Genomic DNA, 60,948 nt, shown 5'->3' with positions numbered 1-60,948 from the left:
GTAAACCAAACAAAAATTCTAATTCTATCTGATAGTAGAAGTGCACTGCTAAAAATAAAACTTTCTTAATTAGAAACTTCATCGAATCCCATAATAGTAGAATTATTGCACAACCACTACATCAAGAAGGAAAAAAAAAACAAATACTAAACTGATTTGGGTTATTGCGCACTGCGGAATTAAAACCAATGAGATTGTCGATACCCTCGCCTAACAAGCAGTCACTGAAGGTACGAACGGCTTTAAATCGGCGAAGGTCTGATGCTTTCATTGAAAAAAAAAAAAAACTCCATCGAAATGTATAGCAGATTAGGTACTCTGAGTCCCCAAAAGGTAAATTTTTTAAATCTATTCAGCCAGAAATACCGTCATTACCGTGGTATGTAGGGCGTACAATGCCAAAAAAAGACCATGCAAAACCATCTTCAGACTACGTTTTGACTGTGCACTATGTGAAAAGTACCTTTACAAAATAGGACTAAAAGATAGCCCGATAAGCGATGAGTGCGGAGAAGAAGAAACAATGGAACCCCTTATTATGAGCTGCCCAAGTTTCCACAGGAAACGACAATATTTTTTCAAAAAATTATCACGTTTAGTTCCCCTTCCTTTCAACTATTGAAAGCTGTTAGGTTCTAAAAACTTAGCAGTGTACTTATGTATACAATTGTTTCTAAATGACATAGAATATGAGGTATAAAACATGATATGTCTAAATTAAAATTAAATAGTTAACATGGCTAAGGCTGCATAGCCCCCTCCTCCCCAAAAAAAAAAACACAATACTTCATATTGGAGGGAATAGGAGAAAACTGTTTCGTTGAATTTAATTATATCAATTGCAATTAAATTATTATATTATTTTATTTTATTGGCAATAATGGATCCATCATACTTCGTATGGGAGGGAATAGCAGAAGACTGTTTCGTAGAATTTAATTATATCAATTATATATTATGCAGGGTGGACGACCAAGACCCGAGGGGTTAAATGCCTGGGTAGACTCGTACCCCATGATTATATCAATTACAATTAAATTATTATTTTCTTTTATTGGCAATAATGGATCCATTAGAAGAAGAATTAACACCATACTTCATATGGGAGGGAATAGCAGAAGACTGTTTCGTCGATTTAAATTAATTACAATTAATCATTAAATTAATTTATTAGTTTAATTACTTAAATTATTAATTAATTTAATTAAATTAGCAATAATGGATTCATCAGACGAAGAATTAACTCCACACTTTATATGGGAGGGAATAGCATAAGGCCGTTTCGGGGAAATTAAATAAATTAAACTATTAAATTATTTATAATTAATTTATTATTTTAATTAAGTAACTTATGAATTAATTTAATTTAATTGGCATTAATGGAGTCATCAGAAGAAGAATTAACACCATACTTCATATGGGAGGGAATAGCGGAAGAATTTAATTAAAGTAATTAAGATTAAATTATTGATTAAATTAGGATTAAATTTAATTTAATTGGCAATAATATCGAAGAAAAAATTTGAACAAGTGCTATATATATTGGAATCCGACGGTTTATCAGTATTATTTTTACAATTGGGTGCCAAACCGGGTAAATTACAGATCCTAAAATAATTATAAAATAAACTAAGAAGATATTTTAATGTTGAGTAAAATCTTTTTAGCTAATTGAATTATGCATTTTAGAAAAGCCATTCTACTAGGAATTTTGATTTTAGAAATGGCGTTGATCATAAAAGCTGCCCTTCTGAGAGGTTTTTTGTTTTCGAGATATGTACATACTTATGTTAGGCCATGTCTTGTCAAAAATTCTGGTGAAGAAGTAAAAACAATGAATTTTGGGCTGCTGTAGGAAGGAAGTCCATGTCTCGACCACCTGCAACCGCTAAAAAACGCTCGTCGATTTGAGCTTTGAGGTCAAACCCGATGGCCCCAATGGCCGATGGAGCCACACCAGTTTCAAAGTGTAGCTGTTACGACATAAATTCGTGAGGATGGTGGGTCGGAGGGTGTCTTTCATGAGGGAAGGGATAGGTGGTTTCGTTCCGAGGGTGGGACGAGTCGAACGATTGGTGGACGCGGTGGTTGCGGTCCGGAGGCGGGTGTTGCGCTACCTCGCAGTAACGCCCTTCGGCCAAGCCCCGCCTTCCGCCGACTGGGAAAAATCCCTCTCAGCTTGCCTCAGTCGTATGCCGTTCGTTGGTGACGTCCTATGTCCGAGGGCCGTGACGTCGTGTCATTCACATACTGAAGAGTGAGAAACGAAATGCGACTGTCCACGTTTGACATGTGACCCGTTTCGATCCGGGGTTCGGACTATGTAGATAAATGTTATGGTGAATTCTCCGTGAGTGAGGTTTTTAGACTAGTGGACGCCGGGTTGAGGTACTGGATTGTCGATCGGAAGAAATGCTCGGGGCTCAGCAGTCGCCGTCCGGAGGTGGGCCTCTTCTTCCCAGTTTCGGATTCACGCAGGACCAGGTCGCCTGCGTCTGCGAAGTCCTCCAGCAGGCCGGCAACATGGACAGGCTGGGCAGGTTCCTCTGGTCGCTGCCCGCCTGCGAAAAACTCCACAGCAACGAGAGCGTCCTCAAAGCGAAGGCCATGGTCGCCTTCCACAGAGGCAATTTCAAAGAACTATATAGGATTTTAGAAAGCCATCAGTTTTCAGTGCACAACCACGCCAAACTCCAGGCTCTATGGCTCAAGGCGCATTACGTCGAAGCGGAAAAACTGAGGGGGAGACCTCTCGGCGCCGTCGGCAAATACAGAGTACGACGGAAATTCCCCCTGCCTAGGACCATCTGGGACGGAGAAGAGACCTCTTACTGCTTCAAAGAGAAATCCAGATCCGTTTTAAGGGATTGGTATGCTCACAACCCCTATCCCAGCCCGAGGGAGAAAAGGGAACTGGCCGAAGCGACCGGCCTCACCACCACACAAGTCTCAAATTGGTTCAAAAACAGGCGGCAACGTGATAGAGCCGCAGAACACAAAGACGGGTAAATAGACTCTTTTCTCTTTAGCCTTAAATATTTACTAACAACCAGGAAGGACGACACATCTCTCAAAATAGTTAATTAATTTAATTTTTATAAATTATTAAAATGATGAAACTACGTAATAAACTGCTACTAAAACCAGTACTGGTTTCTTTTCATCATAGGAAAAAAATTACTAACAGCTTTTTTATCTATGAAGCTTTTCTTTTAGCCTGAAATTAAAAATACAAAAAACAGTTTACAACTTTTTTCACTAATTGGCAAATTTATCTTTGTGATAGCAGAACCGTAAATTTCGATCAAAAAGTAATACAAAGTCTGTTTGAGGGGACACCACCGTTTATAGGACAGTCGTAGATGCACCGCGGAGATTTTTTACATAACTAATATCTCTATGTAGCGTCTCTAAATAAAGGACGAGGGTGAAACTACGTTATAAATTTGCTATTTTGACCGATGGCAACTAGTTCCTCTTTTAAAATAGGACATAAATTCACAGGCAAAAAATTGTTTTATTTATGGAACTTTTCTTTTAGCCGGACATTAACACAAATAAAGGAAGGATACGTACATCCTTAACAAAGGATCTGATAAAAATCTTCAAGATGAAAGAAGAACTCAACATAACAATTGCACAAAAGACCGATAATGGTCGCGCAAGGGAATAAAAGACGCCGACTTCTAATATCCTACAACCTATAACCTACAAGTAAAAGTAGACTTCTCGATTTTCTCACCTGTGCCATCTGGATCGATATGCCACCCGGATCTTACAACACAGTTAGCTGCCCTACCACCTCAGTTTGTCTATTACACTATATTTCATTTTTAAAAACCGTGCCTATAACAATTATCCTTCTAAGAATTTGGGATACGATAAAACGCCTTAAGCTTACCAAAAAGAGATGTTTTTCTCCAGTTCCGTATGGTCCATTCGAGTCCTAAATAATAATGGAGAGTGCACAATAGACCAATATTGGTCGCGCAAGATCGTAGAAGAGGCCGATTTCTACAACCTGCAACCAATAAAATTTAATTAACAATTATAGCCTTTTAAGTGGCTTACACCGCTGCAGTCTAGGTGCACATGCTGTCTAGATCTTTTGAGTTTTAAATAATAACGTAGATTGCACCATAGACCAAAATTGCACGCAGGGGGTTGTAAAAAGGTCGACTACTAATATCCTATAATTTTTAACCTTTAACTAACAATTATAGCGTTCTAAGATGGTTATAATTTGTGCTTTCTAGATGGTCATGTCTTTTCGATCTTTGGAGCTTTACATAATAATGGAGATTGCGCAATAGACCAAAATTAATAGACAATAGAAGGCAGTAGACGCAAGGTCGTAAAGAAGGCCGACGTCATTTGGGAATTACAGCTGCATCCCAAATTATTCACACAGGAAAAAAAAACAGGCTAACGTCTTTTTAGCATACTATTTAGATTTTTTACATGCTCTTGATGAAAAGTTACAACAGGTGTACCCTGTGTTAAAAAGGCGACACTCGCTTTCGGTCCGAAAGCCAGTTTTTCATGAAGATAACGGCCGCACGGACATTTACCATAGACCCAATATTGGTCGCGCAAGATCGTCGAAGAGGCCGATTTCTATAACCTACAACCAAAAAAATACAATTAACGATTATAGACTTTTAAGGTGTCTTACACCACTACCGTCTAGGTGGACAGCTGTCTAGATCTTTAGAGTTTTAAATAATAACGTAGATTGTTTAAGATGGTTAAAAAGTGCAACGTTTTAGAATAGGGTAAAAATTTGTTAATTGCTTTATTTATGGATTTTCTCCTCCTTTTCCTTCCTTTTCTCACCAATTGGCAAATTTATTATTCGACCAAAAATTAGTACAAAGTCTGTTTGAAGGGCCACCTCCGTATAAAGGACAGTCGTAGATGCACCGAGGAGATTTTTTACATAATTAATATCTCTATATAGCGTCTCTAAATAAAGGACGGGGGTGAAACTACGTAATAAATTTGCTATTTTGACCGATGACAACTAGTTCCTCTTTTAAAATAGGACAAAAATTTGCTGGCAAAAAATTTGTTTATTGCTTTATCTATGGAGTATAAAACAAAGTAAATAACATTGTTCAGCATAGTAAATACAGTTTGCCGTACACGAATAATAATAGCCCAAGAAAACAGAAATAAAAGTATAAATAGTAAAACAAATTATTTTTAAAAAGTCACATAACAATCAATAATCTGTGCTAATTTTATCAGTCTTATCTGTCTAGGCTATACTAGGCTATCACTAGAAAAAAAATGAATCCTTTACAAGCCAAAAGAAAATATTTCGCGGTAAAAATGAAATTTTCAAGTACTAAAACTTCAAAAATGAAGAATATGGTGATAATACACCAGAGCACAGACACCAACTGACAATGCGGTTGCGAATAATTCATAAGTCTTATGAATTTTAAAGCAAATAGATTCCTTCGATAAATGGAATTATCCATAATAATAATCCATGAAATAACACACAGTTCAAAGGGCGTGAAATGACCTTAGCCGTTAAAGCGCCCTTAAAAATTAATAATAATAACACACAGTTGAAAGTGTTTAATTAGCACTTAAATTGAAGTGTTAATAAAGGAGAATCTTGAGTCGAATTGTTAAACCACTTTGTAATCTCAATTTTCAGCCAGTTCCTACTTTCATCTTATAAAATGTTTGATCAAATTGTTCTGTACGTTAGTACGTTCATGGTTAATTCGTCATAGTGCTTCTATTTTAATTTTACACCAATAGGAATTTCATCTGCCATGAGTTAAAGATCTGTTACGTCGTTTGATATCTTCCATGATAATGAGCACTGCACTTCTTTGTGCTTTTCGATTTTTTTTTCCAATGCTTCTGTTTTGTATGGCTTCACCAAATAAGAACAAATACTTCTAATCGATCCTTCTGCTGCAGTAAATACTACTCCAGGTGCCAAGGGTTAATAAAGCATTGAAACCGGCGCATTCCCCGTGTTTAATTTTATTAAAATTGTCGTTCATGACTAGGTTGAGTTTCTATTGAATTTAATTGTACTGCTCATCTTCCTAATTACGGATACTGAGTGTTCTCTTTGGTAGGCACATTTTGTTTGCTAGTCTTGTCCGATTCTTACTAGATTTGGTGTTACCGGTGTTCAGGGTGGCAAGGTTTACAAATTAGATTTTCGATTCCAGCTCTGACAGGAGGTCATTCAAAAGTACTGTCATGAGTGAACCCTAAGGGCGTCCCATCGTGATGGTTCTTACAGATCCTTACAGAGATAACTTCTTTCCAAAAAGGATGTTACTAAATACCCTTAGAAGGTTTTTTTGATGTTGGCCAATGAAGTCCATGTCAACCATGGTTTTTGTGTTTGACTTAATTTTAACGCGTACATGTTGTCGCTTTGTGGTGGAACATGTTATTGGCACCTTCTTAGCATTAGCTTTTCTAATATTGGCAGTAAAGAATGAGACTATAAATTGGATGGTCAGCTGGTCTGATATTTATACTATGAGATGATGTATGTACCCTGCGGTCCCGTGAATTAAAGATCCGATGTGGACATTGCTCGATATCCTTGCATGATTATAAGCAATAAACTTCTTTGTGTGATTTTCATTTTTTCCCTAATGCTTCTGTTTTGCATGATTCCTGAAGAATCCTTCTGATGCGGTAACTGATGCCCCAGGTGCCAAGTTTAGAGTTCGTTGGTCATTGCCACGCCAGGTATGTTGGGTTGATGTAGCACTTAATATTCTACTGCCCATTTTAATTACATGTGGCTACGGATGTTCCCTTTAGTATGCCTATTATTGTTATGCCAATCACATTATCTAAATTGAGTCTGTATGGTCTGTGCTGTGCTTTTCCGATTTATTTCAGGGTTGCTTTTGTTTATCCAATGATCAACGTCGCAAGGACATAAACGCTCCTGTAGCTCCCAGCTCTAACAGACGTCAAACAGTACCGTCATCAGAGGAGCTTGGGAGGACATCCCTTCTTATTATCAGTTTTTCTAATTCCTAATATTGACAGTAGGGAGATGACTGGATGGCCAGCTGGTCTACCATTTTACACCATGAGCTAATGTAAAGTTCTGTTGAGTTACGTTTATGGTGTTCTGGTGTCCTAGATAGTGAATTTTCTATATACCAGGTTGAGGACTATTTTTTTATCAATGGGTTTGCCGATTGCTACTTAGTTAAAATGTTGATAATATTCCAGTGATTTAATTGTATTTTGTTGAGGTTCTGCTTTACCTGGTACATTCCGATCATCCTAGTCTGACTATTGCAGTTTCTCCGTTTTTAGTCGGTGATTGGTCTCCGTGTTGTTTTGTCAGTCGTGTCCCTTTTTATTGGTTTGAAAATGCATGAAAATTCCAGACAGATGACATCGGCCAAGCGGGTCAGATATAGCAAATAAGCATTCTGGGGCAATCTTAAACGACAAGCCATATGGAACGTGTATAACTTCTTAACACTTTCCTGTCCAAATCTTGCAAGGGGATTGTTCCGATGGTAGAACTAATTCTCTAGAAATGTGTAGAGATTAGTGACTGTTAATCGATAGTTATTCAGATATCGTGAGATGCGGTCGGCTGTGACTTGACTGACAGGGGCACTCTCAACACGACACGCAAGGATGGCACAATTACACAGAAGACAAACACTTTGAGCCCTGAAGATGATCTCAATAAAAGATCGAAACGTTGGCACGATAAAGAAAATGTTTTTCTGAAACCTACATCACACCCGACCGCATCTCACGATATCTGAATAACTAATTCTCTAGGTTTGACCATGTCCATGACTGTAATACAAGAAATACAAAGCGAAACTTTGACCCGTTTTACAACGTACGTCGGCCCGTTTGGCCATGTGCTTCACCTCGGGAATTATTCCAAGGCTGTATATAGGATTATATTTTTAAAACAGAATGAAATCATTTCAGACAGTCCCGGGCCTATCTTTCCCAAATCCCTTTTTAACAAGGGGCGCGAAAAGATGACAAATGTGTTAGTTTTCTAAATAAAATTATTTAAAACTAACTAATTGTACCCAATCGCTTTGTGGTACACCATATTTGGCGTTGGTAAAGCCCCAATCAGCGATTGTAACTCTTCTTATTCTCGTTTTAATGATTTTGAAAAAAGTTCAAACAAAATATAAAGAAAGCCGGGTTTATCGTGAAAATTCACTTAGTGACCACCAAAGTTAATACTCTGCATGGAGGTGTTTTCTAAAAGTTGTAAATACTAAAGTCACCAAGAATAAACAGACGGTTAGTAAGTCCTCTGTTCAATGGGGTTGTAACCCAGGACAGAGCATGCGAAGTTCATCAAATTATTAAAACTATGAAGTCTTATGACTAGAATAGTAGGACTGCAGATATTACCAGAACGAAGAAAAAACAGTGGAATATCTTCTCGTTGGGTGCGAAGGCCTGAACGATTCATAAGCCCTTAAAAAAGCTTTGAGATCTGATAAAAATCCTCAAGCTTAAGGAAGAGCTCTAGATAATAATTGAGATTGTGCAATGGTCCAATATTTGTCGCGCAAGATCGTAAATGAGATCGACTCTTATATCTCCGACAACTTATAACCTATAAATAACAATTATAGCCTTCTAATTTTTTTAAATTTGCGGTTGTGCCTTCTAGATCGACATGTCACCTGAATCTTACAACACATTATAGACACCATACCACCGCAGTTTGTTTATTACACTTCATTACAATTTTGTGCACTGTATCACAATTTATCCTTCTAAGTTTTTGGAATCTGATAAAAAGCTTTAAGTTTAACGAAACGGTCTGAATAAAATGGATAGTGTACAAAAGACCAATATTTGTCGCGAATGGTCGTAAAGTGTAAGTGGGTTTTACAAAGATAAATTGTTTTTTCAAAAATTGTGTTTAGTTTTGAAGTGAAACGTCGAGTTTTTGATTTAACCTTCAAAACCAAATAAAGTAAGGATACACACACCCTTAACAAAGCTTTGGGATCTGATAAAACTCCTCAAGATGAAAGAAGAACTCAAAATAACAATTGTACAATAGACCAATATTGGTCGCGTAAGGGCATAAAAGTCAACCTATAACCTACAACTGACAGTAGTCCTCTCGTTTTTCTCACCTGTGCCATCTAGATCGATATGCCACCCGGATCTTACAACACAGTTAGCTGCCCTACCACCTCAGTTTGTCTATTACACTATATTTCATTTTTAAAAACTGTGCCAATAACAATTATCCTTCTAAGAATTTGGGATACGATAAAACGCCTTAAGCTTACCGAAAGGAGATGTTTTTCTCCAGTTCCGTATGGTCCATTTGAGTCCTAAATAATAATGGAGAGTGCACAATAGATATTGGTCGCGCAAGATCGTAGAAGAGGCCGATTTCTATAACCTGCAACCAATAAAATTTAATTAACAATTACAGCCTTTTAAGGTGGCTTACACCGCTGCAGTCTAGGTGGACATGCTGTCTAGATCTATTGAGTTTTAAATAATAACGTAGATTGCACCATAGACCAAAATTGCACGCAGGGGGTTGTAAAAAGGTCGACTACTAATATCCTATAATTTTTAACCTTTAACTAACAATTATAGCGTTCTAAGATGGTTATAATTTGTGCTTTCTAGATGGTCATGTCTTTTCGATCTTTGGAGCTTTACATAATAATGGAGATTGCGCAATAGACCAAAATTAATAGACAATAGAAGGCAATAGACGCAAGGTCGTAAAGAAGGCCGACGTCATTTGGGAATTACAGCTGCATCCCAAATTATTCATTTCCTAATATGAATTCCTATTCCTAATTCATAGTTAGGAAAAAAACAGGCTAACGTCTTTTTAGCATTCTGTTTAGATTTTTTACATGCTCTTGATGAAAAGTTACAACAGGTATACCCTGTGTTAAAAAGGCGACCGGATCGTAAGCCAGTTTTTCATCGAGATAACGCCCGCACGGACATTTACCGATTCGTGTGATTTATTCTTGAGGAGTTCAGTGTGATGAACTGCAGTTCGGCCTTCTTCCGATCATCCTGGTCCACCTAAACTGTTGTGTTTCAAATTTTTGAACATTGTGGTTTTAGTTTCTAACCGGTAAAAATCCTCATGGATCTCGTTGACAAGACATTATAGTTATAGTTACTATTTTAAACTTTACCTACTTTTCCTTTACTGTCAGTGAAGAAAACACGATATGCTTTTTTTCAGACTGAAATACAAAAATTTACCTAACGCGATGTAGCGAATTAGATCCAATGTAAAATGAATTAGACACAACGCATCTTGCTCATCCGGTATTAAAGATAATCTACAATAAATAAAATCACCCCCCAATGTGATGCCACACAAAGGCATTGTAGTTTTTTGAAAGAGAATGTCGACAACACAAACGGTACACGTTCCCTGTCTGGCAATAACTTGTAACCGTCGACGACCATTATTAGTGTATTGGGCATTCTCCATCTTTATCTAGAGATCTTAGTTAATTTTGAAGTTTTTATCAGATCCTAAAAACTTCGAAATCTATTGATAGTTACTGACATAGTGTATTAAAGTGTAATAAGCAAACTGAGGTGGTGTGGCTGCCAGAATGTGTAGTAAGGTCCAGGTGACATGTCGATCTAGATGGCTCACGCAGAAAAGTAGAAGGCTGCTTTTATTTTTAGGTTATAACTTGTAGAATATTATCAGCCGGCCATTTTTACGACCATGCGCAACAAATTATGGTTTATTATTCAATCTCCTTTATTATCTAAAGCTGTCGTTAAGATTTTTAACATATTCCAAAAATTTGGAATGCTATAGTTAATTTGTGACACAGTGTAGTATACTGTATTAAAGTGTACTAAAGAACCTGAGGTGTTACGTGTTTTTCTTGGCTCAAGACTGCATGTCGATCTAGACGACTCAGGAGAAAATAATTGGAACGCTAATATTAGTTATAGGTTATAATTTGTTATAATTGTTGTTGAAGTAGTCGACCTTCCGCGACCAGTTTTGTGCGAGAACTAGAACTAGTGGAAACCATCTTAGAAGGCTATAATTGTTAGTTACAGGTACGTAGGAAGGATATTAGAATTCGCATCTTTTACGACCTTCCGCGACCAATATTGGTTTATTGGGCAATCTCCATTATTACGTAAAGCTCCAAAAATCCCAACGGTATGTCCATCTAGATGGCACTGGTGAAAAAACGTTATACAGCTGTGATTGTTAGTTATGAGTTGTAGGATATTAAGGTTTTTATAAACTTGGACAACCAATGTTGGTCGAATGTGTAATCTCCATTATTATTAAGAGCTCTTCGTTATTCTCTAAGCTTAAAGCTTTTTATCTGACTCCAAAAACTTAGAAGCCTATAATTGTTGGTGTGTAAAAATGTAATAAACTAATTGAGGTGGTGAGGTGGATAAAATGTGTTGTAAGATTCAGGTGGCAGGGCGATCTAGACGGCACAAGAGAGCCAATCTATGTCTACTGTTAGTTTTAGGTTGTAGGATATGAAGAGTCCACCTTTTTTACGACTTTGCGAAGGCAGTATTGGTCTATTGTACAATTGTTATTCTAAGACATTATCTTGACGATTTTTCTCATATAACAAAGGTTTGTGAAGGGTGTGGGTTCCTTCTTTATTTTCTCGTGTTTAAAGCACGTACATCAAGAAGACAAAGTATGACTTCAAAATTAAACAGAAATTGTAACAAATCAGTATTATTTTGTTTCTTGTAAAGACCATTTAGCCGTCTCTTAAGGAAGGTTAAGTCATAAAGGCAGAAAAGGATTTAACAGTTATCTGCCTAGTATTGTCCCCACGGCAATCTTCACGCCTTCTAACTCTCATTATCATCGTCATCATCATTTATTAAACGAAAAAGGAAGAAAAAAAAGTTCCAAAAGATAGGACGTACCTGGAAATCCGTGACATACAGACGGGTTACACCTTCTTACTTTGGGTTAGATAAATAGCCCCTGAGAGAAGAGAGCACGTGTTAAAAGAGCGATACTCGACGCGATAACGGGAGAGAAAAATTTTAAACGTTATTTATTTTAAAGCTGCGAGAAAGAGGTTTGAATGGGTGGAATGCGGGGAGAGCGAGACGGACGTGATACCCGATACCCCCGGCTATCTCATACGACCATCAGACAGACTCCCAATTTGCCAACATGGAAATTACTTATTCCACTACACGTTGTAACTCAGCTCTTATGTATATTACGCTTGCAAATGGCCGGTTTGTATTTTATACAATATTAATGTGTATTGCTCCTGGAAATGGCCCGCGTTGCCGAGTTGAGGTCACCAGATAGACTGGAAACAAAATCAGCCGGTTATAAAAAAAAAACATGTTTTGTGACATAACATGTCGCTCTGGGACATCAAATCATATCAATAAAACTGATAAATATGGATATAAAGTTTTCTGTATTATAAACTACTATAAAACTATAAAACAGTTGATTTTTATAGTTTTAGCACCATAACATGTAGGTGTTTTTTTAAATAATTTATTTATATATGTACATATACAAATATTACAAATATGTGGTGTATGTATTTTTTTCTTCTGGCCGCGGAGCACTGACACCGTGGTCAACATTGTTTCGATACCATCGTCGTTTAAGGCGACGTGGTGGGTTCTCAGGTTGAGAAAGTGTGCATAAATCTTTGGCAGTAGGGTTAGGATTGATTGGAAGCTTGGTATGAAACTTTTGTACGCGAGAACGGATCACCTCAGGCAAAAGGTATGTTGAGGTCGTTGTGGATGAGCGGAGCTGGTATCTATTGAAAACTGCTTGAGTTTAGACGGTCGAAACCGATTTTGGTTCGAAAAGTCTTCGTCGCCAGTACAATGGAGTACAGGATGGAAGCTAGAATGAGTGTGGGACGCCGGTTTGTGTCGGTTGTATCCGTCTTGTCGTTCACATTTAGAACCAGTCTTTGATAAAAGTATTCTTGGGTGTTGGCAGTTGATAGGATAGGATTCGGGATAGAAGATGATACTAATAATGGTGATTGGATATATAGGAGTAGCAGTATAAATAGTAAAAAGGATGGGACCTAGAATGGTGCTTTGTGGGACGCCGGCTTGAATTGGTCAGATATCTCATAGTTGTAAATTCACTGATTGGATGTTTGGGTATAATTTTCAAGAACAAGCTTCAAATAAACTTTTAGTTGGATTATGAAGTGGTCCGTATCAAACAATTTGTGTTCTTTTTATGTATTATTCAGGATTATATCCATATGAAATCATTTCATTGACGGATCAAAATGGACAATAGGACGGATTGCATTTGATACAATTCCCAAACAAACAATAGCGTCACGTACAAGGTACCCAGGGAATATAGTGTATACTCGGCGGAATTAATGAGGAACTTAATTATGATTACATGATGAATGTATATGAATTAGGATTACACATTTTTCTGCTTTTTTGGTAAAGGGAAGCTCGGATAACTATTAAAATGAGACTGGCCATAAAAGAGCAAAACCGGCCACGCAGGATGGGGAAATATTTGAAGCTCTTATCCCAACTTCGGATGCGAACAACGGCATAAACTTTAAAATTAAAATAAAAAGTGGAAAAAAGTACAACAATGCTTGGTCACAGATCTTTTCTAACCACTCTATTAACCCCCCGCTTAATAATTCACCATAGTTTTCGCATTCAGAATTCAGATAGAGGGACAAAAAGGTAGAGAAGCAACCATTTGTTTTGTGGTTCTTTTTATATGATTAACCGCGAAGGAGTTATGTGTGTTCAGTGTGTAACAAACAAAAAATTTAGAACATACAATAATGGGTTACAATAAATTTGAATACAAAAGAAGAAACTTTTTAAAACAAAATCAATAAACTACAAATACCTCTTGAGTATAAGAGACCTGAACGTTTATAAAAGTATTCTGAACTTATATAGTTGTGATACAACAATTTAAAATTAAAATTTAATAATTTATTTATCTGTCTGTGTGTTCTATGTATCTATTATCTATTGCACTATTTATTAATTAATATATTTATTGTGTATGTGTGTAATATAGTTCATATACTTTGTATGACTGTGAGAAGTATTGTAAAGCATGGGGTTATTTATATTTATTTCATAGTTATATTTATATATGCATTTTAGTTTTCATAAAAATTTTCTTGACCTAATTGCTAAGGCAAAAGTCCAAAAAAAGGTAGGACTGTTTTTTTTTAATGTAAATGTACATTGGGTACGTCTTGTCATCCATGTTTTGCGCCTGTCAAGGTGTTTGTGGATGGTGGAGGTTGCTTGGATCGGATCCAGGTTAGAAGATGATAGTAATGATGGTGTTGGGATGTACATGGAAGTCAGCAGTATATATAAAATATGAGACCTAAAATGCTCCCTTGCGAGACGCCGGCTAGTATTGATCTGATATCTTATTGTTGCTGATGCACAGTGGAAGGCAGTATTGTTTTTTATTATAAATGTACGCTGGGTACAGCCTTGACACGATGGTGTTGGGATTTATAGAAAAGTTAGCAGTATAAGTGGTAAAAAGGACGGGACTTAGAATAAAGCCTTATGGGACGATGACTTGAATTGGTTTGATATCTCGAGGTTATTGTTGTACAGTGAAGGGCCAGGCGGTTTTTACATTGTAGATGTACACTAAATATAGTTTTGTCATCCAACTTTTGCACCTGTAAACGCGTTTTGGACTGTTGGAGGTAAGTTGGATGATAGTAATGAATAATGATAGTGTTGGGATATATAGAAAAGTTAGTAGTACAAATTGTAAATTAGATTGGACTTGGAATGTTCCCTTGCGGGATTTTGGATTGTATTGGACTGAAATTTGAGTTCTCGTTGTCGTACTTCAATATAAAGTAAGTAAGCGAAGATGTCGCTTAAAAAGGATTTCATGATTAGTTATTAATGGGTGGGTAAGAAGTTTTACTGTTTATAGAGGATGCATCGCCCAGATTCGGGAAAGTACCCAAATACTCTTTGTTTTCTATGGCGGAGGAGTCAACCACTTTGAACCTTCCTAGATCTTGTTTCAAGGTGTTCTTGAATGTTGAAGGTAGCTTGAATAAAATTCGGGTTAGAAGACAGAATCGAAACTAATTGGAAGGCTGTTATTAGTTATAGGTTATAATTTATTATAATTGTTGTTAGTAGTCGACCTATTTAACGACCTTCCGCGACCAGTTTTGGTCTATTGTGCAATCTACATAATTATGTAAAGCTCCAAAAATCCAAACGGCATGTCCATCTACACAGCACTAGTGAAAACCATCTTAGAAGCCTATAATTGTTAGCATTTGCGGTATGATGAGAAAATTCAACAGTAAAAATGGTAAAAAGGATGGAACCTAGAATGCACCCATATGGAACTCCGCCCTATATTGGTCTGATGTCTGGGTATTCCTTGCTGCACCACTGAATTAGCAGTTAGACAGGATTCCAGGATAAAAGAATAAGGTGTTAAAAAGAAGTTCTTTGAGATTTTATGCTTTAACCCTTCATTTATGAATATTACCTTAATTCGTTCTTTCTTTAATGATGCTCAACTGATTGTTAGTAATGTAGATGAAGATCATTTTCAAGATATTTTGCAATCAATAATGATCGTACTGACAAGTCGAAGACATCTGAAGGAACCTCATCGCCCATCCGTTTCATGAGTATAAAGGAAACAAAAAAACCAATTAGTTAAAACTTATTGGATTATTTTTGCATTAATTTTAAAACTTTTGTTTTTAAAACTATTACGAACGCTTAGAAGGTACACAGGGTGTAATCTCCAATTGGGCCCCCGTCTATTTTTATATCGATTTAATATTAGATAGAGGGGCACAAAACGGATCAATGGAATGGATTTCAGTATATCCCATCCTTGGATTGATTCTTATATATAAGGCCAATCAGGAAATGAATACACAGATTAGACTTTCACATTTTCTTGATAATTCAACATAATTTTCTTTCTTTAATGTCAACGAATTTTTTTATTGTAGCTTGTTTGAATTCTGAAGAAATTGGATGGTTAGGTCCATATTGATTTTTATATAAGGTTTAGAGGTGCGGTGAAGGTTTTGCTTTGAGCCTGTGGTAGCAGATGAGGTTTTCAGTAGGAATATGGGTAAGGTTATAATAGTTTAGAGGTAGGGTGAAGGTTAGGTTTTGAGCTTGAGGTAGTGGATGAGGTTTTCGGTAGAAAGAGGGGTTATAACCGTCTACTGTCGTTTTTCACGTCGAGGAGGATTATTGGATTGCTTGGATAGAATCCGGGCTAAAATATTATAGTAATAATAGTGGGATGTAGAGGAAAGTCAGCAGTGTAAATGGTAAAAAGAATGAGACCTCTAGGTCCTGCATCCTGTTTTCTTTTATGTTTAAATGTACATTTTTCTTGTCATTCTTGTCCTCCAATGTTTGCCCATATTATTGATAAACTCATATGAGGATTTCAGGTCAGTCGTTTGGTTAGGTTCTGCCCTGAGGTAGCGGATGACTTTTTTGTAGGTAAGAGAGATAAGGTTGTAATAGTTTGGATGTAGGATGAAGGTTATGTTTGGGGAATTTATACTGTTGACGTTCCAAGGATTGCAGGTGTGTCTGGAAGCTTCGTTCAGCTTTAACGGTGTCCGAAGATAGAATGAGTGCCATCAGGGTATGTTAGGATAGTGATGTCGGAAACGGAAAGTGATATCAGCAGTATACAATGAGTACGTAGGCTACCCTTAGGGTTTGTATAGAGATGAGGGGGTCCGACCCACGCTGTGAAGTACTTGGCCAAGTCCAACTTGATGAGGAAGTGCGTGCATTCCTTCATCTCGATGATATAAATGTTTATGGGTGGTTTGGTGAGCTACAACGGGGTCGGAGTTGGAGGATAGAACCTGCTAGAGGTTGCTTGGATAGGATCCGGGCTAAAAGATGATGGTAATCATGGTGGGTTGTACAGGAAAATCAGCAGTGTAAATGGTAAAAAGAATGGGACCTCCACAACACGATTGGGTTTACTTAGATGGCAACTGATAACGGCTGCAATTCATAAGATGGTCTGGACTGTTGGTTTTAGGGAAAGTCAAGGATGCTTTAAACGGTACTTAATGAAATGACTTGTTACGGACTACATTATCCTTTCATCCTTTCTGACATACTGATATTTATAAGTCCCATCTAATAGTCTTCCTTGCAACTTTTAAAACTCCATTTAACAGCCAATTGAGAATCAAATTTTGGTTGCTAGGACAGGATCGAAAGCCATCTCTACCGGCTTGTAGGTACATACCATAAGTCCTTTCCATCTGATCCATTGATCGAGAATTTCTACCCTTTCCTTCTAACACTAGGATGAGACCGATGGGCAGATGCCATCGAGACCAACTGGCCATGTAACGCCTCCTGGGGTCTGCTTATCATTCTGTATGAATTCCATACACATTTCCTCTTTTTTGACTTCTCACTTTGAACAATAGTAGCAAAAAGAAGAGAGAGAGAGAGAGAGATAGACTGAGAAATGAATTTTGTCGGGATGGTATAAATTTGTTGTAAAATAACGATTAAATTATTATATCTTTTAATTATTTTTTAGTCCAGTTATTCGTTGAGTGGATTTATAAATAAATATATGAGCCCACTAAACGAAAATTTTAACCTCCTCCCGAAAAAAAATTGCTGGAGATCAATTTAGTCTGCAATTTTTTCGTAATTATTTATATTTATATAACTTTAAAATTATGACTTGTTATAAAAAATAAAATATTCACATTTTCTGTTTCTCTTTTGGTTAACTCTTCAAATTTTTGCTTTAATTTTTTATACTGTGAAACAACCTCCAACGGTGTCCTCTCCCCTTCTTACTCAACTTAAAACTTCACCTCCAACAGTATCCACTCATTCCTTTCAGCACTTTCTCTACTAGTCCAACTCAAATAAGCTTCCCAAGGGGCGTCGGTGGCCGCAACGGTTTAGGCGTTGACACGGCGCTCATCACTGTAAGGTGAAGGGCCCGGGTTCCAATCCAGCGGCCCTGCATTCGAACCCGACATACTTACAAATGTGCTATTTAGCAAAAACACTGGCACCCTGAGGGACCCTCGTTAAAAAAAAAAAAACTTTTTCCAATCCATCATCTATTTATTGGCCCCAAGGTGGTCCTCAAGGCTCAAGCTCTGCTTCCTTTTTGTGCCTTAAATCCAAAAAGCATTGCTCCCAATTTTACAGATCCAATCCTTCCATCATGCTATCTTACCCTTTAGTACGCGTAGATTCCTAGTTTCCTCTCTTGTTCTCCCCCGCAAGGACAGGGAAGTATTATTATACATTACATCCTCAGTTGTGATCGGTCATTACTGTTCTAGGACCTTCCTTTATTTAAACTTTTGATCTCATACTTCACAGCTACGTGACTAACCTTCACATAGTCATTGAAGGCTTATCCTATCCCTGGTGTTCCTCAGGGTAGCGTTCTGGCACCAAGATCCAGGTGTACACAGCCGACATCCTCAAACTACCATCCTAACGATATTACTGAATCCTGTCATATTTCTCTGATCCTGTCGTTTCCACTCGAAACCTCCAACACCTCTACTTGACTTTTGCTGTAAGAAGAAAATAAAAATCAGAAAAATCGCCTAGTCCACTCACTTACCTTAGTGAAGTCGATATGGACATAAGGACTGGAAGTATGTAATTCGGCCAAACTACCCAATCCTTAATTTTAAAAAATACTGATGATCCATTTAATGTGTCCAACGAAGCTACCTATAAAAACATATTTATTTCTTTTATCCTTTTAATTCCCCAATAACCGCAAGTATCATAAAACCCTCCCAATTACTGTATATCATCAAATCAAGAAGCATTTATCCTAGCATGATATTGACACAAGTCTTAATTAAATATGCAATATGGCAGTATCATTGGACTACCGCCATTGAGGGATAGCACAACCAAGGAAAAATTATATTTATTATAAAATAAAATTTGTAAAAATTAACTAGACTAGTTTTAATTTAACTTATCAAATATTTATTTCCAGATTCCAGAATGTTTCAAATGAAACGAATATAAGTCGAGAATTTGTCAAATCATCAACGGATGAAACATTCTGTAATTATTTCTGATAATTAGTAAGTACTTTTAATGTTACTACCAATATATTATTAAGGCACCTTATTATATAAAAATTATAAAAAATAAAATATTTAGATAAAAATACATCTTATGTTGTATGCACATAGTTATTTATTCTGTATATACAGCACAGCCTTAAAATCATTCGCGATTTGTGTGTAAGCTATAGGATTACGATATGCACGATCATATATACTCAAAGACTATATCCTTGACGTTCTTGCACTTCTTTGACTTTCCTCCTGCTTACCCTAATTCATTCTAAGATTGTTTGTTCCAAGAGTTTTTTCCCTCCTACTTTATCATCGTGTATAAGGATTTCTCTGATGGTGTCTGTTCCTTCCTCCTTAATTCGTCTCATACAGAACGGTCGGGTTTTGCAAGGTATGTGGTTAGAATTGTTGTGAGGTCTAGTTTACAATTATTAGTTCGTGACCCAGTGTATTAAACTGCATCAACTAGGTATAGTCTGTTGTAAGATGTAGGTGGCATGTCGATCTAGACGGAACAGGGGGGAAAATATTAGAAGGGTAAGGTTATAAGTTGTAGTACATTAGAAGTCAGCCACTTTTATGACCTTCCAAGATCAATATCGGTCTATTGGGCAATCACCATTATTGTCTAACGCTCATCCTTAAAAGTCAGCCTTTTTATCAGATCCCAACAAGTTGGATGGCTAAAATTGTTAGTGACTCAGTGTATTAAACTTTTTATCAGCCTTTTTCTCAGATCCCAAAAAGTCGAACGGTAAAATTGTTAGTGGTATATTGTATTAAACAGTGATGAAATGTAATAAACAAACTGAGGAGCTGTGGTGGTTAGAATGTGATGTAAGATCCAGGTGGCATGTTCATCTAGTCGACATTGCTGGAAAGCACCTTAGAAGGCTATTGTATAAAACTCATTCTTAAAAGTCAGCCTTTTTATCAGATCCCAACAAGTTAGATGGCTAAAATTGTTAGTAACTCAGTGTATTAAACAATAATAAAATGTAATAAACAAACTTAGGATCTGTGGTGTCTAGAATGTGTTACAAAGTCCAGATGTATGTAGACGGCACAGACGAGAAATTCTAGAAGACTAATGTTATAAGTTGTAGGATATTAGATTCAGCCTTTTTTACGACCTTTCGAGACGAAATTGGATATTGTGCAATCACTTTTATTATCAAGAGCTCTACCATTAATGTAAGCCTTTTCAGCAGATCCCAAAAAGTTGAACGATAAAATTGTTAGTGGTATATTGTATTAAACAGTAATAAAGTGTAATAAACAAACTGAGGAGCTGTGGTGGCTAGAATGTGATATAAGATCAAGGTGGCATTTCATGTAGTCGCACTGCTGGAAAACATCTTAGAAGGCTATTATTATTTATTGGTTATAATTGTAGATTATTAGGAATCGACAACTTTTTCAGCCTTCCGCGACCGATATTGCTGCTGTGTAATCTCCATAATTATTTAAACCTCGAAAGATCAAGGCGGCATCTCCATCTTGCCGGCGCTGCTGGAAAACATCTTAGAAAGTTATTGTTAGTTATAGGTTACAAGTTGTACGATATTAATAGCCGTCCTGGTTTACAACCTTGCGTGACCATATTGGTTTATTGTGCAATCACCACTATTGTCTAAAGCTCATCCTTAAAAGCCTTTTTATCAGATCTCAGCAAGTCAGATGGCTAAAATTGTTAGTGACTCAGTGTATTAAACAATAATAAAGGGTAATAAACAAATTGAGGAGCTGTGGTGGCTAGAATGTGTTACATGGTCTAGATCTATCTAGACGCCACAGATGAGAAATTCTAGAAGACTAATGTTAGTTATAGGTTATAGGATGTTAGGAGCTGTCCTGGTTTACAACCTTGCGTAACCAATATTGGTGTATTGTATAATTTCCATCATCTTCAGCTCCTTGTTAAGCTCAATAAGCTCAAGGCTTTTTTGTCACTTCTCAAAAAATTAGAACGCTGTAATTGTTAGTGGCACAGCTATAACGCTTTTGTGGTTATCCGTATTTTTATGGAGTGAATCGCTTGTATACACGGGCTCAAGTAATTCTTTTTATTATTGTCAGACTGATATTTACATGCAATAACGATCATTTTCACTTCAAACATCCAATTTGTCCTTTCACTTAAAAATCTATTCATTAAAAAAATGCGTTTGAAAATCGGTGTGAAGAATGTTGTCGTGAATGGGAGAAAAATAAAACGTTGCGACGTTTGGAACGGCCCTCGTCCAGACCGGTCAGAAAATAGAAATAGTAGAAAATAGCAGCGGGCCGACGTTCCACATCTTACTGACAACGACCATACCCGGATTCAGTATTTAAAACACTTCAAATACCGAGGTGTCTAAAAAGAAAGTGTACAAATAGATTACAGAGTTATTTTCTCAACTCCATGTCATCATTCTTGACAAGTTTTCTCCACTAATAACTTTATTTCGACCCTTTTTGATAAATAGATTTATTCTGTTCACTTAACCCTTTTTGAACATCAAAGTAACCTTGTCTTTACAGCATAAACAAAATGGTATAAAATGTAAGCCTGTAAAGTCGAATTCCTGTATATTGAGAATTTTTTTCATAATATAGTTGGCCTGTTAGAAAACCATTTGAAAATTAATCACATTAAAAATAAAAAAAATATATATAAATGTGTGGTGATTAGTGACCGTTAATCAATATTTATTTAGAAATCGTGAGATGCGGTCTGGTGTGATGTAGGTTTCAGAANTAAATGATTCATCTGTTGATTCGAAATAAAGTGATATAAGAGTAAATAGAAAAATTTGATCTATTAATTCGAACTTTTTAAAAATTTAAAATAACGTCTATAAAAAAGTGTTACATATTTACAAAAATCATTTGTATTTTTATTTAATTTGATATAACTTTTATTTTTATTTGTAAATAATTTTCACGTTATATTTTACACAAAAAAATTCTTTTTACTTACAAAAAATTCTCCAGTTAAAAGAAGAATCCTTTATTTTTATGCTTAACTTTATTTCATTTATAATTTTAATTGTGCCTAATATTGGCCTAATTTTGTGCCTAATTTGGTTGTTTCATAGTCTTCTAAGAGCGCAATTATTTTTTATTAAAATAATCTCAATTTTTAATTTACATGCTCACGTTTCATCTCAACTTCTAAGTTTTTAATATTTTAAAGAAACGATTAAATTGAAATTAAAGGGTGAATTTGAAGAAAAAACGTTAAAAAGAGTTAATTCGCAGTTAGAAAGGGTTAATTTGAAATTAAAAAGAGTTAATTGGAAGTGAGAAAGGGTTAATTTAAAATTTAAAAGGTTTATGAAGTTAAAATTTATGAAGTTAAAAAAGGTTAATTTGAAATTAATAATGCTTACTATGGAGTTAAAAAAGGTTAATTTAAAATTAAAAGAATTAATTTGACGTTGAGAAGGGTTAATTTGAAGTTAAAAAGGATTGATTTTAAATTAAAAAGAGTTAATTCGAAGTTAGAAAGGGTTAATTTGAAATTAAAAAGAGTTAATTGGAAGTGAGAAAGGGTTAGTTTAAAATTTAAAAGGTTTACTATGAAGTTAAAAAAGGTAAATTTGAAATTAATAAGGTTTACTATGGAGTTAAAAAAGGTTAATTTGAAATTAAAAGAATTACTTTGACGTTGAAAAGCGTAAATTTGAAGTTAAAAAAGGTTAATTTGAAGTTAAAAAGGATTGATTTGAAATTAAAAAGAGTTAATTCGAAGTTAGAAATGGTTAATTTGAAATAAAAAAAGAGTTAATTGAAAGCTGGAAAGGGGTAATTTGAAGTTAACAAGGTCTAATATGAATTTAAAGAAGGTTAATTTGACGGAAAAAAACAATATTTTCAATAATCAATCGTTGTTTGATCCAATTTGTACATACCAATAAGCCTTAATGTTTATTTATGTCTCAATATTTGCTCTAATTAAATTTAAACAATATTTGTCATTATTAAGACGTGTGACTTCTGTCAAGAATGTTTTCATGGTTCGGTTCGAATTTCGTCCCCCCCCCCAAAAAAAAAACCTCTGAAAATATTTGTCGTTTGTATGTCCGATCATTTGAAACAAAAATTAGGTTCTGCTGGCTAAGAGTTCGGCGTTAAAAGGCGTAAAGTTCTAGTTAAAAGCGTTTCAACCCGTTCTAAACATAGACGACGAAGGGCAAATTTATCTTTAGTCTTATTTCTGGGTGCATTCCTACCTCCACGAACTCGCTCTGTTAACTCCGTTTTATAAAGGACTGTGTCTCTCTGTTAACTTCGCCAATTGTCGACTCATTGTAAATAAAGAATCTGTGCAAAAGTCTATTTAAAGTTTTAAAATAAAGTCATTCTGAACTTTTTTCCTGTAATTTGGTCGTAAAAGAGGCCGAATTATAATATCCTACAACTTATATATAACTAACAGTAGTCTTCTAGATTTTCTTGCCTGTGCCATCTAGATCGACATTCTACCTGGATCTTACAACACATTCTACCCACCACACTTCCTCATTTTTTTTATTACACTTTACTGTTTACACTACTGTGCCTCTAATCTTAGCCTTCTATCTTTTTGGGACATAATGCCTCACATAAGACGAGTATTACATAATAATGGTGATCGCACAATAGACCAATGTTGGTCACGCAAGGTTGTAAACCAGGACGACTCCTAATATCCTATGATCTATAACTAACAGTAGCCTTCCAATTTTCTCGCCTGTGCCGTCTGGATCGATATGCCACTTGGGTCGAACAACACATTTTACACGCCACACCACACTAGTTTGTTTATTACAATTTAATATAAATACATTGGGTTATTAACTAAAAATTATAGCCTTCTAAGTTATGGAGATCTGATTTAACTGCTCACGACCCTATGGACAACCAGGAAACGTATTCTTTCATATAGGACTTTTGGCTCTTGGCACCTTCTCGTATGTTAACTGTCTTAATCGAACAAAACTTGAATATTCCTGTACCTCCTTATCTCCCAACTAAAGAATTTTTATCTTCCGACTAGGTGTAATCAGTCATTTCTTATTTTTTGAAAAATCCTATAGACATCGATTTTCCTTCATTCTCCCGCCCAGTCTCCTTTAACGAGTCAAAACCTGAATCACAAGAAACTATTCTGAGTCACCAGTTTGGAATTAGGCCCCTACACTACACAATCCAACCATGTTATCGTGGTCGTCATATCTTCCTATTTTGGACAGAAGCACGCGGATGTACTACTTGATATTTATCACCTTGGGACAGGGTACCCGGCCCCTGTGAAAGCTGAAGGACAGCACCTACTAATCCTAAAATCTTACCTGTCTGACCGTTCAATCAGAGTTAGACGGACCACAGCGATGTACCCTATATGTGCAAGCTGGCGTCCAACAAGAGAGCTTGGACCTTTCCATTGCACGTTATATTCTGCTAACATTCCTCTCCACTTTTACTGACCAGCAACCCTTTCCCCGCATAAAAATCCCGGCAATGCATTCACAATTCTTCAAAACTATTGCCAGTGCCAATGAAGCAAATAATGTTCGAGCTTTAAAAGAAAACGTAAGAGAAAACGTGAAAACGTTAAAAGATATAGAAGTTGAAGACAGATTTTAGAGCAAGTCAAAGAAAAAAGACGGACGTGACAGCATTTAGGTTAAAGAATAATTACATTTGGCTTTAGCATTCCACCCACCAGTGTGACACAGTGTAGGAAAGTGTAGTATAGAGTAATAAATAAATTAAGGCGGTGTGACTGCTAGAATATGTAGTAAGATCAAGGTGGCATTGCGATCAAGGTGGCACAGGTGAAAAAAATAGAATTCTATTGGTAGTTATATGTTATAGCTGGTAGAATATTAGGACTGGAAATTGAATGATTTTCAAAACTTTACCCAAGATAAAAACAAACAAATGGACGTTAGTTAACATATTATTAATTATTAAAGAAAAACCCATAAATTGAAAATATAAAAAATGCCATAATAATTTTTTTTAATCATGATATTGTGACCATAATTCAAACAAAAATGTTTTAACCTAGATAAATTGTTTATATTTGTGGTTGATATTTGGAAATTTTCAGGTGCGAAGGATGGGAGTGAACGACAAAAAGCCTTAAAAATAGATGGCCAATAAAAGGTAATTGATAGTTTAATTTGTTTTATTGTGTATTTTTATGATGATTTATGACAGGCCACACACATTTACTCTAACAAATACATTCCTTATCAATACTCACAAAACGAGAAATCTACACCTACTATGTACCTCCTCCAATAATCGGAATAGAGGAACCAAATACTTGCTGTACTTCTGCATTTCTGCGACAATACTACACGTTCTCTACAGGGAGCCAAAAATTGACACCCTTCATTTAAGTGGGATCAAGCAATCAATCAGACATGCCGGACACAAATTGGCTTTAGGTGAAACTGAGATGATTTATTTTTTAAGTAGATAAACAGCTAGATATTTAAAAAAAGAAAACTGTCAATTGTAAATGTTTGCTGTTTTTTGTTGTTAAAGGAACACCACAGAATAGCAACCTTCTATGCGTAGTTGGAGGAACAAACAATCATTGTGCAATCTGATTCACCAAAGTCCTCACTCCCTCTCTCTCTCTCTCTCTCTCTCTCTCTCTCTCTCTTTCTCTCTCTCCCACTCTCACTGATTCACTCATTCTTTCTCATACTCATTCACTCACTCCTTATCTCTCACTCACTCAGTCTCTCTCACTCATTCACCACTTAATCCATCAATCAATCTCACTCTCTCACGCACTCTCACTCACATTCTCTCTCTCTCTCCCACTCTCACTGATTCACTCATTCTTTCTCATACTCATTCACTCACTCCTTATCTCTCACTCACTCAGTCTCTCTCACTCATTCACCACTTAATCCATCAATCAATCTCACTCTCTCACGCACTCTCACTCACATTTTTACGCATTCTCTCTCTCATTACTCATTCTTTCTCTCACTCATTCACTCTCTTCCTATCACTCACGAACTCTCTTTTCATCACTCACTCGCTCTCTCTCATCTCGGTCACTCACTCATTTCCTCCATCCCTCTCTCTCTCTCCCTCTCTCTCTCTCCCTCTCTCTCTCTCCCTCTCTCCTCTCCCTCTTCCTCCTCCACTCTCACTCATTCACTCATTCTTTCTCTTACTCATTCACTCACTCATCTCTCTCACTCATTCACCACTCAATCCATCAATCAATCTCACTCTCACTCACATTTTTACGCATTCTCTCTCTCATTCACTCACTCTCTATCACTCACACACTCTCACTTCATCACTCACTCACTCTCTCTCTCCCTCATCTCGGTCACTCACGCCTCTCTCTCTCCCGAAATAATATTTCATTTGTTTCTTTTAAAATTCTGATTTCTTGAATTTTTATCCAGTTGATTAAGGAGATGGCACTGCAGTGTATAAACTTTTATTTTTTCAGCCGCGATGTTTTAAACAATTAGAATAGATAATAAATCCAGAACAAGACTCCTATAAAGTGGCGTTGTCTGGCTAGAGAGGTACTCAAAAGACCACATTTATGCCTTTCAACGCCTGTGAATTATACAATTTAGATCAGATCGCTGATGCAAATCTCTGTCAATATATTGTCTCCATAATTCTTAAAGCGTTAAACCGTCCTATGTATGACGATTTAAACAAAAGAAAGCAATGTAGTTACATGGAAATAAGCTAATTTTCTATTTCACCTCCTTGTCGTCTTTATTGGTGGGTTTCCTTCGTCTTTTCTTTATTAATTGTTTGTGACTTGTCACTTGAAGGAGGGCCGGGTGGTTCAGCCCGTCCGGTTGAACCCTATGCGGGAGAAGGAAGTGCGGTAGGCCGTCTCCGCCTTTCCGAAACCCGACACCACGTCGTTGCTTATCTGGAAGACGGCTCATGGTTCCAGAACCCCCTTCCTCGAGATCGCCTTTTTGCGACCGAGGTGAACAAGCCTTAAACCACTTCCATCGGTCCATCGTCAACTCCGAGCTCAGACAATAAAAAAAGAGACAAAACTATTCAAAACCGCGTTATGCAACATTCTGACTGTTGATCCACTAGACAACATTTGTTCAGACAAAAATTTATCTTTTTTTTTATTACAAACTAACACTTCTTATAAACTAACTTTTATTACTAACACATCTTATGTCCAAAGCAGGACATAGTCGACTTTTTAATATCCTTAGTTCCTTTCGGATCTTTATGGTCGGCCTGTCCTCATTGGAGTGGGAGACGATTTCCGACTTTTCGTCTTCCTCAGTGGGCCGGTTGTATGGTTTTCTGTTTCGACAGGCCCCTGACCTATCAAATCCGGGTGTATATAGCTTTTCCCCATAAAATTAATAATTTTTAATTACAAATAACTTTTTTAAATTTAAAGGTTGTATATGAGCGCGAGACGGTGAGAGAGAGAGAGAGAGAGAGAGAGAGAGAGAGAGAGAGGGAGTGGGTGAAACAGAAAGAAAGAGTGAGTTAGTGAGAAAGGTAGATATAGTAACCTTATGTAGATTACCTTAGGTAGATATAGTGAGTGAGTGAGTGAGTGAATGAGTGTGTGAGTGAGAGAGAGAGAGAGAGAGTGAGGGGGAGAGATCGTAAGTGAATGAGAGATAGTGTAATAAAGTGAGTGAATGAGTGTGAGAGAGAGAGAATGATTGTGTGAGTGAGAGACACAATGAAGGTGTGAGTGAGTAAGTGAGATAGAAAGTGAGACAAAAAAAGAGAGAGAAAGAAATTTTTTCCGTCAAATTGAAAAATCAATTAAAACAACAAAACAAAAAAATACCTTTCTTAACTTCAAATCAACCCTTTTTAATTGTAAAAAACTTTTCTTCGACTTCAAATTAACCCTTTTTAATTGCAAAACCTTTTCTTTAAAGCAATGAAAAAACTTGGAAGATGGTATGAGATATATGTTTGTGTGATGTTAACTTGACCTAAACTTGACATAAGCATGTTAATTAAACTTTCTGTGTATTTGGGATTTTTTATGAAGTGTAATATAATTGGGGGCTTAGGAGATCTTTCACTGATGTCCATAGCAATGGGCGACAACGACTGAGATGGCCGGATGCAGATGAAGTATGCAGAAGTCACGTGACGGCTGACGTGAAAACCGGTTGTATAAATGTTACGAAGAAAGGGCATAGAAGATCACTCCACACTCAGAACTGTATTGGATTCGAAAGCCCAGCGGAGTCATACCAAACAAAAATTTATTTATTGATAGCCTCTCGTTCTAAGAAGCTTATTTTTTTATTCTTTGGCGGATTGTCGGCTGATAATCTTGTAAGGTGCTGTAGGTGATTCCAAACATCTTATGATTGAACAGCTGTGTTTATAGGCCGCGTGCTCGTCTGCCCGCTTCCCTCGCCTCGGAATTTTACGATCCACGACACGTAGCCTACACATCTAACATAATTAAGAAGTTTGTTTATTTTTAGCCTCCTTATAAGCGATTCTAAATTTAATATGCAGCTTGTTTCTTTTCCGTTTGCCTCCCCTTTGGCCACTTAACTATTTCTATTTACACAAATGGGCTGAGTGGAATGAAACTCATTTTTTCAACGCTCAGACGAACCAAAACACAAAAAGTTCAACCAGTCTACAAACAACGCAGGTTACAGTGCTAATATTGTTTTAGAAGTCGAGAAGGATTATTGGGACGAAATCAAGATTAAAGTTCAATATGGATGTGTCTCGAGTGTTCAATGAGCAAAACGGGGTCGAAGTTGGAAGATAGAACCAGCGTGAGAATCCAACCTGTTGTAATAATGGTGGGATGTACAGGAAAGTCAGCAGTGTAAATGGTGAAAAGAATGGGATCTAGAATGTATCTTGTTTTTTTATGTATAAATGTTCATTTTTCTTGTCAATCTTGTCCTCCACTTTTTGCCCAAATCTTTGATAAACTCATATGGGGATTCCAGGTCAGTCGCTTGTTTAGGTATTGCTCTGAGGTATCGGATGACGATTTTGTTAGGTAAGAGAGGTAAGGTTATAATAGTTTGGATGTAAGGTGAAAGTTATGTTTTGGGATTTATACTTTTGATACGTTCCATGGATTGCAGGTGTCTAGAAGGTTCGTTGAGCTTTAACGGCGTCCGAGGATAGAATGAGTGTCATCAGGGTAGTGATGTCGGAAACGGAAAGTGATATCAGCAGTATTTAATGAGTACGTAGGCTACCTTTAGGGTTTGTATAGCGATGAGGGGGTCCGATCCACGCTTTGAAGTACTTGGCCAAGTCGAACTTGATGAGGAAGTGCGTGCATTCTTTCATCTCGATGATGCGATATCCACAACACGATTGAGTTTACTAAGATGGCAACTATTAACGCCTGGAATTCACAAGAAGGTCTGGATTGTTGGGCTTAGGGATGGTCAAGGATGCTTTAAACGGTACTTAATGAAATGACTTGCTACGGACTACATATATCCTGTCATTCTTTCTGACAAATTGATATTTCCAACCTAATCTCCTTCCTTTCCACCTGCACCTTTTACAACTCCATCTAACAGACAATAGAGAATCAAGATTTGGGTGTTAAGACAGGATTGAAAGTAGTAGAAAATGGGCGGAGTGGAAGGAAAGTTCAACTAGTCGACAATCAATGCAGGTTATAGGGCTAATATTGTTTTAGACGTCGAGAAGGATTGTTAGTTAGAAATCACGAGCAAAGTTCAGGAGTTGGAAGATAGAACCTGCTTGAGAATCTTGAAGGATCGGTGAGCTTCGGAGCATAACAGCAGTATGTGAGGATTGTGATGTCGGAATAGATAGGGATTTCAGCAATATGTTTTTAGTACGTAAGCTACTCTGAGGAATGCCCGAGGATGATGAAGTGTCTTGCCCTTGAGTTTCCAAACCCAACCAGTTGGGTCCAAACCAAATTCGATCGAAAGCCTCTTCGACCTCCGAACAACATTTCTTTCGTCTCAAGAAAGGAATGGTAATTCTTCTAGTCTTTTAATCCAGTTTAACCGTATTAAGGAAATGACAGGTCACGAAAGAGATGGTAACCTGAAGGGCCAGGTCAGCACTAAGGTTCGAGTTTGGTAAAAGCTCTATTCCGACCATTTCGTAAGTTTTTGCATTGTACGACGGATATAAAAAAACAACGTTGCAGGTAAAACGTGGACTTTAGGATGAGGAATATGTAGCGGGCTTTTGAGTTGCCAGACTCGTTCGAAGGCTGTTTGACACGAAAGATCCCCAATGAGCATTCTTTCTTCTTTCGTGAAAAAATGACGGCCACAAAACGATGGTATTGTTGAACATTGAAATGGTCTTGGAATGGGAAGGGATATAGCAGTATATACCGGATACAGTAAATACAGTATATACAGGGCCTAAGAAGCTACCCTGAGAGACACCCAAAACAAAGGAGACTGATAGGATCCGACCCATACTCTAAAGTACTTGAGGATGAGGAAGTGTGTAAAGGACGGATCCGAACGGCAATTCTTCTTCTCAAGAGAGGATGCGATGATGCCAGCAACACTATGGCACAGTTAAACAATGGAATGGTGACGACTAAATCCAAATTTATTTATAGAGGAGATTTTCAAGGAGCTTACCAAGAATTTGCAGTAAGCTGAAGGGACAGTAGGATGTCAGAAGATGCGGTTTTTAAGGTTTAGAGATATCAGCAGTTTATACTGAGCTACCCTGAGTAACGCCCCAGCCTGCTTTGTTCAAAGGAGAGTAAGAGGATTCGGCTCATACTCTTAAGTACCTGGCCAAGTACAATTTGAAATTGAGGAAGAGGTGTTTGGTGACCTTGTTTAACATAAGTTTCCACTAGGCGTTGCCACTACTTCCAGGCAGCACTCAATGAATTGCAGCACCCCTGCATATAAACAGGGGTTCTATCTCGATGAGATCTCATTACTCACTAATGGAAGTACTCTCAGGTGGCCGCAAGCTACTCGAGTCCGTTTACTCGCTCCTACATCGGCATTATCAGGTTCATCTACACCAGCCATCGAACTTCACAGCTCCGCCCAACCAGTCTTCCTAAAGGCCACCGAAAATCTCAGTTACTAAAGGTACAAATGGTGTCCTGATGTTTCCAGAGCAAACTCGACCGAAAGCCTGTTCGATGATGATCAACACTACTGTAGATGGGTGGAATGATTATCAAGATTTCAAGATTCGTCAGTAAACATACGGGACAGTGATAATTCAGGATGTTTGTTGGTTTTAGGGATGGTTATGTTAGGCCACCTCCTTCTTTCAACTGCACATCCCCGGAACCTTTCTGGAAATATCTCAGGTGTTTGATACATACTTCCTAGTGTCCACCCATTACACTTGCACCCTACAGCAGTCCTCACCTTTCAAACCTTCAATACCTCACCATTCTTCAGACTATCTTAGCTGTAACAGCCAAACATTATCTTAATCTATTTTTGCTTTTCTTTGTGTTGCAGAAATATCGATACGAACGGGCAAAGGATGCCAAAGAAAAATAGACGCTAAAAAATCGTCAGAAACAGTACCGCCTGTAGACAGTGGTTTTCGATGTACGGAATTTGGAGATACAAAAAAAGTACAAATAGAAATATTTGAAAACAAAATACAAAATCACCCACACAATTATACACACGCACATAAAAAAAAACACATTCTTGATATCATACAAGCCGTCCTGTCAGGAACAAAAAAATATACAGTCATACAACTGTCGAGTCTTTTTAATACTGTTGGATTTTTACTTTTTGACAGGTTTTATTTTGCTTTTTTTGCGTTTTTTTTTTCAAAGCAAATGATCAAATAGTACAAGTCTTGAATCTTTGGAATAGTTGGTTATGAGGGAAAAAATTAATAAGACTGATATTTTAATACATTGACCAACATGTTTTTCCATAATTTTTGATCTATTAAGTTAAGAAAAATTGAGACTTTTCTAGATTTTATCATGAAAACTATACGAATGACGACATAGTCTTGGAGTGTCTACTAATATTTTTGAGGGTATTAAAAGCCTGGCCAATCGCGGTTTCATGTGTAAAGAGTTAAAACTTGTAATCGGTCTGTTTTTCGTCACCTTTTAGAGATAAATTCGGTTGAATTGCGAAGGCTCACTCTGTCTCACAATCAGAGCGAAACCAAACGAGGGGATTCATAACCGATTAAGTCATTAAGTTGTAAATAAAAGGTCTAAAAACCAACCAACATGCTAAAAGCGAAGAAGTATTTCTTGTGAAGTTGATAAAAATTGGTTGTTATTAAACCATAAACGAGAGGATGGATAGCAAATTTATAATAGAAAGAATCCTTCTTTGGCTATTTGCCGGATAAATCAGAAAGTAAGCTTTAATTTTTTTGGCTCCTAGTCACATTGAAAGGGTTTACCCAAACATCCAAAAACTCCAAAATGTAGGCAAACAACCTGACTATATTCTGTGCAAGAACAGAAAGGAGTTCTGTGAAATGAAAAAACAGACGAACTGAGGACAACCTGCAAGACCTTCTAAAGCCCAGATCCCATATTTGGGATAACAAGGACTGAACTCAACATCTTAACTCAGAAAACTCAGGGGAGTGTTAGGGCTATATACTGGTTACTGTCATCTCGGAAAACGCCATTATATTTAATGCTGGCCCTTGTAGGTTATTCCAGGAGGAAGAAACTGCCTCGTTCAGAATTTAAAAGATGTGGACAAAATAGAGACAGTAAACCCATGGTTAAAGAAATATTGACAAAACTAACAAACAAATTGCTGCCGTTAGAGAAGGTAAAACTCAGGAGAATATTAAGGCTTGTTACTACCATCTCATGGTCAGGCGAAGTAACTGCCCAATGATATAACCTAGGATATCAAGACGACCCACAAAAAAAAATTATTGCCGCAATGACAGTCAATGGCCCTTCTACGTTGTACAATAATGATTGGGTCATCTGAATTGAGCTAAGGAACTAAGAAAGGTACAGCCAAAAGGCTACAGTGCTTGGGAAATACAGAACCGCCCGCTTCCTAGCATACCATCATCATCATATTCATCAAGCACTGTAACCTTTTTGCACATTGTACTTCTTTAGATTTTTCTGTGAGGTCGCGGTGGTATGATGAACCTGTCCTCGCACTGTCGAATGTTCCGAATGGAGACAATATGGCAGTTGTTTATATCTCTCCAAAATCTCAACTTTAGTTCAAACGTTTCGACTTTTGTTTCATTGTAATAATAAAATCCTGACAGACTGCAGCAAATTTCAGGGTCTTTTGTGTGCTTTTTTTCATATTATTAATAAAGCGGGGGTGTCTTGCATGGCAGCATTCTTGGACACTTTCTATTCACAACAACCGACTTTCCTTATATGCTATTTTTATGACGACTATCATTACTCATGTTGATTCCCTAGCTAGTCATAACATCCAACCCCATTTAGATCTTTAACTAAAAATTATGAAACTTATTCCATCCTCGAATACATTTCACAATTTTCAGCCTTAGAAATGTTGAAGAGAGACAATTCAGTTGTGCTTTAAAGCTTTCCCTGGAGCTGGAAACTTTGAACTTTTGCGCTCTCGTGTAAGACGTAAAGGCTAAGTAATAAAGACTACTGATATTTTTATTTAGCATCGTCGTTTCATAATTCTTTAAATTGTTAATTTACGCGAAATCCTCTTCGTTCGGTTTCATTCTCTTTTCGTGGAGACGAGGGAACAATAAAACCGTGGGAGAAAAAATTGCCGAAAGGTAACTTTTGATCAGTTTCCTTTGTAAAGAGTGTAATTTTATCGGCCTTTAAAAACTATGCCGATTTTCATACAGTAGGTGTAGTGTTAGTTTCAACGATAACGTTTTAGTTGAGATTGGTTTTTGTCCAAAAAAAAAAAATTATACAAAAATAAAGAACGAGTTTGTAGACTCAACTGTGGAGAAAAGTTATTTGTATATAATATAAAGTGGGATGTATCAGTTTTTGGTTAATCAAAAAAAGTACCTATGTTTTATTTGTAAGCTTTACACATATTTTTTATTCACAGACAGAAATTGTGGAACACGGATTTTACAAAAATGAACACAATGCCTCAGAAGAAAAGTACTTTAAGAGGATTATTTTTGCTCACTTTTATGTAATATATTTGTATTTCTGTTCCAACTGCACAAATATAAAAATGTATACAGTTACCTTTAAACGTTGTTATTTATTTGTTATTAATTTATACTTTTGTAAATATTTGTTAATAAATTGACGATTTCGACATATTTTTAATACTCATTCCTTTCCCTTTTGAAATGGCGCGCATTAACACATCGTTAGTGTATGTAGTACTTTCCAGGTAAGTAAATTGATGAAGCAGGACGAAAAATTCAGAAATTATTATTGAATAATAAATCTGCTCATTTTTTTCTATGCCCAGATGATAGCTCTTGAGCTTCCGTTGAAGAAAAGTACTACTTATTTGCCTGTTAGTCCATCCTGATTACCATAGAAACATCTGCCAGCAAATCTAACCTTCCATCATCCTTATCTATTACCTATAATAGGCAAAATCCTAGAAAGGCTGCTTAAGAACATTGCACAGATGCAAGTGTACCCCACGGAAGTATGTCAGGACCCATCCTTTACACACAATACCACAAACATTCCTACCCTTTCTTAAACTATCCGTACCGCATGATACTGCCATTCGTTTCTCTCCAACCTTAAGCAATATTTTACCCACTATCTGATCATAAAATCAAACTTAGCCAACAGATAGATCTCACCAGTGGTTCCTCTCTATCGAACTATCTATCCTGCTATCGCACAGACGCAAGGAGTACCCCAAGGTAGTAGCTTGAGACCCGTCGTCTACACAGTATACACCGCTGACATTCCTCCCCTTTCTGAAGCTATCACTTACGCGGGTACCAACATCCTTGCTCTTCGCCAAAACAAAACCTTAAAGTTCCATAACCTATATAATAACGTCGTCTTTGTCTACCCCTTTCCCCCTAAATATCTTAAGACCCATCCTTTTCACAGTACCACAGACATTCCTACACTTTCTGAAACTCTCCTTAACACATGATACTTCCATCCTATGCTCTTCATCAAAACTATAAAACCCAATGAAAATTCCCATACCATAAGCCATCGACCCGTAAAGAATGCTCCTGATTTTGACCGAAGCGCAGTAAAAATTGTTCGACACTTACATAAAAAGGCTGTCGATTTCTGTCCTAAGGATATTCCCCCTCATCCGGATCCAAAGCATAAAAAAACCTGTCATCCATAGGAGCCCTTTTACGCACTATCTGATCGTAAAATCAAACTTAACCGACTTATACAAGTCATCTGTGGCTCTCATTATCATCCTCCTAACGCACAGACGGAGAAGTAATACAAGGAAATATTATAGGATCCACCTTCGACATAGTATACACTTCAGACATTTCTACCCTTTCTGGAGCTATCCTTACCACTTACTCTGGTGATACCAGCATCCTTTACTCTGGTAACAAAACCTTTGTTCCGGTACATAAATTGGTAACGTAAAATATGCACAACTACACAACCTTCCATCATCTTAAGCAAAAACTTATTAAAACTATTTAAGTACATTCTCGTTCTCCATTCCCGCACCTCCTGATCACCAGTTGTTTGGCATCACATGTTCTCATTCTATTTTTTAAATGTAGAAGGAGAGCGGATACGGCTGGAATCTTGAGATTTAACCGACAGATACAAGTCATCAGTCAGGGGTACCCCAAGGAATTACCTTAGGACCCCAGTATACACCACAGACATTTTTTTTCTGAAACTATCCTTACTGTCAACTCGGATGATATCGTCATACTTTGCCCTCCTCTCCACCGAAACCATTCACACCCGATGAAGTATCCCATATGATAAACCATCTAACACTAAAGAAAGTTTGACCTAATTACAGCAAAAATCTTTCGACATCTACCTAAAAAAATCTGTAGTACTCCTCACCTACATTTATAATTCTGTCCTTAGAACAAAATACTTCCCACCCAAAGCCTTACCTACCTATACCTCATAAACTTCCATCATCCTTTCGTCCAATCAGTGTATTGCTTACAAAAGGCAAAATTCTATAAAAACTGCTTAAGCACATTCTCTCCAACCTTCTGACCTCTTCTGGTTCTAGACCTTCTCATTTCATTATTCATCACCCGCTTTTTTTCTGTTTCAGTGTATTCCTAGATATGAAGCTAGCCTTCGATCGTTATGGCACTCAGTGCTATTCTGCAAATGTAAGAGAGTTCTCCCCTTTTACCTGCTATCTGATCCTAAAAGTATTCCACTGATAGACCCGTTCAAGTCATTAGTGGCTGGGGTGCCCTAATTGTGTATCTCAGGGCCCATCCTCTATACAATATTCCTACGCTTTCTGAAATTATCCCTTCCGCCCAAAACGAATGATACATCCTTTACTCACCTCAACCTCTCTCCTCTCCACCAAAACCAGTCACACTTAATGAAGTTAACCGACAGATACTTCGGTGGTTCATACCGCCATATTTTGCTCTTACAAAAAACCTACCATCTCAACGAGAAAGCTTCCATTGTCAGGTCACAAATCATGTCACACCCTTTGAGCAGTGGTACAAGTGGTGGAAAATTACAAACATACAAGAAAGTTAACATGTCACTTTTTCTAATCTCGTCTACTCCGTTCTGTCTCACCTCATTTGTCATAAATTGCCAAATGACATATATTTAACCAACACACGACTTCTTAAAAGACCGCAGGTCAAACGATCAAAACTGACTCTTCGGAGACCCATTTGGACATACGGCGTCGAACTCTGCTGTTCAACTAAGCGTTTCAACCCCTAACCTTACCATCTAGAATGACCTTAGTATCCCATATGTCCTTGAAATAGCCAAAACCAACTGCAAGCAGTTTCCCAGACATCCTGTCAGATAAACCCTCATGTCAGAAACCTTTCATCCATGTAGCGAATCCGACTGATTAAGCCACTGGCCTCCCGACCTTCTAGGTCATGTGATGTCGCATACATCAAGCAACAACTGCAATTACAACCAACTGCATGTACACATGTATAAATGTAATGTACAAACTACAACTAACAAACAAAATTGAGTTTATTTAAGCGAAATTGGCGTAGATGTAAATAAATACAGTTAAAAAAAGAAAACCTTGTTCAAAAGTACAAATAAACTCACAAGAAAAGAGGATCCGAATAAAAGAATTTTTACCAAACAGATTAAAAGGAACAAATAAATAAAATCTTCCACGAATGGGAAAAACTATTAAAAAGTTGATTGATTCAAAATTTCATATTTTTCTTTAGTCTTCTGATGAGATGTAATGAGATGAAATGTACCTTTATATGTGTGTGTATATATAATATCGTGACTTTAGGATATAAGCAGGGAGAGGCAAGAAATTGTCTCAACCAAGAAATACAGTTGGCGTATTCAAAGTGGGTTCTTTGACTTTCGGCCAGAATACATGATTTTTTCCAAACCTACCTCCTTGAAGTACTCAATGCTTAAAAAAAACCTTACCACATGTAAACATTCTTCTCGAAAACAGGCCATATTTTGTGGTTTGTAGCAATTTTGGGCAAGACGAGATGCCACCTTGTGCATCGCTGCCATTCCACTCTTTATTCTTTTTCTTCATTATTTGACTATTTCATGCTCAGAGACGTGAGATTTCACTGAAGCTTTTTTAGTGTTAGTAGGTGGAAAAATATTAGATTCCTGTTCGGTGCGTTCTTGCCAATGGGCCTAGGAGCCGTCTGCCAACTGGGTGGGCAGTATAGCTTCTTCACATTTTGTGCATGCGCACCTTCCAATAGGGTACCGACCAACCTTCATCATCAAAATTTCATATGCCGGTTACAAGGAATTGACCACAGACAGACAGACACACAAACCAATAATTGCTGATACCGTGAATATCGCTCTTTTTGAATAAAATAAAAATGAGTAATGTAATAAAAGTAATGCGGGTTATATTCATTTCCGAAATACAATTAAAAAGTGATACGATCTTGGTTAAAAATAATTCAGGAGCAGTTTTGAAATGTTCATAAGGAAGTCGGTCTAAACCAGGTACCAGGGTAACACATTCCTCTAGAATCAAAGCGGTATGTTACAATATTGAAATATTGGAGTTCTATTAAAGAAGAATTGGATGTTTTCAATAAATTCAAAAGGGCGAATGAAGCATTCATAGTCGAAACGGATATTTTTACCGATAGTAAACGAAGAGTAAGTGTAAGTACTTAGAGTAAGTGTTGTTCCCGCGTTGCGCTGCTTTTATCACCCAACCAATCATCCAATCAACTACTATAATCAGGTATGTCATAGTAACGTCCAAATCAGACAACAAAACGTCACCAATTTTTGTTTTTATAACTAAAGGCGTCTTCGTTGTACCGTGATAATAACTGCTTAGACCAGATAGTCTAAGCAATAAAGTTAAGTGGTCTGAATAGTTGTAATCCTAGTTTGAATTTTTTCACTAACTGTAGGCAATGACTAGATACACAAAACAAATCAATTAACAGTACCTTGACCGGTTATTCACCATTTATGACTTCATTTAATATAACAAGATCGTCATCATCAGCCAGTATTAGAAATTGAATTCCCCTAAGTTTTTGAAATGAATCAGTTCAGAGAATGCAGCAATATTGTTATGTGTATGGTGTTATGCAATGTGTTATGGTATTGTCACCTATCGACATTTCTTAGGAAAGGATTTGTTCAGTCCCTATCGTGACATTCGTGTTGCCCATTAAAATGAAATTTTTACCACAATCACTATTTAAAAAATTATACGAAGTTTCAAATGCCCTATTTATTACAATTTAAGTATGCAAGCACAATAAAAAGAGTTTATTATCAAAATCCATTACAATTATAAGATATAGTTAAATAAAAACATTTATGTAAGGTATTGGTTGAGATAAAGAAAGCCAGTGTTATGAGCGGGATTCGAACCCACAACCTTCGGCTAAATACGCCGCTGCTCTACCGCTTGAGCTATCCTGACTTCGATCCACTCGGACACCAACTTCCCATCTTAACCACACCTCTCGAATTTTCCCTCCTTTTTGCCATTTTTCGAATTTCGTGTAATCTATCCGATCCTCGGCGACAAATGAAATGGCCACGGAGAGCTTTAGTGAAGATATAATTCGTTTTACTTATTAAATCCTTTATATTTCGTGGTCCGATTGACCAAATAACTTCTTTCAATTAATTAATCTTTATTAATGTATTGTAATGTAATTACCAGAATTACAGAATTGTTAGAGAAACAAAAAGCAGGATACAAGGCATAAATAAACAAAATCTTCCACTAATGGAATAATCTATTAAAAGTACAAATCACGATCTAAACATAATTAAAAATATATTATTACCACTTGAGCTATCGTTAGTTACTTCTTTCAATTAATTATCTTTTCTATGTAAGGTCTTGGTTGAAACGAAAAAGTTAGTGGCACGAGCGGGATTCGAACCCACGACCTTCGGCTAACTGAGGTGGGAATTTGGTGTCCGAGAGGATCGCAGTCAGGATAGCTCAAGTGGTAGAGCAGCGGCGTATTTAGCCGAAGGTCGTAGGTTCGAATCCAGCTCGTGACACTCTTGACTTTTTTATCTCAACCAGTACCTTACATAAAGATTAATTAATTGAGAGAAGTTATTTGGTCAATCGGACCACGAAATCTAATGGATTAAATAAAAAATTAAACTGTGTAAAACAATTTTACCAAATATATTGATAAAGAAACAATGAAGAAAATATCCAATTCAGTATGGAGTAATCCTCCTTTTGGGTTGATCCCTTCTTGTGTTGAGTTTGCATTCGACGTGGCATCGTTTTTATGAGGTTTTGAATGTAGTGCTGTGAAAAATTTTCCTACTCCTCCAACGGCATCTAATTCCTGCAAATTCTTTGGCATCAATTGGCGACTTTTTACGTTTTACGTTCTTGCGTGCAACTCGTCCCAAAGCTGTTCAAGGGGGTAAAATCGGGACTGCATGTTGGACACTCTAAATATTGAATTGATGCCAGTTCCAAGTAGTCACCAACGATGTTTGGGGCCTTGCAATGTTACCCATAAAAATAAAACTGTCGCCAATTAATGGCACATAAGGAACATCTTCTACTTATAACACATCTTCAGTGTATCGCGCAGATGTTAGGAAATCCTCGATGAAGATCGAGGTTGTTCGACCTTCCATAGAAATTCCTGCCCAAAACATAACACCACCACCTACATAGCTTCCCCAGAGTGAAAATGTTCGGGGATAGACTGTTCTTATCCAAACCCACTCCCGGCCATAAGAAGACCTCAAACAAAACCTCGACTCGTCTAGCGAAAATTAACCGAGCTGTTCTGTGCCTTGTCAGAAGTTCTGGTGCAGTGGCAGGCCTTCTCCCATGTAATCCAGCTTCTGAAAGTCTGAAAGTCCGTCACCAGCTGAGAATCCATTTCGATATTTACAACTGTTATCTGTTTACCGTCTGACAAAGCTTCGAGTGAAAGAATGTTTAATACCTCTAATTTCTCTTTTCACTTGCGGGAAATCCTATTGGTCCAGCTCAATAACAGTACGTTCGCCGACAATAAACAATCCGGAACTCAGGAGGCTGAATTGCAATGTACCGCAACTGATAACAGTAGTTAAGCCCATATCCTCGGCTCCTTCCTTGTACTCTAATTCACGTTTGAAATCCAACTGACCGAGGTATTCTCAACAATTCTAATCTCAACTTAGAACTAACTATATCGTGCACTCCGGTTCAATTCGAACATCAAACGGCCTATATTTGAAAGAGTGCGTTAAAGTTAGTACTACTAGTACTAGTAATTTCAAGGAAAAAGACCACTTTCAACTACTCACTTCGACAAGGAAAAACGAAGCATTAAGTCCTCTTTCCATGGACTCTGAAACCATTGGTTTGCACTCACACCAGAAAAAGAAATTGTCGGATTCGTATGAAATCTTCAGGTATAATGCGGATTGCTTTCTAGATGATCCTCTATGATTTAACAAATACGCATGCGCGTGCATAACAAAATTTTCGGATTCGTATGATTTCAGGGATCATGCGGATTGCTTTCTAGATGATCCTCTATGATTTAACAAATACGCATGCGCATGCATAAGAAAATTTTCGGATTCGTATGATTTCAGGGATTATGCGGATTGCTTTCTAGATGATCCTCTATGATTTAACAAATGGGCATGCAAAAAAAATGGTCGAATTCGTATGATTTGTTTAATTAATTTGTTTAAATTTATTTTTTGATTTTTACCAAAATGTCTATATGGACGTTTTTCTAGGTGACAAATCAAATATACTCATTTTCTTGTTAAAAAAAAATTCAACCTAATTTGCTAAGTCAATCGGTCGCAATGGCTAATTGACCTAGCAGTGGCGTAAGTGATGTGCCCAAAGGATCTAGATATTTTAAGAAGATTAATTGCCTGCGTACTTTTATATTCCAGTGTTTCACATAAAAATTCAATACTCTTCTGGAATTTATTCTATGTTATTACAACCGTTGAAAAGCTGAATGTCCTTTCTTTCGGCCAAAGTTAAAGAGGTTTAGATTTGATAACATTAGAAGTGAGAAAAATAAGGTTAAAATCAACAAACACTCCCCGGATAACTGATAAACTACTTGGTCGAAAAATATTAAGCACGTGTCCGAGCGTATTTGTCAATCGCGTACGTGCCCTAGGCGTAATTTTAAGCCACCTTTTAAAGTGATTAAATATGAATTTTTATAGCACACAGAAACATTTTTGGACTGGATAAGCCAGGTGCAAGGTTTATTTTTTCTACGAAGCCCCGTGCTTTTACCACACTCAACGCGTAGTCCTGACCTTGTCCTTCAGACTACCATCTCTTCCAGAGCTGTTATTTTCTTAATATGTTCAGTATCAGAAGCATCGACCACTTTTTCACTCACGCTGTGGATCAAGGTATGGTCTAGAAGAAGAAATTAAATTCAGTTGTTACTGCCAAGCTTTCGGGAAACTGATACAGTCCTTGGCAATGTTGGGTTAAGGTTCAAGGAAATTTGAGATCGCCTGTAAAAAACTTAAATATGCCAATCTGTACACATAATTAAGATTGTTTTACCCCGATAATGACCTTCAAATAGGTCGATAGCTTGGCAGTAACGACTGAATTTACCTGCTTCTTCACGACCATACCTTGATCCAGAGTGTTCGTGATTTCTTTAATAAGCAAAATCTTGAGTATGAGATTTTTTCGATCAAAATCCAAAAAGTGATACCAGGGGTCTCTAGATTACAATTAACCACTGATTATTGCCCCAGTATTTCATACACCTTCAAATCGTAAAGAAAAAACTGCAGGCGTTTAAGACGAAAAATTTGTTTAAACAAATTTTTCACTAAAATTTTTATTCAGGGGTTTTTCGGGGTGCAGAAAATGAATATCGACTTGGTTTCATGTTAAAAAATTATTTTACCCTACTTCGCTACCAAAACTTTTTCTCTAAATGTACATGATAGATGTTAGGGAAAAGATCAGGCCAAGAAGTAAAACAGTCAAAAGATCAACCCCATCAGTCTAAAAAAGACGACGCATGCGAAAAAATATTTGTTAAACCGGCGACTTAATCGGTGGTCCCATCCCTGCTAACAGATGGAACGTAAACAATGGAAAACATCTGCTTGCAGTCTCTACGGATGGAAGATGCCCAGTATTCGTTACTTGATTATCGTTAATGGAATTTAGAGGTATTGAATTTCAAACAGGCTGTGTTCCACCCTCCATCTCCTATGTCGTCCAATGAAAAATCGACTGAGTTGTTTATTTGATTTTCACATATAAATCGAATTAGTCCGACCAAAATTTTTAAAGTTTACAATTTTTTTAAAATCTTGAAATTACAGTAAATCATACTCAGTAGTTACTTTAGCCTCCAGACTCACCTTGTTCGCCAAAGCGTGTATTGCCTTGCCATAACCTGTTTTTCCCATTTTTGCGACGACAGGTTACTTTAGTATCACCTTCTTCCACTGCAGGCTTATAGATCTATCATGGAATTGTAAGTTTCAGATTCCTATAGAGAGAGTTTGTATACGACTCTTGACAAATTTTTCTGGTTTTTCTTTAAAGAAAGGGAGCAGATGTAGGGAGGAGGCAATTGCCAGAGTGGAAAGGTCAGTTCTGCATGACATTTTCCATTTTCTTATGTTGTTTAAGTGGCAAATCACACTAGGATGTGAAAAAACTAGATCATTAGAGACGTGATGAATACTCATTATTTTATATTGAAAGAAGTGTCCCATTGTTAAGAAAAGGAAGTAGTCTGTCGGAGCAAAGTCTAGGTCTGCATTAGGGATCGTTTCGCTTTTCTAAGATGTTAGAAAACAAATTACAGTCGATTGTGGCAATCTTTCCGTTATTTCATTTAAAAAAAGTCGCCAATTTTTCTTTTTTTTTCATTTAACGGTACCACTGTTCGTAAGAGGCAGTAATCTGAAGGGGCAAGGTCAGGACTGTAAGATGCTGGGTCTTCCTCACTTTTCCTAAGTTGTTTAGGTGGCACAGCACAGTCGAATGTGAAAAATCTAGTTCATTAGACACGTGATGAATGCTCATTATTTTGTATTCAAAGAAGTGTCTCATTTTTAAGAAAAGGAAGTAGTCTGTCGGAGCAAAGTCTAGGTCTGCATGAGTTAGGGACCGTTTCGCTTTTCTAAGATGTTAGAAAACAAATTACAGTCGATTGTGGCAATCTTTCCGTTTTTTCATTTAAAAAAGTGGCAAATTTTTCTTTTTTTTCATTCAAGAAAGTGTGCAAAATTGTTTTAAGAGGCAGTAATCTGAAGGGGCAAGGTCGGGACTGTATGATTCGGGGACTTCCTCACTTTTCCTAAGTTCTTTAGGTGGCAAATCACAGTCGAACGTGAGAAAGCTAGCTCATTTGACGCTTGATGAATGTTTTTTTCGTTTTTATATAAGGAAGTGTGCGATTGATCGGAAGAGGCAGTTGTCTGAAGAAGCAAGGTCAGGTCTGTATGAGTTAGGGACTCTTTCACTTTTCCTAATTTGTGTAAGTGGCGAATCTTACTCGAATTTGAGAAATCTAGCGCAATTGACAATTGGTAAATTTTCCTTCTTTTTTTTTCATTTTAGAAAGTGTACCGATGTTTTGAAGAGGCAGTAGTCTGAAGGGGCAAGGTCAGGATGGTATAAGTTAGGAACCTTCTAAATTTTATTATAATTTTACTTAAAAACACTAGAACTTATTTCTTAAAAACACTAAAAGTTGAACTAAAAACAGAGGGTTCCCATCATCTTCAGTGATATATTTGTCCTGATATTCCAGCTCTTGTCAGGCAGATAAATATTGAATATTTCAGACAGATATTCAACGCAGGCTAGAAACAACTACGTATAATAGGCATGCTGAAGATGGCGCCTGGCTGACCAAAACAGCATGGATAGGCGGACCAAAATAATCGCGAAAGATTAGAAACATAGCTCGTTTGGCATTTAGAATATAATAGAATAAATGTGTATTTTTACAGAAAGTACTGTTTAGGAACAACCACAAACGTTGTTTCCATCTGAAGAATGCTTTTAATTTTTAATTTAACAATATATGCCATTGATCTGAAGAGGCAGAGTCTGCGGGAGCAAGGTCAGGACTGCATAAGTTTTTCCTTAACCTTTTCACATTTCTTAAGTTTTTTAATTGGTGAATCCTATTCGAATTTGAGCAACCTAGCTCATTTGACATTTGGCAAATTTGTCTTCTTTTTTTTCATTTAAGAAAGTGTGCCATTGTTTGGAAGAGGCAGTAGTCTGACGGGGCAAGGTCAGGACTGCATATGTTAGGGACTTTTTCACTTTTCTTAAGTTTTTTAAGTGGCGAATACTACTCGAATTTGAGCAACCTAGCTCATTTGACATTTGGTAAATTTTTCTTCTTCTTTTCATTTAAGAAAGTGTGCCATTGAAGGGGCAAGATCAGGACTGTATGAGTTAGGGACTTCTTCAATTTTCCTACGTTGTGTAAGGGGTGAATCTCACTCGAACCTGTGAAACGTAGCGCAATTGACACGTGTTAATTTTTTCTTTTTTTCATTCAAGAAAGTGTGCAAAATTGTTTTAAGAGGCAGAGTCTGAAGGGGCAAGGTCAGGACTGTATAAGTTAGGGACCTTTTCATTTTTCCTGAAGTTTTTTAAGTGGTGAATCTCACTCGAACCTGAGAAACATAGCGCATTTAACAATGGGCTTTTTTTTCATTTAAGATAGTGTGAAGTTTGGAAGAGGCAGTAGTCTGAAGGGGCAAGGTCATCACTGTATGATTTAGGGACTTTCTCACTTTTCCTAACTTTTTTAGGTGGCAAATCACAGTCGAACGTGAGAAACCTAGCGCAATTGACACTAAAAGAATACTCTTTATTTTTTATTTAAAGAAGTGCGATTGTAATTGTATGAGTTGGAGACTTTTTCGTTTCCTAACTTTTTTAAGTTCTCACTTTCCTCATTTTCTCACTTTTACTAACTTGTTTAGGTGACAAATCACTGTCGAATGTGGCAAATTTTTTTCACGTAAAAAAGTGTAACATTGTTTGGAAGAGGCAGTGGTCTGAAAGCGTAAGGTCAGGACTGTGTGAGTTGGAGACTTTTCCTTTTATTTGTATGAGTTGGAGACGTTCCTAACTTTTTTAAGTGGTAATTTATATACTCGAATGTAAGAAGCCTATCTCATTTGACACTTGAAGAATGCTTTCATTTAAGAAATGATCTATTGCTCAGGTGAAGCAGTAGTCTGAAAGAGCAAAGTTCAGGACTGTAAAATTCTTTAACAATTGAAGTGATTGGATTCTATTTCATTCCATTTTCAATTGCTTTCGTCCTGCCTGTGAGATTCGATCCTCCAGTTAAAACGTGTATCCTTTCTTGAAACTCGTTGCTCGTGGTTCGTTTTGAAGCAGTTACTTGCATGATTTGAGATGTGACCTCATGCTTAACTTTTCCAAACGAGCTTATCACTTTTCACAAGTGACAATGTACCTCTGTGAGAAATTTTCGATATTTGGCAAATTCATGTTGTTGCATAGTCATCAATGGCGTCTCGTCGAGTCTCGCTGTTTCTTTGGTCGCTTTCAACTTCCCTTATCATTCTCGTATCTTTCTTATTTTTCAACACCGCCTCTGCAACACTTTATTGTCTTCTTTTTTATATTTTCTTTTCCAATATGCTTTTTGATCTGTAAACATACTTTCAGTCAATAAAGGCTTAAATATTTATTAACAATCATAATGGAACCCACGTTTGTTAATCGTTATATCTCAATGTTTCAATGAAGGTTGGGGATTTATTTTTAATAAAGCACGATAAACTGCGTAATGACTCGGCGAGGTCATTGTTGGAATGGTTAAAGGACGAAATATGTTGTTAGCGCCCACACGTCCTACGGTTCCCCCAGATCTCATGCCCCATCCCTCAGCTCATCTCCGGTTTCACACAATGTAATCCAATACCGTGTAGTGAATAGTGCCCCCCGCCCCTATTCCAAATATTCTATTCCTAGTAGCCGGCCACTTTGCTTTTGTTAACGCCCTACTGTGTTTTCGTTGTTATAAATTCCTCCTGGAACGATATAATATAAATTCACTAATCCGGCAAACTATTTTCATGTAGCATTATGAGAGCATTGGCCAGTTTTATTTTCAAACTGAAACAGCCTTTCTGGAAACATTGGCATAAACACAATGAAAATCAGGAAGTAGTAGAAAAATTTTTTTTTTGTAGTGTGCAATATGGTGGTTGGAATGTCAGGTCTCTGCCAAAAAGTGTTCTGGCAATTTTTTTCTAATGTATAATTTATACATAACTGACTAGAGAACAGTATTTGTTAGTTATTCCATTAATAAAAATGAGGCATTATTGAATAATAAAATTTACTTCTTTCAATCAATTAATTATTCTTTCTAAGATCTTGGTTGATATAAAAAGTCAGTGTCACGAGCGGGATTCGAACCCACATCTTTCGAGTTTTTCAGTTTTATAATAATGTATATGTTATAATAATATAAGAATGCAAGCACACCAAAAAAAGCTAAATAAAAACCTTTATGTAAGGTATTGGTTGAGATAAAAAAAGTCACTGTCACGAGCGGGATTCGAACCCAGGATCTTCAGCTAACTGAGGTGGGAATTTGGTGTCCGAGTGGATCGAAGTCAGGATAGCTCAAGTGGTAGAGCAGCGGCGTATTTAGCCGAAGGTCGTGGGTTCGAATCCCGCTCGTGACACTGACTTTTTTTATCTCAACCAAGACCTTACATAGAAAGAATAATTAATTGAAAGAAGTAACTTGGTCAATTGACCACTAAAACGTAAATGGATTTATATTTAATAAGTAAAACAAGAAACACTTCACTATACAGTTCCCCGTGGCCACTTCATAAATCGCTAAGAATCCAATCCTGATTACACGACATATGGAAATGGCAAAAAGAGGAAAAATTCGAACGGTTGTAGGTTGTGATGAAGAGTTGGTGTCCGAGAGGATCGAAGTCATGATAGCTCAAGTTGTAGAGTAGCAGCCTATTTAGCCGAAGGTCGTGGGTTCGAATCCCGCTCGTAACACTGACTTGTTCATTCCAAACAAGACCTTAGAAAGAAAAATTAATTGATTGAAAGAAGTAACTTAGTCAATTACGAAAACGTAAATGAATTAATAAAATTTACATTGGTGCGAATAGGAAGCAAGTAAACGACTAAAGGGAATTTCAAGGCGACCTGTACGAAACAGCGCGATTTGACGGGCCGCTATTAATGACTATACTTCAAAAAGCATTAGTCAAGTGTCAAAATAGGTTTATCACAGTCGAGCGTGATACTAAGGAAAAGTGAAAAATCAGCTTAGAAAATTTCAACACGAGGTTGCCTGCCGTGCCTGATTTCCTTCTAAAATCAGTCTGACGAAGGTTTCATGAAAATACTTAATAAACACGGCTTTGTTTCTGCAAGACAAACAAGCCGCACACAAAACGCAAAATCATTTATCGATGAAATCGAACGTGTACCGCTAAAACTCAGAACAGTAATGACCTGGCCCCTTCAGACTATTGCCTCCTCCCAACGTAGGTACACCGTAAACGAAAAATCAAAACGTTTGTCAAGTGTCGTTTGAGCTTGGCTTTTCACACTCGACTGTGATTTTCTACTTAAACAACTTAAGAAAAGTGAAAAGTTCCCAACTCATACACTACTGATCTTGTTCCTTCATACCACCATTTCTTCCAAACGATGGAAAATCTTGGTCAATTAGCGCGATTCCAGGAGACCTCTTGTTCAACTTTTCTATGCGACCAGTGCAAAAACATTTGGAAATAGATTAAATAAAACTTTTACCACTCCAACTCTTGAGTTGAAATTGTTGAATCAGACTACTGCCTCCTCCCAACAATGGATCATTCCTTAAATGAAGAGTATTCGTCAACGGTCAAATGAGCTTGGTTTCTCACATTCGATTGTGATTTGGCACTTAAACCACATAGCAAAGGAGAAATGGTCCCTAATTCATACAGTCCTGACCTTGCTCTTTCAGACTACTGCCCCTTTCCAACAATGGCACATTGCTTTAAATAAAAATTAAAATCATTTTTCAAATGCCACCAATGTTTTGTTTCTAAAAACTCTGTACGTGTTTGTCATAGTAAATAATTTATTCTATTATAATCTAAATGCCGAAGGAGCTAGGTTTATAGTCTTTCCTGATTATTTTGGTCCGCCTATCCTCGCTGTTTTGGTAGCCAGACGCCACCTTCTTTCTATCCTATGTGAGAATTTGTCTTAAATCTTCAATGTTAATTTGCCTGTCAAAATTTAGATTATCAAGATTTGTGATATTGAAGTTGATGAGGAGCAAAAAGAAAAAGTAGGACTTTTATTGTTTTCTTTAAATAAGTTCAAACAAGAAGAAAGCTTTGTTTTTACAAGACAATCAAGCCTGCACATAGAACGCAATATCATTTAAAATCGATTCGGACTTCTCCCACCCAAACTGTTAAAGACCAGACCTTGCACCTTCAGCCTACCGCTTCTTACGAAAATTGACACACTTCCTTAAATGAAAATCCTTGGATAATATTGAGTAAAAGACTACTGAAATAATAGCTTTGTTTTTTGTCACTTTTGTCCATTATTCCACTTGTACTGGATTAGTATACCTTCGCGTACTGAGGGAAAAGAATGAGAAGTCCATCTTCTGACTTCTTCAGAGTTTCGTGAAGAGAATTAACATCATAAGATTTCTGCTTCTTACAGTTTTCTAAAATTATGTAAATCCTCGCTTAAGTTAGGCTATCGGCGCGTTCTTAGACGTAGCACAGGGTTTCGACAGGGTTTGGCATCTAGCCATACTTTTTAAACTTAAGCGCTTCCTACCCTCTCATTATTACCTTTTCTTGAAATCCTACCTAACTGATCATCAACTGATTCAGAGTGGGTTACAGCAATGATTTCAAGGAAGTCAAACAGATACAGGCCGGTGTACCGCAAGGTAGTATGTTTGGTCCTATCCTATATCATTTATACTGTTGAGCTACCAATGCAGCCTGACACTATTATCACCACCTACGCAGACGACACCGCAATCCTATCCTCTAACTCGAATCTTGTCCAAGCTACCTCCAGCACCCTGGAACACCTTGAGCTTATCGAAGAATAGTGTAAAAAATGCAGGACAAGACTGAACGAAGAAAAATGCACTCAGAGTACTTTTACACTGAAAAAGCAGTCTTGCCCTCCATTGTACATCAATAACAAAGAGATACCAATTTCCACTCACGTCAAATATCTCGGAGCAGCATCTCGACAGCAGACTGACGTGGAATCCCCACAAGACTTAAAAAAAGCTTAATACAAGACTTGTACTACTACGAAGACTTCTAAGACCGAAATCGATTTTGACAATTAAGACAAAGCTAGCACTGTACAAGACTTTACTAGACCAATATGGACATACGGAGTGGAACTGTGGGGTACCGCCAAGCCATCCAATATCCAGCGCATCCAGTCCGTCCAATCGAAAGTCCTTGGACAAATTGTCATTGACCTTATTGTATACCTTATTATGTCACTAACCTCACTATCCACAAATACCTCAACATTCCTTTTGTCAACGAACTAATCCGGTCCAGACCCCAAACCTTCCACACCAAACTTTCGAACCATCCTAACCATAATGCTCGAGCCCTCTCCACTCATTTCCATCCTGACAACCCACCAGGATGGCCTCGGGACCTCCTTGACCCCTAATCATACACATGGAGTGCCAACAATGGCTGGTTCCTCAAAGCATGTTTTCTACCGGTGCAGTGCTGGCATTAGTGCTAGTGTTACGTTGTGTGATACATTAATCAAGTGTACATATTTGTATAGTGTACTATCATGTATAGGTTACAAATAAATTTATTAAAAAAGTTAGGCTAATGTAGACGTAATAATGTTAAAAGAATATTTTCTGCATATTTCTCACTACTAACCAAATTTTAGAGAATCGTTCATCTCAGTTGATTATGAATGTTTATTTGTAAAATATCTTATAACAAGCTAAGTAATGACAGTAGAACATGTTGAGGATAGTATCAAAATTTTGATTACGACTAGGGAACGTTCCGTTCGACTTTTCTCTTTGTCGGTATCCAAATCGATAATTCCATCTTTTGGGTTTATTTTGTACTTGTTTCTTAACGATGGCTGTCGGCGGTAGGTGAGGCGGGCGGATCCGATTACAGCGATCATCATCTCCCGCCCCGAGCATACGTATAGAAACATCCTTCTCTGCAGTGCCCATTATCTTCCGTCCCTTCTCTACCTTTGTTCGTCCCCATTGTCCTATTGTCGAAGCAAGGTAAACTTCTCTTTTAACTCGTTGTTTCGTATCAAATTTCTTTTAAACCTCATTTTATTCACTAAACAACCTCACAAAACTTTTACTCCCATTCAGCCTTATTAACAAAATAATTATGACACCGAAACTCCATTTATTATTCGTCCACAGATGAACCAGGGTTCAATAATTACTCAAAAAACTAGAACTTTTTAAAACACTAAAAGTCGAACTGAAAAAAAAGAAGCTGCCCATCATCTTCAGTGATATCTGCGTCCTGATATTCTAGCAGATAAATATTGAATATATCAGACAGATATCCAACGCAGGCTAGAAACAATTACGGATAATAGGCATGCTGAAGATGGCGACTGGCTGACCAAAACAGCGTGGATAAGCGGACTTTAATAATCAGAAAAGACTAGAAAGCTAGCTCGTTTGGCATTTAGAATATAATTGAAGTAATGTGTATTTTTACAGAAAGTAGTGTTTAGGAACAACCATAAACGTTGTTTGCATCTGAAGTATGCTTTTAATTTTTAATTTAACAATATATGCCATTGATCTGAAGAGACAGTGTCTTCAGCAGCCAGGTCGGGACTGTATGAGTTAGGAACTTTTTCACTTTCCCTAAGTTGTGTAAGTGACGAATCTCACTCGAACCTGAGAACCCAGCGCAATTGGCACTAGGTAAATTTTTCTTTTTTTCATTTAAGAAAGTGTGCCGTTGTTTTGAAGAGGTAGTAGTCTAAAGGGGCAAGGACAGGTCTGTATGAGTTAGGGACATTTTTACTTTTCCTCGTTATTTAGGTGGCAAATTACCGTCAAATTTGAGAAAACTAGCTCATTTTACACTTGACGAATGTTTTTCGTTTTTCAAGTAAAGAAATGTGCCATTGTTGGGACGAGGCAGTAGTCTGAAGGTCATACTGTACCAGTTTAAACGGTAATGTTTGATTTCATCTATTTCCAGATATTTTTGCCTTGTCTGTGCAAACTTGCATGTCTTGTGAAAACGAAGCTTTGTTCTTGTGCCAAAACAGTGTATTTCCTTACAGAAAACAACTTTTCTCTTTCTGCGGTCAATTTAGTCCCACTTCCTTCTACTGTGACCTAAAAAACATCTATTGAGGATATAGAAGAAGCTGCAACTGAAGAGCTTGAACTACAACGTGCTTGATTTCAGGTTACCTCATGTTGAACTTTCCTACATGTTCACTTTTCAAAAAGATAACGTCCATGAGAGAGAAAAGTTAGTAAGTAAAATGCAGTAAGTTATTTTGGGTAAAAATGCTATGGCGTTCTGAGGAAGGTCGGAAACCTGTAAATCGGTCATGTCCAGGGGATTTCGTGTATGCAGTACTGCAAAGAAGGTTGGGATGGTTCAGTTAATCCTTTTTTTGGTTGCCCATTCACTTTGTTTTTATATCAAATGCTAAACAGGTTATATTTTTAAAAAAAGCCATCGCGGCTGAAGGTGCTAACGTAAATTATTACGGTTGAACGGAGTTATACCGAATTGAAGAAGAGTGGGAAAGGTGTAGCGCCTGCTCTGGCGAGGCCGAGTTTCATAAAATACTAACTTTAGCACAGCTCGGATCGAGTTACCTATTGCTAGCAGGACAGAGTTTTTTTTTATAATACCGGTTCATGTCTGGTTTTCCTTTTTTTTTTTTTTTCATTTGTTTCTGGGATGGTCTCGGGTTACTTCGCCCCCTTGTAATTTAATCAAACAGGAATACACCGCCACTAGTTAAAAAGGGGATACCCCCTCACCTACACATCTTCGATCTCCACCCCTCTCGGTTTACTACCCTTCCGACCGCTGTGGTTTTCTTCTTTTGTCTCTTTAATGGATACACTTTCATCCACAATTTTGAAATATTTTTCACCAGCCAGAAACAGGCCGGTTTCCTCAAAAACGTATTACTTGCTTTGCAATCCAATCAGACTCCGGTGAAATAAAAAAAAGTGAGAATATTCATTGTTCGGATTGATTGGATCAATATTCAACATCAATTCTAGGTCGAGAGTTGTTGATTAAAATACAAAGTCAAAGTTACAATAAATAATTCGTATTGACTTATGCAATAGAAGACCCTACGTGATGTAAGAAAAATTATGTACAGAAAAAGCATACGCTGGTTATTTATAAAATTCATAGAATATAGATTCTATAGATAAATTAATACGAAGGCTTAAAAAGAAGTTGAAAATACGAAAGATACGAGCATGATAAGAGAAGTTCAAGACGGCCATCTGAAGAAAAAAGCTATACTCGACGGGCCATCTATGACTACACTACAGGAAAGATTCGTCAAAGAACAGGTTTCACACATTCAACCGTGAAATTTTCCTTGTTTTAATCTATGAAAAAAACGAGACCCGACGGTCCATTTAAGGCTATACTACAAAAAAGATTCGCTCTTTCTCTTTCTATCTCTCTCTCTCTCTCTCTCTCTCCTCTCTCTCCTCTNTCTCCCTCTCTCCCTCTCTCTCTCTCCTTTTCGGAAGATTTCGTTACGTTTATCTTTCCTGTTTTGGCCAGCCAGACGCCATCTTCAGCGGTGGTTAGTCTTCCAATCCTGGCATTGCTCCTTCAGATTACCACCTATTGCAATAATGGCACTTTTTGTTAAATCTTCAAATGTCAAACGAGCTATGTTTCTCAAATTCCCGATTATTTCGTTACGTTTATCTTTCCTCTTTTGGCCAGCCAGACGCCATCTTCAGCTCCTACAATCCTGGCATTGCTTCTTCAGACTACCACTTATTCCCAACAACGACTCACTTCCTTACAGAAAAATACGTAAAATTTAGAATAAAAGACTAAGTTAAAAAAATCCAAAGTGTAGTGTCTCAAAGAATTGATCTGATGGCGATAAGAGACACGAATCAAACAGTGCAAAAAGTTTTGTAGAAACACAAACTGTGTCTGCCTTTCTGCCTTTCTACAAATGTTCGAAAAATCGCAAAAAAGGTATTTTTCGCGTCTGCGAAATAACAAAAATAGGGAGCTAAAACCCCCCTTATCCATTTAACGATCCTGTTGGTCATAATTCCCGGACGCGCACAGGGGCTTCAGAAAGAAGTCCCACCACGGCTTTCGCAGCGTGAAGTTCACCATGAAACAAATAATATTTAACATTTACATTTATAAATTCTAAGCCAAATTAAAGCAAATATATATTTATCATTCAATCAATTCTTGCTTAAATATTTTCGACTAGTGTATCGTTTCGTGAAGAAAGTACGTGAAATAATTGTCTTAGATTATCAGATTTTTTTTGTAACCTGATAAGTTATATATGTGAAGAAATTTCGTGTCGGGGGACGACCTTTGTCGGGATGTTTAGGGTTTCGTTGTGTGCTCAGCTGCAACCCGATCCGGCTCCCCATTAGTACAGCCAACCCTTAATTATTACTAAACATAACCTCCTCTCCCAGCCACGTTAAATATACGCAAGTATTTATCCTCGTTTTATCTGGCAGTTTATCGAGCACTAGAAAAAAATATATGTATGAAAAAAAGTCCTCAAGGGAAAACAACGGGAAAATTCCCCACTAAATTGATTTACACTTTGTCGAGGAGTGGTATAAAATGTAATTCGAGAAGGGTATATAGGATCGGGTTGCAGGATGTTATTTCTTAGCCCCTTCTAGCTATATCGTAACACCACACCGCCTTTTTGTTACGCTGTTTTAATTATCGACTTAAAACCAACACTATTCCTGCTCGGTGCTTCACAACACGCAACTTTTTATTAATTAAAACAAAAACACTAAAAATGTTATTAAAACAAAATACAACATAGTCTCAAATGGTCAATAAAATAATTTTGTGATAATAGAAACAACAGTAAAGAAATTAACTAATTATACGAGATAAGAACCATTGGTTCATCCAACAAACGAATAGAGAGCAAAAGGGATAAATCGGATGATAAAGAGATCCAGCCCGGAGGACCAAAGTGCTTCAACGTGCAATTTTAAAAATCGTACAATTTTGCGTTGATATGTACTAGTAATTTAATATAGTTTCAATGTCGCAAAAAAAATTATGTTTATAAAAAATAGTATCGAAATATAATGGTACAAATAATAAACTAAATACAAATTATACTGTGAGATTTCCTCCTGCGGTTCTGCGGGGCGATAAAAAATGTATTTTTATCGTTACAGATCATTTTGACGCATTTCGAACATAAGGAGACCAAAACGTTTGGTAACGACCAAATTACAGGTGCACCACATCGCAGACCTCACGGAGAACTATCGATCTAACTACTCTAGAAGCTTTAAATTTTGTAAAATAGTTCCCTGATCCGACATAACACACTGTACAAAATTTTATTCACCAACAAAATCAAGAATTTCTGTTTATCCCAAGCGAAAAAATGCTTTAAAAAATCGGAGTATAAAGAGATCCGGCCCAGAAGACCAAAAGTGCTTCAAAATGCAATTTTGTTTTTAAATTAAAACAGACTTTATAAATGATTGTTTATATTGGTATTGCCTGTCGTTTTCATGTATCTGAACGGACAACACAATTGTCTCGGTTGTCATAAAATCACTTCTATGCTAAACAGATAAAACAAGATTTATATTTAAAAAAACATGACACTTCCAAATACACATTGAGCCATTGAAGGTTGAAGAATGAAATTTTATTCATCAACAAAATCATGATCTTCGGTTCATCCAGCGAAGGAATAGAGGACAAAAGTGATAAATCGGAAGATAAAGAGATCCAGCCCGGAGGACCAATGTGCTTCAACGTGCGATTTTGTATCAATTAAAACCTACTTGATGAATGTTCGTTAAAAAATTAATATTTGTATTGTCTGTCGTTATTTTGGCCGATCTGAACGGATTACACAACAGTCTCTTAGAATAACTTCCACGCTAAACGTGTAAAATAGTTTTATATTTACAAATAACCATGAACCAGTTAACCTGTGATCTGAAGGAAACACTAGAAGCAAAGGAAATAGCAAGCTGCCTGTTCCTCGATAGGAGACTTTGACACTCAAGAAGGCTTCCCTTGAGAAAAACGTAGCTGACCCCATATCTAGTTGGATTGGAGAACGTTGAGAACCAGAAAAGCTGATACAAGCATAGGAAAAGATACAAAGTTGCACAACCAAAGCATGCCCGCAAGGAGGAGTACTATCACCTCTCCTATGGAGCCTAACAGTTGACGAACTGCTTGAGACCTGAGAGCGATAAAGTGATATCGGTATGGCTATGCGTACGATTTAATCATGACCGCCAGAGTAAAATTCGAAGAAACCCTCTGTGACATAATCCAAGAAGGGCTAAAAATCACAGATGAATACTAAACCCATGGTGTGGTGTTTTAGGGATTAACCCTAAAAAAACCATAGACGCTTTTACACGAAAAAAGAAAAATGGATCACACGAGGCAGATAACACTCAATAATAATGTGATAAAAATGAAAAAGAAGCCTAACCCTATTCTGGATGTACACCATGATGGTGAGACCTATCCTCACAAACGGCACAATACTCTGGGCCGATAGAGTAGAACAGACAACAAAACAAAGAGAACTCACGAAAATACATACTCGCGTTTCTATAACGGGAAGATGAGAACATGTCCTACACCTGGTATAGAGAAAATATTTGGATGAATCCCTCTCCAACACATGATAATGAGGACAGCACAGAAAACTATCATCAACGTCATCATTATCACCTTCTAACAAGACTAAAACTAAAATGGTGGGATAGCCTAGTGAAATAACATCCGATACTCATGGCTCCAAGGGAAGACGTGAACAGGATGTTCGAGTTCAAGCAAAATTTCCAAATAAAACTTAAATACCAAAAACGGATGGGAAAGAGAGAAAAACCCCTCCATTAAGAATGCCACCATGTGCTGGTACACTGACGGATACGAAGCAGTAGTATTCGGACCTGGAACCATGTACTCAGAACCATGAGAAAATACACCAGCATCTTCCAAGTCGATCGATATCCATGCAATCGAGTGATGTTCCCAGTTTAATCTAAACAAAGTGTACAAAAATATGTAGCTTTCATGTCAGACAGCCAAGCAGCCATTAAAGCACTAAGTTCAAACATCATTAGCTCAAAGATGGTTCTGAATTGCAAAACTAAACTAAACAGATTAGGTATGCAAAACATAGACACCCTCTGCTGGGTCCCAGGACATGTGGTAGTAGAGGGTAACGGGAGTGCGGACGCCCTTACAAAGAAAGGGTCTACTGATAGGACTGAACCCCCTCTGTGGATTTACACTATCAATGAGTACCTTAGACAAAAGGACAAAATGAAAATGAGGAAAGAGTTTAATTCACTCTTTGGGCATAAGCAATCGAAGAATCTTCTAGCAAGTTTTTGAAGGAAAGAAGCAACAAAATGCACTAAATGAAGCAGAAAAAAACTTCGAATCCTAACAGGATTCTTAACACGACACTGCAGACTCAATGGGCATCTGAAGAAGATTGGTATAAGCCAACAAGGCATGTGCAGATGGTGCATGAAGCAGAGGGGACGACACCACACCTACTAACAAACTGTGCTGCCGCATTTGCCCGCAGAGGAAGTGTTTTGGGTGGTACAATATAACCGTAGAAAAAATTCAGCCACTGAGACCGGACCTACTACTCAATTTCCTTGATGAACTAGGACTCACCGGTGCGCTAACAGGTGATACAGTAGCTCTTAAACGGCACAGTATACTACACACCCCGGCTAAATACATCTATATCTACCAAATTGTACACAAATATTGAGTTGTCGTGGAGGTTAACAAAAAATAATTTATTATACGAGATCAAAACTTCCGTTCATCCAAAGGAGGAATATTGGACACTATTGTTAAAATTGAGAATAAAGGTATCCGGCCCGGAGGACCAAGGTGCTTCAACATGTGATTTTGGAAAATTGAAACCTTCATGATTGCAAATACGAGTTAATTGATCTAATCACGTCACGTGGGCTTTAATAACTATTTCATTTTTGACGACATAATACATTTTTAAATTTTTTGTAAGAACGATTATTGAACTATACACAAATGCCATTTTGGTAATACAAAGTTTCTCCTTTATTTTCAAATGGGCTTGCTCTAAATCAGCCCCTTGCCAATAAAAATGTTGAAAACATTAGAAAATCCTAAATTGCGCTTATCTACACGTCCGGAATTTTTTATTTGTAATTTTGGACTGCCTAAACTGGATTGGTCCAACAGATGCGTTTCAAAGTTTTTGTGGATAGGCAGGCTAAAATTTCACGTTCATCATCTTGCAGAAATAAAAATTTAATAATCATTTTTGTCATTTTGAGAGAAAGGAAATGATATGAAAAATTATTAGTCTTAATTTACAGTTGTGGTGCATCCTGAGATATAACCAAAGTGCGAAAGCAACGTTTATCCTGCCGATTGTTAAGGTAGAAAGATTAACAAAAAAAATGTAAAACAAGAAATTTTGAATTACCAATCCGTCAATCACATTTTTTCCCTTTCTTTCATCAAATTTTTAATCTCTGAAAAAAGTAATTGAAAAAGCAATTACACCACTAAAAAGGATATTTAATGGAGTACGTTTTCTGAAATTTGCTGGTCTCCAGATTTGGAAATAGTAGTTTAGAATCACCATAGTAAGTTTTTCAACATTGAAAAAAGAAGTGTATAGAGATTAGTGACCGTTAATCGATAGTTATTCAGATATCCTTTCACATTACCCTTCCTCACTAAATACGTAGATGATATATTGACAGCAGTTCCCACAGATCAAATTCATACATTAGATACATTCAATAGCTTTCACCCACGCATACAATTTACACATGAAATCGAAAACAACAAAACAATACCATTTTTAGATACACTTGTAATAAAACAACCAGATGGCACATTAATCACAGATTGGTACCAAAAACCAAGAAACACAGATCGCTACCTCAACTTTAAATCTCACCATCCTCTTCATACAATAATAAATACGGCCAAAGGGTTACTTCACAGAATGATTACCCTGAGCTATGAATCATTTCACCACAAGAACATAAAGATATACAAACAGATCCTCCAAATCTCTACCCTAAACACATAATTAACAGAATAATCAATAACTACAACACAACACTAACACATTCCACTATTACTAACAATACTACATTAAACATATCAAATACAAACAAACAAACATACATTTCCGTACCATTTATTCAAGGCCTATCACACAAATTAAACACATTTCTCTCGTCCGATAACTTCAAAATAGCTTTCAAAAATTATAAAACAATCCAAACACTTTTTTCCAAAGTTAAAGATCCCACACCAATAACAAATAAATCTGACGTAATCTACAAGATCAACTGTTTAAACTGTCCGGCAACTTACATCGGTCTTACATCCCAATATCTGGACAAGAGAGTAAAGCAACATATCTATGATTGCAAAAAACCCAAGCAAAATCCTACAGCACTCGCTACCCACCACTTTGAACACCAACACAATTTTGACTTCAAAAATCCAAAAATATTACATACAGAACAAAACAAATATAAACGTAATTTCTTAGAAATGGTTTATATCAACAGAGATAAACACAGCATCAATTACAGAACAGATACATGCAAACTCAGTCGCAGCTACGCCAATATCATTAATCAAATACAATACAAATAACATACATACATCATTACATTACATTCCACACATCAAATACTTTTCACATAGTCTAATTTTCCAACAATTTAGCTTTCCTTTTCCTATTTATCCCCTTTCTATATAATCCTGAAAGGATAATCTGGCCGAACTATTACCAACACATTGTTCCCCTTTGTCGGCTTTTTTCACTTCAAAGAAGCCGACGCCTTACACAAAATTGTCTTTTATATACCGACTTCCTTCCCCACCCCTTCAAAACCAAACATATATAAACATAAAACAGCAAAATCTCACTGGCACTCTCAACACGACACGCAAGGATGGCACAATTACACAGAAGACAAACACTTTGAGTGAGTAGAAATACTTTGTTTGAATATAAAATATATTTTGCATTGTATAAATTCACTTTTCCACATCCTAAATGTAATTGTTAAATGTAAACATTGTTTGTAAATCCCAGGCCCTGAAGATGATCTCAATAAAAGATCGAAACGTTGGCACGATAAAGAAAATGTTTTTCTGAAACCTACGTCACACACGACCGCATCTCACGATATCTCAATAACTATTGAAAAAAGAATTATTTTTCCAAGTTCTGGCTACTAAAATGCTAATTTAATTAGGACTTTTTGGCTCCATTTTGAATGTACTGGCTTGGGAATACTGGCAAAGTTTTTATATATGACTTCTGCTGTTGCGAACCCTCGTAAAAAAATGTCTGGGGGTGAAAACATGGTTTTATTCTTCCACTCATTCCCTTAAAATGATCTTCATTTTGATATCCCGCGTGGTTAGTTGTAAAATACCGGTTGTCCACGACATATGACCTATTGAAAAGTGTATTTGAATTTCTATTTTTAAAGGTTGGTCGGTTTCGACTTCTCGCCATCTTCGGTCGACGTCTTTCTGACATGTCTGACAGTGAGATGTGAACGAGAAATATTTCCTCTTCCACCCACATCTTTTTTTTTTAAGTAAACTAATACCGACATACAGAACTCACGTGAAACTTGCAAAATTAATCATTTTTTAATCAAATATGACGTATTTGTAAGTAAATCGATAAAGACCGAACGAAGGCCGATAACAAAAGAAAAACCTGGTTTATATTACAAAGGGTCGACATCTGAGGAGGTGTGTGGAGTGGTCGTCATTACGTGTATAATAATCTGGCTATAATTGGTTCAACTGGGATAATCCTCTTATGCGGTTTTGCGGAATGCGTCAACTTGATAACGG

At 37.0% G+C, this 60,948-nt stretch overlaps 1 protein-coding gene across 5 annotated transcripts; it reads left to right on the top strand.

Moving 5' to 3' along the window:
* Window positions 1–2,191: 2,191 nt before the first annotated feature.
* On the top strand, window positions 2,192–34,326 carry LOC106661091 (homeobox protein SIX2-like). 5 transcript variants are annotated; one of them, XR_002910919.1, is made up of 5 exons: window positions 2,192–3,005; window positions 19,064–19,154; window positions 25,237–25,292; window positions 31,613–31,705; window positions 34,175–34,326. XR_002910919.1 is itself a non-coding variant. In XM_014384245.2 (3 exons), exons 1-2 carry the CDS (start codon window positions 2,413–2,415, stop codon window positions 25,253–25,255), a joined length of 612 nt encoding a protein of 203 aa, XP_014239731.1. In that variant the 5' UTR covers window positions 2,192–2,412; the 3' UTR covers window positions 25,256–25,292; window positions 34,175–34,326. The 5 variants fall into 5 exon arrangements, 2 of the variants coding, with proteins under 2 accessions (XP_014239731.1, XP_014239730.1); XR_001339632.2 differs by having other exon boundaries at window positions 31,613–31,731; XR_001339631.2 differs by lacking the exon at window positions 34,175–34,326 and having other exon boundaries at window positions 31,613–31,808.
* Window positions 34,327–60,948: the final 26,622 nt, after the last annotated feature.

This window comes from Cimex lectularius, unplaced genomic scaffold (assembly GCF_000648675.2).
Source record: "Cimex lectularius strain Harlan isolate CLEC.00 unplaced genomic scaffold, Clec_2.1 scaffold60, whole genome shotgun sequence".
Lineage (NCBI taxonomy): Eukaryota > Metazoa > Arthropoda > Insecta > Hemiptera > Cimicidae > Cimex > Cimex lectularius.
This window is presented reverse-complemented; position numbering and strand designations above follow the sequence as displayed.

Bases quoted from the DNA above. Each gene is read 5' to 3' on its own strand.
- LOC106661091 (XM_014384245.2), top strand. From the start codon at position 2,413: ATGCTCGGGGCTCAGCAGTCGCCGTCCGGAGGTGGGCCTCTTCTTCCC.